Source organism: Pituophis catenifer, unplaced genomic scaffold (assembly GCF_029215685.1).
Source record: "Pituophis catenifer annectens isolate HBS135680 unplaced genomic scaffold, rPitCat1.0.hap2 SCAF_6, whole genome shotgun sequence".
Taxonomy (NCBI): Eukaryota; Metazoa; Chordata; class Lepidosauria; order Squamata; family Colubridae; genus Pituophis; species Pituophis catenifer.
The window spans coordinates 67,051,704-67,123,792 of record NW_027256886.1 but is presented as its reverse complement, the minus strand read 5'-3'; the positions used below and the strand labels follow the sequence as shown (position 1 = coordinate 67,123,792).

At 38.0% G+C, this 72,089-nt stretch overlaps 1 protein-coding gene across 2 annotated transcripts; it reads left to right on the top strand.

The window, feature by feature from the left end:
• The first annotated feature begins 29,248 nt into the window (after positions 1-29,248).
• Positions 29,249-65,172, top strand: TNKS2 (tankyrase 2). 2 transcript variants are annotated; one of them, XM_070946481.1, is made up of 27 exons: positions 29,249-29,486; positions 31,584-31,808; positions 32,976-33,071; positions 33,587-33,623; positions 35,102-35,177; positions 37,130-37,224; positions 38,821-38,887; positions 41,589-41,775; positions 41,956-42,077; positions 43,054-43,145; positions 44,277-44,355; positions 44,921-45,092; positions 45,602-45,681; positions 47,305-47,450; positions 49,528-49,693; positions 49,910-50,129; positions 50,701-50,810; positions 53,612-53,800; positions 55,063-55,312; positions 56,026-56,108; positions 57,403-57,523; positions 57,692-57,789; positions 58,413-58,487; positions 59,884-59,989; positions 61,289-61,475; positions 62,272-62,428; positions 63,362-65,172. In XM_070946481.1, the coding sequence occupies exons 1-27, from the start codon at positions 29,249-29,251 to the stop codon at positions 63,422-63,424; spliced, it is 3,537 nt and encodes a 1,178-aa protein (XP_070802582.1). In that variant the 3' UTR covers positions 63,425-65,172. The 2 variants fall into 2 exon arrangements, with proteins under 2 accessions (XP_070802582.1, XP_070802584.1); XM_070946483.1 differs by lacking the exon at positions 53,612-53,800.
• Positions 65,173-72,089: the final 6,917 nt, after the last annotated feature.

Below are 72,089 nucleotides of genomic sequence, written 5' to 3'. Positions count from 1 at the left end.
TGTTAGAAAAACTATAAAGCAGCTGCCTTCTTATTTGTGAGGGTGTGATTTCTTGAATGCAGTCCTTCATCATTCACAAGTACAATGCATAGTAAAATGGGAAGGAAATTTAAGACTGCCTAATATTAAAGGGGAAAAAAGAAAAGAACTTTTGATGAGAAATTGTAGATGGAACAATAATAGTTAAATCCCAAGGAGGTAAAGAAGCTAACTTTTCCTAGGGTCTGTGGGTTCATATGCCAACAAGAAACTCGTGGAAGTGGAACAATACAAAATTATGTTCCTCCCATTCATTCTAATGAAAGTTATAAATAAATATTGTTGGGGGGAAAGAGCTTTGCAATTTGTGGGTCCATTTTTCTGGCACTCCCATAGAATGCTTCTTCTTTATCTTCTTCACTGTTGGAATTTCAACATTGGAGAGGCATTATTGTGGAGTTTTTTGAAGTTTCATGAAGCATGCTTAGAAGATTGGATTTTCTCCAGGGAATGGACAAAGCAACCATTTTTAGATGCCAAAATTATTTGGTTGAATTTGCTGGAGATGTATTGTATTCCTTTTTATCTTCTCACGATAATTCCCATTAGTCGAATTAAAAGCACTTAGGGAAAATTACTTTCAAGTCATCACTGAGGAAGAGGATTGGTATACAATTTGGATTTCCAAGTTTATATTCTCATCCTTTCTCTAAATTCTCATCTTCTGTCCAAAATAATTTATAAGTTATACATGGGTCTAGTGGAACTGGAATAACTCAGTAAAAATAAATATATGTTGGAATAACTGCAAAGAGAAAGGCACATATTTCCATTTACAGTGGATATAAAAATAGGTAAAAATAGGTAATTAGGAAATCATAATCAGATTTTTTTCCTGTAATGTTTGCTGGAAGATAAAATAAAATCTGAGGGACTGGTGATTTACATGTTGATAACAAAAATAAGCATACCAAAAAGCTGGAAACATACTCTGAAAGTAAGACCCTGTCTTATATTTTTTTGAACCCTGAAATAAGCATTTGGCCTTATTTTTCGGGTAGGTCTTATTATTTTGGGGCACATGGAGCAAGATGGAGCTTCTCTTGCCATCTTGCCTGATTTCCAGTTCTGTGTTTAAATATTTTTGGGGAGGGCTTATTTTTGGGGAAACAGGGTAATTATTTTCTTCAGATATAGTGCTTAAATGAGCTTAGTATAATATAGCAATGGTAGAAAAGTTAACACATTTGTTACATGTTTGAACAGGACAATTCAAACCATATTCCTTTTGAGTTATGGCAACATTTAATACTTTTCATCAGTCAAAACACTTCAAAAAAGTGCTGCCTTTTAGTTATATTCAGATGTTGAAAGATCTGTGCTATTTATAAAATGTTCTAAAGTTGGTAGGTAATGGCTTAAATTAGAGATATTTACAACCAAGACAGTAAAATTGATGAAGTTCTTTTGTAGGAATGCTTTTATATGCAGTTAAACCATTTTATATTACCTAACTTTTAGGATTTTTTAATTTGTTTTTAAATACCCTTCCTCACTGAAGATGAATCTTTCTCATCTTTGTAAGAAAAGATCTGACTACTGACCAGTCAACATTCGTCCTGGGTGGCATCCTGTAGAATCAGATGGAACAGATTGACATAAATCAGAACCAACAGCTTGATATGACAAACTGACCCTTAAAAATGTACTCCAGAGTCAAATCTGCAGATGATGATATCACGCTTTTAGCTAAATACATTTTGAATCTGGTTTTTTATGTTCTATCTTTTTTGATGAGCAGAAAGTACAGGCAGCAGCACTAAAAAAGGAGCTGAGATTTGAACACTGGATATGGAATATCAGGCATAGTAACTGTTAATAAATTCTGGAAAGAGACAGATTCTGAATTTGCTTCTCTTTGGTATGTCCTTTAATTCTGAAATCTGAGCAGCCCCAAAGCATGAATCTCCTTGCTTCAATCAAGCTTCTTCCAATATTAATTTGTCTAATGCACAAAGTTAAGCTGATATCTAAAATGAAGGGCAGGATTCCTGATGGAACTATCTTTATTCTTGAGTATATTTATGGTTGTCCTACAAATATTAACCACCATTTTTCTTTCCAAGGGCTGCCTTTTTTTCCTTTTTTTTTAGGGCCTCTTCCTGTGAACTATGTCAATGGTAGAAACCCTGGAGCAACTGATAGGTATGGAGCAGAGGTGGTATTCAGCAGGTTCTGACCAGTTCTGGACAACCAGTAGTGGAAATTTTGAGTAGTTCGGAGAACCGGTAGTAAAAATTCTGACTGGCCCCGCCCCCATCTATTCTCTGCCTCCCAAGTCCCAGCTGATCGGGAGTAAATGGGGATTTTGCAGTAACCTTCCCCTGGAGTGGGGTGGGAATGGAGATTTTACAGTATCCTTCCCCTGCCACACCCACCAAGCCACGCCACGCCCACAGAACCGGTAGTAAAAAAATTTGAATCCCACCACTGGTATGGAGCCAGAACTATAACTCCTCAAAAAAGAGTCCCCTCCTCTTTTTTGACTCCTCTTTTCCCATCTTTCTTTGCTTTTCCTAATTATTTCTTCCCGTTTTGTCTCTTAGTGTAGGCTGCCTGGGAAATGATAGGTACAGTAGCTTTTATCAGGCCTAAATTAATCAAGGCTTCTGAAATTAAGTCAAGGGCCTTCAGCTACTCATTCTGCTGTAAGAGACACTGACTAAGAAAAGAGAGTGAACAATTAATATCTAGATTAAAGTATTACCGTGTCTTTGGGGTAGGGTATATGGCAGCCCATGAGGAGAAAGATTTGGGGCCCTGACTGTGTTATATCACTTTTTTAGTATGCTTTTTAAACAACAGATACACCAAGCTTCTTATATGCAGGGGAAAAGGGGTCTCTCACAAAGTCGCCCTTGTTTCGGTATCACAGAGAAGAAGTCTTTGCTCCTATATTAGCAGAGCTAGAATTCTTTTTCCAAGTTTTTCTTGGACTCCTTCGACAAGGAAGGTCTTCTATAAAATAGACTCAAGATGAATGAAAGCTTTCTCCTCTGGATTCAGTCTGGATTTTTCACTTGCAGGAACCTTAAAATAGGGATTTATTAGGGGCCTGATCTATTTACTTCAGCTTAGTTCCGTATGTTTTCTTTCTGGCTCTTCAATTTCTCCAGGGTCATGACTGGTGGAGCATATAACTTAGCTTTGAGTTTAGCTGAGATAAATGACGCTTCTCTTAAGCCTGCCGAGTGACAAAAAGGCCATTCTTGTTTGACAAGTTGACAAGGGTCTTGGAAGGTTGTATTGGCTTGCAAAGGAGCTATTACTCAGACACCATATTTTATACAACCCGTCTTCAGTGTTTCAACTTCTTGATTATTTTAGGTTATAGTTACCATCATTTTGAATGTCAGAATTTTCAGGGAACTGCTAAGGATAGTTTTTACTCCCTATTAAGCATTGCGTTTCCTTTTGTTTCCTTTTTGTTACCCAGATCCAACCTACTTCAGAACACTAGGTTTACGTGTTAAGTAACAGCTCAGATATTCTACTCAAGATTAAAATTTGCCTAGAGAATAGGTGGGTAGGATCTGGATAGCACTGAGGCTGAGATGCCGAAACCATAACTTTGGGTTATAACCAGTGGTGAAATGTAAAATTTGTTACTACCAGTTCTGTGGGCGTTGCTTGGTGGGGGGGTAATGTGACTGGCTGGGCATGGCCAACTTTTTTTTTTTAACTTTTAAAAGCATTTTTTCTACAACCTCTTCGGCTGAAGAGGTTGTTAAAAAATGCTTTTAAAAGCCTCTGACGATCCCAGCTGAGTTGCCTGATATTCAGAGGCTTTTAAAAGCATTTTTTTTCTGCAACCTCTTCGTCCGAAGAGGTTGTAGAAAAAAATGCTTTTAAAAGACTCTGACGATCCCAGCTGAGCCGCGTGATCATCAGAGGCTTTTTTTTTTTTTTTTTACTTTTAAAAGCATTTTTTGGGCCGAAGAGGTTGTAGAAAAAATGCTTTTAAAAGTAAAAAAAAAAAAGACCGGGCGATCCGGTCTGAACCAGGAGCATTTCACCCCTGGTTATAACCCCAAATGGGATCTACTTCTAAGTACACAAGTACAGAATTAGACTAAGAACACCCAGCTCTTAGTCATGATCATGGAAGTACAACGTATTGCTTTTACCCTTCTTTGAGTCTTCCTAACTATGACACAACATGCCCCAGTAACTATTTTAGCTATTCCGGTTTTAAAATAGGGCTTTCCCCTTTTTCCTCTACATCACTTCACATCACAGTTGCTGATCCAGTCAAAGTTGGGATCTGTCAAGTTCTTATTGGCTACTTCATGCTGTAGCGTGCACGCACACGCACACGCACACACACATTCTGGTTGCTGGGAAGTGCTCCTCTCCCAATGGCCAAATTAGCTTCCGCTATAGGAAATACCAGATATCTGGCCTTCATGGAATCATCTGTCACTTTTGACTGACACTTTGCATTGTACTTGTTAGGTCTTATCCAGCCTCTTCATAAATACAGGTAGTCCTTGAGTTATAACAGTTCGTTTAGTGACAGTCCAGAGTTACAACGGCCCTAAAAAAAAGTGACTTGTAATCATTTTTCACATTTATGACCATTGCAGCATCCCCATGGTCATGTGATTTACATTCGGATGCTTGTGACCTTCTGACAAGCAAAGTCAATGAGGAAGCCAGATTCACTTAATGACAATTAGAGTAATTTAACAACCACAGTGATTCACTTAACAACTGTGGTAAGAAAAGTTGTAAAATAGGGCAAACTCTCTGAACAAACATTTTACTTAGCAACAGAAATTTTGGGCTCTACTGTGGTTCAGGACTACCTGTATACCAGAGTTGCTTTTTAAATCTAGATTGAGTCCTGTGCTATATAGAAGGCGAATTTAAACTGGGAATAATACCTAACCTCTGCCAGTTATTTATTGCTAGTTCGAGTCTCACCGGCTCAAGGTTGACTCCTTCCGAGGTGGGTAAAATGAGGACCTAGATTGTTGGAGGCAATACACTGACTCTGTAAACCGCTTAGAGAGGGCTATAAAAGCACTGTGAACCAGTATTGTTCTGCCCCAGCTACAGACCCCAAAGAACGCAGCACCCACAAAGTCCGTTCAAACCTTAGTTTACTAAATAAACCAGTCTTTTACAACAACGGCTGTTAATTAACTGCATTAACAGCCGCCAAGAATTCGAAGAATAACAACTTACTGTTATAATAAGAAATAAGAAAGTTTACTGTGGTTGGCAGAATGCCCAGAAGCAATTTGCAGGAAGCTGATAAGATAAGCAAGACAAGACACGAAGGTATGTGAACGAAGTTGTTCCCTGCAAATTGCTTCAGTCAGAGTTCCTCCTTAAATAGGCTAAGGGAGTGGCCAATTAGCCCCAAACCTTACTCTCGAGGAGACCTCCTCCTGAGGAGCCACTCCTGCCTTTTGGCAGCTCTGCATGCCCGTGCATCGAGAAGAGGCTCCTCCTCTTCGTCCTCTTCACTTAAGGGAGCTTCTAGAGGTTCTGAAGGCCCTGGCTGAATCCCCGCCTCTGGCACCACATCTTCTCCAGCCTCCTCATTATCTGACTCGAGTGCCAGCTGCACAGGCTGCTGGCACAGCACCACACCAGCCTCCTCACTGTCGGAATCAGCTACTAGCTGCACAGGCCGCTGACGGGCCACAACAGGTATATAAGTCTAAGTGCTATTGCTATTACAGGTTTCCTCCTGCAACTGCCAACAAGGGTTTTTCATAGAGCCATATATTTTTTTCTGTTCATTACTGTGAGAGGACAGGCTGCCTACAAAATGGCCAGCACCTGTGTTGCTCTTGTCTGTCCCTTTAAGATCTCTCCCTAGCCAGCACAGCATCTATTGGCTATGAAACCTGAGCAGAGAGGCAGCTGGAGGTAGTGGTGTGTGGAAGAGAAGAAAGGAGGTGTTTGTGTTTGTGGAAATCAACTAGCCTGAAGCAGACTAAAGCAGATAGAAAAAGATACTGTTCTTCAGCAGTAGGACTTACAAGGTGTAGTATAGATCAGGAGTCTCCAACCTTGGCAACTTTAAGACTTGTGGACTTCAACTCCCAGAATCCCTCAGCCAGCAAACCAAAGCTGGCTGAGGGATTCTGGGAGTTGAAGTTCACAAGTCTTAAAGTTGCCAAGGTTGGAGACCCCTGATATAGATAGTCCTCAACTTCAATAGTTCATTTAGTGGCATTTTGAAGTTATAATGGCACTGAAAAAAGTGACTTATGACCGTTTTTCACACTTATGACCGTTGCAGCATCCCTAAGGTCACGCGATCAAAATTCAGGCACTTGGCAACTGGCTCATATTTATGACAGTTGCAGTTTCCTTGAGGTACGTGATCCCCTTTTGTGACCTTCTGACAAGCAAAGTCAATGGAGAAGCCAGATTCACTTAACAATCGGGTTACTAACAATTTCAGTGTTTGACTTAACTGTGTCAAGAAAGGTTGTGAACTGGGGCAAAACTCAGTTAATAAACGTCTCTCTTAGCAACAGAAATGTTGGGCTCAATTGTGGTCGTAAGTCGAGTACTACCCGTAAGTTAGAGGAGCAGTAGAAGGATGTGTAGTAGAAGTGGGAAAGAGTGGAGTAGTGAGCAATAAGTACTAGAATAGAATAGAATAGAATAGAATAGAATAGAATAGAATAGAATACAATACAATACAATACAATACAATACAATACAATACAATACAATACAATACAATACAATACAATACAATACAATACAATACAATACAATACAATACTTATTTGTCATATTTCTATGCCGCCCACTCTCCGAGGACTCTGGGCGGCTTACACCAAAGACAGTATATTAAATAGCATATTGCCCCCAACAATCTGGGTCCTCATTTTACCCACCTCGGAAGGATGGAAGGCTGAGTCAACCTTGAGCTGGTGAGATTTGATCCGCTGATCTGCTGAACTAGCAGTCACTGAAGTAGCTGCAGTACTGCACCCTAACCACTGCGCCACCTTGGCTCGAATAGAATAGAATAGAAATAGAATAGAATAGAATAGAATAGAATAGAATAGAATAGAATAGAATAGAATAGAATAGAATAGAATAGAATAGCAGAGTTGGAAGGGACCTTGGAGGTCTTCTAGTCCAACCCCCTGCTTAGGCAGGAAACCCTGTACCACTTCAGGCAAACGGTTATCCAACATCTTCTTAAAAACTTCAAGTGTTGGACCATTCACAACTTCTGAAGGCAAGTTGTTCCACTGATTAATTATTCTAACTGGGTTTTTTTTTTTTTTGGTAGTGTAAAGTCAGCAGCATTCTCTAGCATCACCTTCAAATAGTCAAAGTTTCTTCCAAATAATCCTAAACTCTTCAAATTCACATTTATTTTGAATGGATTATTTCATTCACATAGCATGTGTGTCGTAACAAATTTACAGAATACTAAAATTAAAAGCAGGACTTAAGTTTGAGGCAATAAAATAACAGCAAGTGCAAAAAAAAAAAAAATACACGTACATTTTTATGGACCTAATTACAGGTTCCAGCACGGACAAATTTCTTTCGACATTTCCCACCAATCATGCAAAATTGTCTAAAGCCTGTATTTTTCCTTCAGTTAATGACAGCAGGAAAATGATTTTGTCATCAAGCTGACCCAGACTTGGTACAAAATGTCAAGACTGTGAAATCCACCTTCACAGTTGCAGCTGTCAACTTCTCTTTTTTAAAAAAACATATGTTCTGGTCATCCCTGATCAAGCCAGCAAGTTTTCTTCTGTAGGAGACGGAATAGGATTCATTTCTTTACATTTTCTTTTACAGCTTTAGGGGTAAGATAGGCAAGGCCCTTAACAGAGCACCTGCGCTTGTAATTGCTAATGGGAGGTTATGAGCCACGTATTAAATGATTGTTCTATGTACATATGTTCCCTGAAGCATTTTAAACTCTGCTAAAATTCTCTGCTTAATTCCAAAAATTAAACTGGTAATTAAAGATTGTTAAATGAGTTGCTGCTCTTACAAAAGATCACCTCCATTTCCACCCAAAGAAACAAAGATAAAGTATATATTGGCACGAATGGGAGAGCGTTTTGGATTTTATTCTTTGTGGAATTCATGTTTGTTTATCTTTGGAGCAGCTTGGGGGGACTCTGGAAACCATTGTACCACCTGCCATGTAAAAAGCAAAAAAAAAAAAAAAACCCACTTATTGAATGCAAACCATCCATCTTCTTTTCACTTTGAAGAAAACATTCTGGAGAACATGAAAGTTTGGTCTTAATTTTTTGACATTCGAGTTGACCAAAAAGGGAATTAAGATTTTTTAAAATGTTTTTTATTATATTTCAACAAAAGGTAAAATATAAAAATGCAAAAACAGAGCGGCTTTGGAAAAAAGCTGAACCGGGGTGCAAAAGGAAGAAAAAGGGGGGAAAGGGGGAGAAAAAGAATAATTTCCAACTTTCTTTGATACAGATATAAAATACATTAATCTTTTAATCTAAATCAGGGATGTCAAACTCAATTTCATTGAGGGCCGCATCAGAGTTGTGTTTGACCTTGGGGGGCTGGGGTGGGTGTGGCCAGGGTCGTCATGGCCAGCTTGACGTCAATCGTGTCGGGGGGGGCCCTGTAGCATCCCAAGCGATCTGCCAGTGAAAATGGGCCCCAAATCCATTTTTGGCTGCGACAGTCTACTGCAACCCTCTGCCAGTGAAAACAGAGCTCAGGACGGCCACGGGCGGTCCTCCCAAACTCCAGTTTTTCTGGCAGAGGCACCATGGGCTGGTCCTTCACTGTTTCCAGGGCAGCCCTGCAGGCCAGATCTAAGCACCCCATGGTCTGGATCTGGCCCGCGGGCCTTGAATTTGACACCCCTGATCTAAATCAACAATAATACGCAGTATTTCTATAAACATAAGCAACTCTAATTGTCAGTTTCCCCAAATTAAATGTTCATTTCTTTCAGCTTCCAATAATGATTTCCAAGGAGAAACAAAGTTTAGACAATCTTTTCTTTAATCAATGTAATCACTTTCACCATTTCAATCAAATCCATTAGCTTCACTATCCACTATTCCATTGTAAGAATTTGTAAGTCCTTCCATCAAACCTAGAAGGAAAACCTCTGATTTCACTTCATTCATTCATTCATTCATTCATTCATTCATTCATTCATTTATTTATTTATTTATTTATTTATTTATTTATTTATTTATTGGTTCGATTTATATGCCGCCCTTCTCCGGAGACTCAGGGCAGCTTACACGTTAAGCAATAGCCTTCATACTTTTGTATATACCTGCTTAATAGGGCTTTTGGCCCCCCCAAGTGGTGTTCTTTTTTATACAAAGTCAGTTTATTGCCCCCACAATCCGGGTCCTCATTTTACCTACCTCGGAAGGATGGAAGGCTGAGTCAACCTTGAGCCTGGTGAGATTTGAACTCGCAGTAATTGCAGGCAGCTGGCAGCTAAGTGCTACTTAACAGCACTTTAGTCTGATGCACCACCAAGGCTCACTTGTACTGTTTATTTTAAGAATTCTCTGGATTAAGATACATATCTGATCTCAAGAATCTGAACATTTTTTTCGTAAGAAATACAGTTCTTTTTGGCTTTTTGTGTTACTAAATTAACTTCTTCCCATCCTGCCCCTGGGAGACAGCTGTCTCTTCTACATTTATTAACTCTTCAATCATCACAGTGTGCTTGCATGAATAACATTCCCAAGAGGAGAAAAATATAAAGCTCAGTGGGGTCTAAGCAGAAAAAATGACTTAATAACATCCAGCTAAATGTCTTTCAGCAGTGTTATTCTATGAATGCATTCAGAACACACTCTGTTGGATAGTTTGAGCAATAATCTGTTACAGAGTTCAAGTTTTCAAGCACTAATGCTGAGTGTTATTATTCTAACTTTCTGAAAAAGAATATAATACGAAGCAAGCAGCATGGAGCATGTTAGAGTAACATTTTAGGCACGGCTCTATGGGATGAACTGTTATACACGTAGGCATGGGGTCGCTTTTGAGGTTCTTGCAGGTTTAAGCTATTGGTCGTTACACCATTGAGGACCAGTTGGATTTGTGAAACCTCCTCTTTAATTAGCATCCCTCCCACAGCCACCATTTGTGGGCACAAGGAACTGGCACAGATTGTTTTGTGAAAAATATACTGAGTTCCTGGCACTAAGAAATAAGGGAACAGTTTGCCAGGACGTATGAACCCCACTGTTCCTAGATTCTGAACAGAATGCTCTTCTCCCCCCACCCCACCCCAAATATAGATGTTGAATCATTATGAAAAGTCTGGTTGAATCTGAGAGAAATGACACTGCCCAAGTCTTTGTATTAGAATGTATTAAGGTCAACCAAATCAAGAAAGATGACTAAGAGTAGTTAAAATGATCCTTAGAACCAAGTCAAATTGGCCATTTTATATGAAATTATAGTGTTTGCTACACCCAGTAAAATGTATGAAATAGATGAGGGGTAGTAGAAATAAGTGATTAAACACAGTTTAACACTTAACACAATTCCAGCCAGTTTCACTTAGAATTAAATTCCTGGACCCACCTAATTTTGGAACTATAGTGCAAGTCCTGTTTTGAAGGAATTTGTTTGTTTATTTGTTTATTTATTTCTCAACTTTATTATTTTTAGAACTAACTCAAGGTAGCCAACACATCCAAATTTCCTTCTCCTATTTTCTCCACAACGACCCTGTGAGGTGAGTTGGGCTGAGAGAGAGAGGGACTGGCCCAAAGTCACCCAGCAACTTTCATGGCTAAGGTGGGACTAGAACTCCCGGTCTCCTGCTTTCTACCCTGGTGCCATTCTTTGGGGGGGGGGGAAGGACGACGATAGCCATTTCAGTTGATCAATTCCATTCCAGAAGTGAGGCCAGAAAAGTCACATGGAGAAGGGCTTTATGATTAGAAAAAGAAATTCAAAACTTCAGTTATCTCATATTTAACGCAAGATAAGAAATACAAAAATTTGCTTACTTCTAAAGCTTGTTTTGATTTCCATGAAGCATTTTTGCACGAATCCCGATATGGCACCAATGAAAAGACTATATTTACAACGCGGTTTTTCTACGTGCCAGAAGGAATTTTAAACTGAGGAGCTCATAATTATAGGGTTCTTTCCCTTCCCACTCTGGTTTACTAACTCAATAAGTACTAATCCATGGAGATAAAAACTAAGAGCCAAATCAGTATTTATGAGCCAGCCATAATCTGTTCTAATCATATACCCATGTAAGATGAAATAATAATAATTAGTACAGATTAGCAGTTGGAACTAGCTTATTTATCAAGAGGTTGATCCATGAGAAATATGTAGCATAATTCCCGAAAAGATAGTTACTTTGTACATGCCATAGGACACTATTCAAAGCTGCATAATTTCAAGGTCCAGTAACAATTTTTGGTTTGGTAAGTCTATAATTTATTATCATCAGCACTCTCTCCCTCCCATTGGCCTCAGAAACAGTTTTTTTAAAAAATCCTAACTGGGCTCTTAATAGAGGCTGCCCAGAGATTGGATTGGATGTGCAGCTTTGCATATGGTTCATGAGTTGGAGAGTTCGAAAGTTATAAGCATAGACTGGCTTTACAACTTATTATTCCTTCAAGTACGTTGTATATAATTTCCTGGTGGCCTACATCTAGCTATAATTCTCAGCTGTAGCAGTTCCATTTTGCCATGTAATTTGGGAGTCTGGGTAAGACCATTAGAAAAGGCAGAGGCAGCGCAAAAACAATAGTTCTGAGGTCTCAGGATTATCATAATTATTCTGACATCCCTGTAGGCCTTAAACCCAACTAATCAATCAATCAGAATAGAATAGAATAGAATAGAGCTGGAAGGGACCTTGAAGATCTTCTTGTTCACTCCTGCTGCTCAAGTAGCAGACTCTATACCCATGATGGCGAACATATGGCACACGTACCACCGAGCCATATCGGTGGGCATGTGAGTGTTGTCCTTGCTCATCTGGGCCCATTGGAAGTCAGGAAACAAGCTGTTTCCGGACTCCGAAGGGCCTCCGGGGCGTGGGGAAGGCCGTTTTCACCCTCCCCAGGCTCCTAGAAAGGCTCTGGAGCCTGGGGAGGGTGAAAAACGGGCCTGCCAGGCCCACCGTGCTATCGCGTGCCAAAAGTGGGGGGAGCGCACGGTTGCGCACGCATATGCGGGGGAGTGGGGTGGCGCATTGAATATGGGTGTGGGCACGCGTGCGCATGACCCCCCCCCCCCGCTCCCCCCACTTCTGGCACGCGACGGCAAAAAGGTTAGCCATCACTGCCCTATACCATTCCAGACAAATGGCTGTCCAATTTCTTCTTAAAAACCTCCAGTGATGGATCACCCACAACTTCTGAAGGCAAGCTGTTCCATTGTTTAATAATTCCTCTATAGAACAGTATCAGCAGATCCTTGGGCAATCTGAGCCTTATGAGTTGACAGGTTTAACAGATTAACAGATTTGGAAGAGACCTTGTAGGTCATCTAGTCCAACCCCCCCGACCAAACAGGAAACCCTACTACCATTTCTGACAAATGGCTGTCCAATTTCCTCTTAAAAACCTCCAGTGATGAAGCACCCACAATTTCTGAAGGCAAGCTGTTAATTGCCCTCACTGTTAGAACTGTCTAGGTTGCTTCTCTCCTTGATTTGTTTCCATCCATTGTTTCTTGTTCTGCCTTCTGGTGCTTTGGAAAATAATTGACGCCCTCCTCTTTGTGAGAACCTCTCAAATACCGGAATACTGCTATCATGTCCCCCCAGTCCTTCTTTTCTCTAGACTAGCCAACCCAAATCCTACAACCGCCTTTCATATGTTTTAGTCTCCAGGCCTGTAATAACCTTAGTTGCTCTTCTTTGCACTTTTCCCAAAGCCTCAACATTTTTTTTGTAATGTGGTGAGCAAAATTGGATGCAGTATTCCAGGTGTGGCCTTACTAAGGCATTATAAAGCGGTACTAATATTTCACGTAATTCTGTTTTTGTGCCTCTGTTTATAAAACCAAGGATTGTGTTAGCTTTTTTGGCTGCTGCTGTACACTGCTGACTCATATTCAAGTGATCATCCACTAGGACTCCAAGGTCCCTCTCACAATTACTGTTTTTGAGCCAGGTTTCACCTAATCTGTACTTGTACCATTGTTTTTTCCTGCCTAAGTATAAAACCTTGCTTTTCTCCACATTAAATTTCATTTTGTTGGATAGAGCCTATTGTTCAAGTCTGTCAAGTTCTTTTTGGGTTCCTGAGCTTGTCTTCCAGAGTAATCAATTCCAAATGAACCCAGATAAGGTGACTGGTCAAATGTATTGATGCCATTGTAACTGCTACAATTGGCATGAACCACATTGATGAGATAAAAACATAATATCAACTTGAAAAGCTGAGTTGTCTTAGTTGTAGCTGATTGTTGTGGTCCACCAGCAGCCTGCGGAGCTAGCAGAGGAGTCGGACGGTGAGGAGGCTGGGGAGGACCATGGGCCAGTCCTGGAGTCTGGGGAAGACCCGGATGAGGGCTCTGTGTTGGAGGCAGAGATGGGCCAGGGCCATCTGGGAGTGATGCGTGGACTCTGGAGCCTCCAGAGTCGGACAGCAGAGAGGCAGAGGAACAGGAGGAGCCTGTTCCTAGTGCATGCATGCACAGAGCTGAGCAAGAGCAGCTAAAGCAAAAGGGACGACTTGGGAGTAAGGCCAGGAGATGATTGGCCCCTCCCATAAGGCTTAAAAGAGCAGCAAAGACTCTCGGGCTCTTCGTAGGAAAGCAACGTTGCCAAATCAGTTTCCAATCGGTGTCTCTTGTTTCTGAACTTCATGGGGCTTTGCCAAGAAAGGCCTTTGGCAGGGTGCCAAAGAAGATAAAGGTTTGCGATAAGCCTGAAGGAATTAATTTGTTTTGGAATTAATTTGGACTAAGCTGGGAATGAAGTAATTCTCAGCTGTTATAATAAAATAGGTTTGTTTGGAACTAATTCTGTCTTGTAATGACTCAGTGAGCCTAGGTCACAACACTGATATATGTAAAGGAAACGAAGCCCCCCCCCCTTACAAACTCCCCTTATTAACCCCCCCTCCCATTTGGAAAACGATGCTACAGTCAAACATATCCAGCGATGGCCAGCAGAAAATTCTGTTTCCTTGTGGAGTAATTTATTCTACAGCTTTTAATACTAACTTTTAATAATTTAAAACTGAAGTCAGCTTTTCAAAAATCATTCCAAGCCTTATCTTTTTTTTTGCTTAGGTTTTGTGAATTCAAAAAAAGAAAGAAACCCCACAATTCCACAATATATCTTTAAAGTGCATTACCTGCAATGACTTCTTTGAAGTTGACATTTTAGTGGGCAGAGAGTGCCATGTCGGATAAATATATCTTGAAGTGGGAGGGGTATGTGTTACTGGGGCCATTATTATGGGGGGAAATATAGAAATTGAAGTACTGTTACATGAAAAGCATGATTCTGATTTTTTTAGAGCAATATTTCAAGTCAAGATGTATAGATTGAAAATTACATTGTTTAAAAACAAAATCAAATTTCTTGTCTTTTAAATAAGTAGAGCCCTTCAGACACCATATATTTCCTGACATAGAGATGGAGATAACTGGCAGTTTTCATTGCAGTATTTTAAAATTGCATCAAAAAAAAAAAAATAAAGTTGCGGCTTCTGCCAGTATTTATGAACTGATCGTACAGGTTGAAAATTAAAAGACAGATGGATAGAATAGGCTTCAAATGGGAAAAATGATGGCAAGAAAAGGGTTAAGCAGACCCTTCCCTGATATTTTCATGTACCAGCCTGCCCCATTCCTTTAAAAAATCCTGTTAAGAAATAAAAGTAATGGTGATAGTGGTGGGGGTGATTATGATGATGATGTATTATGGTTACAGGAATTGGGTTGCCATGATAGCAATGTTCCAGTATTTGAGCGGCTTCTACAAAAACGAGGAGATCAAACTATTTTCCAAAACACCAAAAGGCAAGACAAGAAACAATGGATGGAAACTAGCCAAGGAGAGAAGCAACCTAGAACTAAGGAGAAATTTCCTAACGGTGAGAGCAATCAATCAATGGAATAGCTTGCCCTTCAGAAGTTGTGAGTGCTCCATCATTGGAGGCTTTCAAAAAGAGAGTGGACAACCATTCGTCTGAAATGATATATAGGGTCTCCTGCTCGAACAGGTTATTGGACTAGAAGACCTCCAAGGTCCCTTCCAACTCTATTGTTCTGTGTTCTATTACCTACTTTGTCCACAAACAATGAATAGTTGCTTATATTGCTTTCTATCTCTACCTCAGCCCTAAGAGAAAACTAAATGTCTCAATCCCAAACTTTCCACCAAATGTATTCTCTTATCAAATTTTATTATATTTCATGATTAGACTTTATTGTTTTCTCTAGATCATTATATATCTCCTCAACCTGACCCCATCCATATATAATGGGGAAACCATACCATACCATCTTCCTGGCCAGCATGAGAATTGTTTAAGTTGACGTTTGAACTCAGGAAGTTCACCAGATTGGACAAGTGATCTAGTTATCCTTTGATTTCAGAATATCTAAAGCTGGACAAGCACTTCATGGAGTGGCTGCCAGATTTTTGCAGTGTCCCTTCTTTTCTCATACATATATTGAGTAGGTAGTAGGTTTAGTAGGTACTATTTTACTTACTGATTGGAGTTTAATTCTGAAGCCAAGATTGAAAGTCAACAACCTCTTATTTTCTCTGAAAATAAACTGCCTAATGTCAGTGGGTCATCATTTCTGTTATTTCAGATGCACAGCGATGATCAAAACACACGATTTCCCATTTAAGGTTGTTATTTGTAGAAATCTATAAGCAAGACATATGAAACAGCAGAAGCTTCTATATTCAATGCTTGTCTTTTAAAAATACTCTCATATCGTCTGTGACGTAGGGATATCTGTTATGTAATGCCTATAATTAAAACTGAGGTTTGGAGTGTTGTTAATCCAAATGTCACAAGTGACAGTATTTTACAATCAATGAATCATGACTGATACCTTGCAGAATATGGAAGCTGAATATTCTTTTTAATTGAACAAAGATGATTACCTGTGGTTCTCAAGCTATTTATTGATTTATTCCATTTATATAGCTATCCATCTCGTGTTACACAATTCCAGGCAGCTTACAATAAAAATAAAAGCAAAAACACAAGATGCATAATATAAATCCAAAATAAAAAATGCAGCAGCCATGACAATCCAAGCTATCCATACAACCAGAAGATGGATTCTAATCAATATCTAGAGCCCCAATAGAGTTCAAGCCAATCTAATCTCAGAGGGAATGATATTCCAAAGGAGTAGGGTGCCATGCTAGAAAAAGGTCTCCTTCTGGACCCCACCAGTCAACACTCTGTAGCTGACTGTAGCCCTTCCTGGCCAGATCAGATAGGGTAGGTTAAAACAATGCTAAGAATACCTTCCAAGGTTCCCTGATCATCCACCACTGTTTATAATGGCCGAACTGTCAACAACCATATTTCAACAGCATCTACAAGACAATAGATTTAGAATGACATTGTAAGTCATTGCACATTCAACCTGTAGGGTGTCTTCTAGGCAATGCTCCAGCTTGATGCCACTTCTATATGTGATGGACTCACTTCTATAATAAGTAATGTCATTTTGACTGAACATTTTAGGAATTAAAACAAAATACTTCTACCGTAGAGTGTGCTAGATTGTGGAACGCTGCCCTAGGATCACTCCATGATATGATCTTAAAAAAATAGCAAAGATTTGGGTCAAGAAGTGCCATATAGAAAAAGAAAAGGGTTAATCTGCTCAACATTCCAGATAGGAATTGTATTTTATTTTATAATTTATTGTATTTTGTTATATCTTTGATAAGGCAGAAATCTTGAAGAGAGAAAAGGTTCGGCACTGTTACATATTAAAACAAGCTCTATATTTCTAGAAGCCAAAGGAACAATTTAAATACACATTTATTCTAAATTGATATAGTTATGCAAAATTACCACAGAAGAAAAATATTATGTACATTTACATAATGAACTAATTAGTGATCATCTTAAACTGGTTCTCAAGAGTATTGGGGGGGGGGAAATACCCCAAATATCTGAATAGGCATGGATTAGGGGTTAAATGTGAACTTTGGGCTACAAACGGTAAATCAGGGATAAGAACACCGGTGTCAAACTCGCCGTGTAACATTGTCATCATGTGACATATTGCGACATTTTCCCTTTTGCGGAACTGGGGTAGGCGTGGGCTGCGCATGACGCATCCGGCCTGCGGGCCGCCAGTTTGACACACCTGGATTAGAAGGAGCAGTGGTATAGATGAGTGTACACAAAGCATACTAGAAAAAAGTCCCGTGTATATTAACGGCTTCCTGCATTGTCTCCTGTCCAATTAATTCACTGTTTTTATACTGCTTTCTGAAGGACCCTGTTGCTTCTTGGTAAGAAAATATTGGAAGCTGCCTTACCCATCTGCCCATTTTTTCCCTACATCTTTCAATTTTTCCAAGCAGGAACTTTGTCTGGAGATGTCAAGGAACTGAATCTTGGAATTTTATGCATGCAAAGCCATTGTTTTGTCACTTAACTCTAATCCTAGATACAATCAATAATAGAACCAATAATAGATTGTGCATCACAGCTGATCTCCATCCAGTGTACTATAGTGGGAGTCCTTTTAGATGTCTACAGTCTGTTCCAGAGGAATGCCCTACTGCAGACCAGATTTCTGTATAGATTCAACCATCACTATCTAGATCAGGGGTATCAAACTCAAGGCCCGCAGGCCGGATCCAGCCCATGGGATGCTTAAATCTGGCCCATCGGGCCATCCTGGAAACAGTGAAGGACCGGCTCGTAGTGCCTCTGACAGTGAAAATGGAGCTCAAGAGGACCATGGGCGGCCCTCCCAAGCTCTGTTTTCACTGGCAGAGGATTGCAGGAGGTTGTTGCAGCCGGAAACAGAGCTTGGGAGCCCATTTTTGCTGGCAGAATGCTCAGGCCTCCAAGGCGCCCCCGACCCAAGTGACATGGAGCTGGCTATGCCCACCCTGGCCATGCCCCCCCTCCCCAAGGTCAAACACAATCCTGATGTGGCCCTCAATGAAATCGAGTTTGACACCCCTGATCTATATGTTTTAAACTGTATCATCGCCAGGTAACTTTGCCCATTGGTTCCCTGCTTCCTCATCAGACAAGTCATTATGGAAAGAATTCTAAAAAATACAGTTTGAAAACTGAAAGGTTTATTTCAGTTCATTTATTTGGGAAGCCTGCCATCTTTTCTCCTTAAACTCTTATGGACTGGCAACCTTCATTCTTCATCTCAAAGCATTCCCAATTCCTTCTTTCTGTACCCAAAGCTAATCAATAACAGTGACTTTAAATCCTATTATATTAGGATTTGACTACATTGTATGTTTGCCAGTATTCATAATTAGATTGCCATATGATGCAAGCTAAATTAATTCCAGGGATGCGGTAAGGAACAGCTCGTTTTCTCTGTGCTTTAAAACTGTTCCCTATTGTTGATTAACTGCCCATCTCAGTTTTGACATGAATTGACACATAGACCTATTTTTAAATGGTCAGCTGCATTAAAAGTTTAGTTGTTTCCTTGCTCTCCTTCAAAAACCCTTCCTAGTTAGAAATCTGGATGATGAAAATGCCTCTGGTTTTATTATTAAATGCTCATATTCATATATCAAGTACAGATCATACCTCTTTTTCTGAAGCCAACTTGTAATCATTGTTAAACAAACCAGGTCAAGGACTATATCTATGTTCCTCACTTTGATTGAACAGCTTGAATCCATAACTACAGTAAGTGTTTTGAGGAGAGCTCTCCCGTCACCAGAAGACAGGAGGTTTATCTCATGGGAGGGAATATGCTTGATCAGTGCGGTATCATTCATTACATGAGCAGTGTTCAAATTGAGAATGGCAGTTAAGGTGCTGAGGGATCTGTGCTTTCTCTCTAGCACCTGTTCATCCCCCTGACAGAAAGAGCTATATTTGTTAACTCATAACTTGCTTTACATTTGTATTTACGTTTGTAAATATATATTTAACGTGGGTGTATTGGCATCCTTCTGGACCATCCATAACAGTTTGGAATTAATGCAGTTTTATGGTGTCTCTGCTCCTTCCTGAGCAGACCATTACAGTCCGTGTGTGTTTGGGAGAAGAGGTTGAACCTTATGTCGTTTCTGTCTGGTGCAATGCTGTTGCTGTTGTGACCCAGGCCCATGTTGTGGCTCCGTTGTCTGAGCCTGGGCTATCGACAGATGCAGACTCTGAGAGTGAGGGAGAGGAGTTGGCAAGGCATCCCTCTCCAGGACCCTCCTCTCTGGCAATGCCTCCGGAGGACACCGAAGGCCAAGAGATAGACCCAGAGTCAAGCATGTCCCCGCAGACACAGGTGGACAGCAACGAAGTAGATAAGTGCTGGCTGGACCCTTGGCAGAGGCGCAGGGAGAAGCGTGCGCAGCAGAGGGGAAGGCGTGCCAGAGATTAGCTGAGTCACTGGACCACATCCCACAGGGTATAAATGTGGGTGTGGTGGCCAGTTCAGTTTGTGACGAGCAAAAACTAGAAACAATCCATGATCTCTGCGTTACTGGACTTCTGCCTGCCTTGTCGGACTGCATTTGGACTAATCCTTGTATTGCGGAAACTTTGCCTGCTTTATTGGAATGCTTGCAGTCTAATCTTTGTTTTGTGTGAGTAAAGTCTGAATTGGCAGCTAGCCACTGGGTTGCTGCCAGCTTTATCTTCAAAGATTTTGTCGTGTGGCTTATTAACTCCGGGCCGTCTGTGGAGGTGCGTGTGTGGGACGGGGACAGAACAGCCCAAGTAGTTAGTATTAAATACAAACAGTTCGAAAACAAACAGACTTTAATAGAACAGCTGAGAATTAACTCGTTCTCAGCATAGTCCAAACTAAATTAAAGCAAATTCTTCAAAACACCATTCTGCAGTTTATCACCGACCTTGGGATAATTAGGCAAACTGCCAAAGGCTTTTCTTGGCATGCATACCAGCCTGCCACTCATGAGATGAACTGTACACCCGTGCCGGCCTGCCACTTGCACAGCTCGGTCCCCCTCTTCACTCCCAAGCTGCAAAGGTTGGGGACCACTGACTTATGAGTCTATTTACTCCGAACAGAATCTGCCTTTGCAAGGAATGCCTGAAGAAAGAGCTTGCAGAAAATCCAGAGTCCCCAATGAGATGCAGTGAGAGGGAACTCGGAGGTGGGCATTCATTGCAGAAGCCCCCACCAGATGCAAGATCACTAAATGAACTGTTGTAAGTCGAGGGCTACCTGTACTAACTTGCAGTGATTCACTTTACAACTGTGGCAAGAAAGGTCATGAAATGGGGCCGCAAAGCTCACCTAGCAACCATGTTACTTAGCAACAGAAATTTTGGATTCAATTGTGTTCTAAATCGAAGACTTACCTGTATTATGACTATATGGTGATACCGCTGTCAGCTGCTTAGAATCAAAATTGATTTTCACACCCAAACAGCATGGGAAGAAAACAAGCCAACATGCTTTATTGCCTTAGGCAAAGCAACAAATGAAATCACACCCCTCTAAGTCACAGTAATACCGAAGGCTGATTAAGTCTGCATCTGAGGCACAAGATTCCACAAGCGCTCATTAGTCTTTCACGCTGCCGAAGGGTAAGACCTAATTCAATAAATGTATGGGTAAAAAGAGATGGTATAAATTGTCACAAAGCCTCAGCAGAAAGAATGTTTCACTGCCTGCCCTTCCCTTTCTGCATCACAAACAAAAGTGCATGCAATTATGCCTTTCAGTGCTTCATTCTCTGAAGAATTATGGGCTGGGTAGCCATGGAGTCTGCTTGTATCATAGTAGAGTCACCTGGGAAGGCAGCCTTCAGGCCAAGGCATTCAAATCTGGTGGATCTTCTGAGATAGATAGATAGATAGATAGATAGATAGATAGATAGATAGATAGATAGATAGATAGATAGATAGATAGATAGATAAATAGATAGATAGATAGATAGATAGATATCCTGTTTCCCTGAAAATAAGACATCCCCTGATAGTAAGCATAATTGGGCCTTTGAGCGCATGCGCTAAAATAAGCCTCCCCAAAAATATTTAAACGCATGCACAACCGGTCCCCGCCATTCCTCTGGTTAGGGTTAGGAAGACAGAGCTGGAAATCAGGTATGATGGCAAGAGGAAGCCCGTCTTGCTCCACGCACCCCAACATAATAAGACCTTCCCGAAAATAAGGCCAAGCGCTTATTTCGGGGTTCAAAAAATATAAAACAGGGTCTTATTTTTGGGGAAACACAATAGATGATAGATGATAGATAGATAGATAGATAGATAGATAGATAGATAGATAGATAGATAGATAGATAGGGTAGGCAGGTAGGTACGGTAGGCAGGCAGGCAGGCAGGCAGGCAGGCAGGTAGGTTAGGTAGGTAGGTAGGTAGGTAGGTAGGTAGGTAGGTAGGTAGGTTAGTTATTGGCCATCATTTTACCATGGAATAGCTCTGGGTGGCTTACAATATTAAAAAGATAAAAATATACAAATAAAATACTACTAAAGTACAATACACAACTCTAGCCAAAAGATGGGAGAGGGAGGGGGGATATGCTATTAGTCTATCAACCACCCCCAATGTGGAGCCCCCTTCCCTTTGGAGCCCTAAGCCAAATGGCGGAGCCAGGTCTTTTAAGCTATTTAAGAGCCATGGTGGCAGTGTGGTTCGAATACAGTACTGAGGCTACTTCTGCTGACTACTGATTGCAGTTTGGCAGTTCGAGTCCCACCAGGCTCAAGGTTGACTCAGCCTTCCATCTTCCTGAGGTCAATAAAACGAGGACCTAGATTGACTCTGCAAACCGCTTAGAGAGGGCTGTAAAGCACTGTGAAGCGATATATAAGTCTAAGTGCTGCTGCTATTGCGGAAGGTCAGGAAGGTTGGAGCCAACCTCACTCTAGGGGGCAAGATGTTCCAAAGAGCAGGGGCAATATTATGCGGCACTTGCCATAGTAAGCCACTGCACCCAGTTGGCAGGTGCTAATATTCCTGTGTGGTTTGTATGCAATATATGATCAGAAAAGCCATGACGGCAGCCATAAAGGTACAATGAAAGCTCCATCCAAATTCCATAGGTGGAATATTTATAAAAACAGGCGAAGTTGCAGGAGCAGTTTTTGTGGTCCAGTTTTGATTACTCTGACGGTATTCTGTGAACACCTCTATCCCTGTGAAGCCTGAGTGTCTTATCCATTACTTATGGCAACAGATTAGGTTCAGTATAGCTGACATATGGAATGCAGATTAGTTAATATTGGCTATGATGGCCATGTGGAACCTTCAGATATTAGTAGGACTATGCCACTAAATGCCATGAGGGATAGAAAACATGTTTCCTTCATGCCCCAGTCGTGGGCTTCCTGGAAGCATCTGCCAGGAAACAAAAGGTTAAACAAGATGGTGACCAAAACTTAAAGGTTTTTTTTTTTAAAAAAAGTAGGAAGTATTTAAAAAAACCCTATGAAATAAAATTCAATTGCCTTGGATTAAAATTGTGAAACCAAATAAGTCTCATTCCGCGTTTGGATATGAATTGCTAGCACCTCACTTAAAATATAGTGGAGACAGTTTTGCATATCCCCCGTTAATCATGCTTCAAAGTTTCACTTGCTAGTTTGTTCTTGAAATATACTGAAATTCAGGTAAATGGCAATGGCCTAATCTTTGTAATGATTACTAGCTAAATATGTTTTTACCTTGTGTTTTTCTGCCCTCTTGTGGCAAAGAATATTTTTAAAACTTTAAATTTTAAAGGAATGATTATGAAATATTCAATATTAGCTAGCATAGAGTAGTTACATAGAAGGATAAAGGATAAATTTATCTTATAAATAATTATTTCTGATTAATATTATTACTTTGAGCATTAATGTTATAGCCTAATAAATACTCATTGAACAGATACATATTTATTACAATTTGCTTCACTTGTAAATATGCTGCATAGAACAGCATGTTACATGTGTTATGTAAAGGAAAATGCAGTCCTGATACAGGTAGTCCTTGATTTACAACCGTTCATTTCATGACCATTCGAAGTTACAAGGGAACTGAAAAAAGTGACTTACTGTCGTTTTTCACACTTACGACTGCTGCCATGGTCATATGATCAAAATTCGGATGCTTGGCAAGTGGTTCATATTTATGACGGTTGCAGTGTGGCAGGGTCGTACGATCACCTTTTGTAACGTTCTGACAAGCAAAATCAATTGGAAAATTAGATTCATTTAACAGTCTTGTTGTTATTATTTTAATAACTACAGTGATTCCATTAATAACTATGGCAAGAAAGTTTGTAAAATAGGGCAAAAGTCACTTAACAATAGAAATTTTTTTGCTCAATTGTCGTTTAAGTGTCATTTTTTTTTTTGTCATTTTATTTGATTTATATACCGCCCTACTCCCGAAGGACTCAGGGCGGTGAACAGCCACAAGATAAAACACCTAAATACAAAATTTAAAAGCAAAGTAAAACTGAATTAAACAATTTGGCCCAAGACAGATTTAAAACACCCCAATAATTTAAAACAGATTAAAATTTACATTTTCAAAAGGGAAAAAAGGGAAAAGATTAGCGGAGGATGACCTGTAATTATTTATTTCTAAACTGCCCAGGTAATGAAAAATATGGAAAATTGATTAAATAAGTGTTCTTATTGCATTCAGAATAAGACTACTATATAAATGTAAAACTAGTAAGATGTAAACATAAAGAGTTGCAGTTTGAAAAACCATTTGAGCATTTGGATTTACCTGCTTAGTGCAGAAAGTCAATTTATCTATTTATTCCATATTAATGGTATCAACGGAGAGATAGGCAAAAATGTCAAGATGTGATTGAACTCCCACTCTTTACATGCTTTAACATGCATTGCACATCTAAAAAACTTTGGGGCTTAGACCAGCAAGATTTGGTGTTTACTCTTGGTAACTCCTTATTTTCAGATGTACACAGTTTGACCTGTTTATGGTTTCCTTTAGAATCTTTTGGGGTTTGTTTTTTTTACCTGGTATTAGCACTTTGGTATCCTCACTGAACAGCTAATAATGCTTGTCTGGTTGGTTTGTTATGGTACTCATAACACAATTCCAAAGGACCCTAAGCAACATATGATAACATGAGCAACAAAATCAAAACAAAAAGAATAAATAAACAATTTAAGATTTCTTTCTTTTTTAAACTTACAGGTATTACCTGCCAATTCCAGTGGACTCTGGGCAGCATATAATTACAGAAAGCCAAGATAACAAGACTATATTCATAGTCAGTTTGGACCCAACATGCATTGAAATGGCAGTTTTAACCACAATTGCAGCAAGTTGTGTATACTTATGGGAGGGGAATATTTTATATGATGGAGGCTATTACAAATACTTTTCTTTTTTTCTTTATTTTGAATATACCTAACATATCTAGACCTTTTTGTTGTTCTAACAGAAGAGAATATATGCAGTTCAGGATTGAATTATGGCGTCCTTAATGCCCTCTTGAGTTTAGTTGTTTGCTTTCAGACGTTTCGTTAGCAGGCTAGGTAATATCATCAGTACTGGAGTGTGGAGTTTGTTCCCTGTATATATATATAAGTACCAGGAATGTAATGGTCCCGGTTCGGACCGGATCACCCGATCCAGTAGCGATGGCAGCAGGTGGTTCGGAGAACCAGTAGCAAAAATCTCTGCCCCCTCCCATGCCCAGCTGAGCCGTGCAATCATCAGAGGCTTTTTTTTTTAATTTTTAAAAGCATTTTTTTCTACAACCTCTTCGGCTGAAAAAATGCTTTTAAAAGTAAAAAAAAAAAAAGCCTCTGACGATCGCGTGGCTCAGCTGGGATCGTCAGAGGCTTTTAAAAGCATTTTTTCTACAACCTCTTCGGCCAAAGAGGTTGTAAAAAAAATGATTTTAAAAGTAGAAAAAAAAAAGTTGGCCACGCCCACCCAGTCACATTACACCCCCCCACCAAGCCATGCCCACAGAACCAGTAGTAACAAATTTTACATTTCACCACTGTATAGTACCTTGCCCTTCCAGTGTTAGTGGGTTGTGAATGTCTCTCTGAAAGTTTCTTTATTAGGATCTGCTAGTCTTCCGTAGGGCAAACAAGATTTGCTAGTCTTCTACAGGACAGAAAGGCAGAAGATAGCAGAGCACATCCATGAACAATATAATGAAAACTTTTAATCTCACAACACACGGATACACTCAACCATAATTTTAACTGGAAAACTGAGTATCTTAGACTGAGCTAAATAAAACATTAGGGAATTCCTGGAAGTCGGCATTCAGACAAATCAACCACCAATACACACATACAGTATAGTCCATATTTACGCACTATTCAAAAGAGACAATTAAAAAGCTAAGAAAGAAACAAAAAGGAAACATCCTCTCCAGCAGTAATATCCAAATAACCAGGGATTACACCACACAATCTAGCAAAAAACAATACCCTAATCAAGAACTATCAAGGAGAAAAGTACACAGACACCCTTGACCTGCCAACACTGGCAGGGCAAGCTACGGTATATTAAAAACAGAGGAAACCCCACGCTTACTAGCACAGAGGATGTTAAATAATCAAGCTCAGAAAACACCAAGGACCCCCATATTTTCTGTTATTCTTAGCCTACTTCACTAACCTTGATCCATTCACATCTCTTTCCTGACACCACCCCTATAGAGCTGAACTGTCTACAGTATTTGCAGTCTGCTTATCTTTCCATATCCTAAATTATTTTTAAAAGCAATATACAAAAAGTTTTCCAGACTAGCAGATTCCAAGGTGAGTTGGACTACAATTCCTTGCATTCCTCAACTTATAGTATATTTTGCTGTACACATAGTCCTTGACATAGGACTACTGTACAAATGTACAGTTATTCATAGCTTATGTGACATCATGGGATAATTCTCATTCTGTATTCATGTTATTTGCAAAATAATTAAACATTAACTTATTTACAATTCATATTAGGGCACTACCTTGATTAGGCAAATTTTAGGTCTTAAACAACAAACAATCTTTCAACATATCCATAACGTCTAATCAGTGAAGATGATTTTTAAAAAGATGACAGGATATGTAGAGTGTGCTATTCAAATAACAGAGCTTGCATAAATACGTAATAATTGTGGGTTTTGAAAGTTATTACTATTATTGTGGCTTTCCTCCTACCAAACAACCTGATTAATTCATGTAAAGATTTAGATGAATTCCAGGTAGCTGCTGGACTTTTTTATTTTCAACAGTGATGGATGAACCATTTTTTGTTTATTCCTCTTGGAATCATCTTCATTTTGGTTTTTTCAACCTAGGAAGGATTTCAGGTGCAACTGGTACTATTCTACCATCAGACAGAGTCCAATTTAAATGTTTGGGGTTCTCCTGTCCCAAATTTCTCCCTTGATGCCACTGCCGCAACCACCTAGCTGTGATCAGTAGATTACTCTCTAGATGTATGCCTCTCATTGTGACATTTATTCTGCCAATGAATATAACATGAGCTATGTTCCTGGAGCCAACATTGCATGATTTATGCAAAAGAGAAAAGAAACAGTAAACTCAGGGCTGAAAAACATGGGGGAATTCCCCACTCCCCAAAGCAAAATAGTTTCCCAATATTCTACTTGAAAGAAATCACTTTCAGTCCCTTCCTCCTTCTCTCCAGATAGCCCAACTGTGTTTAGGATTCTAAACTTACTTGAGTGAACAGAATAAACAGATGAACAAAATGCTGACCAAGAGGGGAAAAATAAATATTTGGACTGGATAAATTAAATGAAGCAGAACAAACACCTGCACAGAGAAACAGAGAGCACCACATTAAAACTGGATTTTGGAGCAGAGATCTCACCTGGAATCAGTAAAGTGTCCAAATGCAAGCAGACTGGCTTAGTTAAATGAAATAATATTCATTACCATCTGTAAACCACGAAAGAGGGTTTTATTTTAAAAAAGGCAACCAGACTGATTTTTTTTTTTTGAGGAAGAAGACATTTCACTTCCTACCCTGGAAGCTTCATCCGTTGCATTGGATGCTTGGAAAATGGAAGGTCAGTTATTGACAGTTGAGATTAGTTGGGGTGGGGTGAGAGGTTCTAACAGGATGGTGGGGGGGGGGAATGGAAATATTGTGTTTTGTATGCAGTCAACTGGTCTTAACACTGAGAGCCATTGTGGTTACTTGGGGTTTTGTCTGTGACCTCAGGGTCACCTGAATCAGTAGTGTGGAATCTTCTTGGAACAGCCAAAAGGGCTGAATTGTAAATTGGGGATACAGTAGGTGACATCTTATCACTCCTCCTCTGTTGAGAGAGGGCTGCTCAATGTTAACATAAATGACCTCTATTATCCCTCTTTCAAACCTCTGCTTTCATCCATGCTGATGCTGCCAATAAACCATAATGCCTTTAATCAGGCTGCCCCCAAAGGTATCCTTGCTGCACCAGAGTCCAAGGTATGTAATTGCTAGTGGATTCTGCATAAAGCCATTATTTGTAGTCAAGGAAACAAGATTTTGAATATAGCTAATGCTTATTCTCTGTAATCATTTGCCAGTTTTGAGGAGACACCCACAGTATCCGATTGTTTCATCAGGGTGAGAGAACACACATGGGTTCCGTACATGGGTGTTGCAAGGAAAGTTCTGCTAGCTTGCATGTTGCATCACATGTACAAAAGGGGTGGAACTTCCAAGGTGAAGCTGCAGATTAGTCATTTGGTCCCTTTGCAGATGCTCATATATTCAACCAACTCTGCCTTAAGACAACCAAGGACTATGTACTTCATGTGCATAGCTGAGCATGTCTTAACCACAGATATGTAATTAGCAAAGGCACAGATGTGTTAATCTGTGACAGTGATGTTGGAAGAAATATCCTTCTGGGTTAGCTCCAAGTGGGGAAAAAGACACTGGAAACATGGAGACTGTTTGGAAAGATGGTTTAATGGTGGACAGGATCACATGGCTTGAGTTCCTGAACAGAAAAAGGGCGAGATACAGCAAATCCCCGGGTTTTATGCTCTCTCTGGCTTTGAACTTCCTGGAGCCCCGAAAGAGTATCCTGATTGGTTGTCAGACTTCCAGGGAGTGGGGGTCTTAGCTAGCCTTGCTGGCTGATGTAATCTTCCCAGGTGCCATGTAGTGAGTTTCTGTCCTAGATGGGTCCCATTGTCTTGCAGATGAGGTCCATTGACAAAGATTGAGTTTCTGCCTCTGGCCCATTAACACAGGGGGGAGGCAGGAAGGTGGGAGTTGCTTTGTCTTTAAAACATGTTTCTCCATTTCTCAACCAGGGAAACATAATATTCTTTTTAATATTTCCTAAAATATTTCATTCTTCTAGGATTTGAAAGGGGTGGGTGCTAACTTCCTACAGTGGAAACAATATACTATTGCCATATCCTCAAGACTAACATTTTATTATTTAAAAGTCATGTTGAGACAATAGCTGAGTATTAAGTTGATGGAAGATTTGCATTATCAACTCTCAGCATGAATTTGAGTTAGGTCAAGGAAAGTTTTACGTGTTCTACACGTTTCCAACTGGCCTCCCAAGTTTTCCCAAAATGAGCCTGGTTGTTTTTCTCTCTGACACCCACAATTATACGATAATTATGATTTATGATTTTCTTTGCTGCAACTTTGTTCATCTCAGTGATGCCTTAATTTCCGTTGAGTGGAAACCTGGGCTAGACCAACTTACCACTGCAACCTTAAACTACAATTGTATCTTCTTATAGTTTCGTAAGAAGAAAGAACCCAATGTTGGGTTCACCCCACTCCTCCCCTCCCTTGTCCCTTTTTGCTGATAATTCAGTACAGGCTGCATCAACCCATGTAGGCGGGCCCTTCCTCCTTCCCGTATCTCACTGCGCAGGCGTCCCGCTCAAGCAACACTCCGGCTCTCGGGATGCGTGCGCACCTGAGCTGTTCCGCCTCCCTGCCTGTTGCTGGTTTGGCCGCCGCTGACGTAGCGCCTTCCTTTCTCTTTCCCCACCCCCGCCGCCGCTTCGGCGCTCCCTGCCGCCTCACCGGGAAGACTCCGCCACCGGCCAATGGCGGCCGCTCGGCTGTGAGCACGGAGGGCGTTAGGCATGGCCGGGCGGCGGGGCGCGGGGGGCGGCGGGGCGTTGGCGGTGGGTCCCTTGGGGGAAATGCTGCAGCAGTCGCCTTCGTGCTGCGTTGGGGGAGCCGCGTCGGAGCCCGCCCGCGAGCTCTTCGAGGCTTGCCGGAATGGCGACGTGGAGCGCGTGAAGCGGCTCGTGAGGCCCGAGAACGTCAACGGCAGAGACACGGCCGGCAGGAAGTCCAGCCCCCTCCATTTCGCCGCAGGTAACCAGCCTTGGCGCTCGCGCACCTTCCCCCCCCCCCCCCCCCACCAACCGCCTCGGGCTCCTTCCCCTTCGAGGGCGCCTGGTTGACAATGTGGCAACCTCTCTCTTCATCTGCCCCCCTCCCTTACCTTTCCTTGCAAAAGCAGGTGTGGTGGTTGTACGTCTCTGGCTCTGGGCTGATATTGGGCAGATACTCCCTCCTCGACCGAGGTGGAGAAGAGCCACTTGGGGGACAGCGGCCCTCTGGACGTTTTTATTTATTTATTTGGCGTATGGCATGGCTGGGCGTATCGTTAATAAAAAAAAGGGGGGGGGGGAGAGCCAAGGGACATAATGGGAGCGGAAACTGGCCATTGAGGTGATTAATCTTCATTGAAATGAATGCTGAACTGGAGTGGAGGCTCAGAATGGATTTGGGAAGGGAAGGACTAAAATTAAAAATAAATAAATAAAGGGTTTCTCTTGGTAATAGGGGGCTAGAATTAAAAAGGTTATTAAAAGGTTTTTCTGAATATAGGTAGTCCTCGTGTTACAGCCGTTCATGTAGTGACCGTTCAAAGTTAACGGCACTGAAAAACGTAACTTAATGGCTGTGGTTTTTTTGCATTTACAAACCTTTGCGACATCCTGGTGGTCACGTGATTAAAATTCAGGCGCTTGGCAATCGTCTCATACTTATGACGGTTGCGACCTTTTGACAAGCAAAGTCAATGGGAAAGCCAGATTTAACAACCTTAACAACCGGGTTACTAATGTAACAACTGCAGTGATTCACTTAACAATTCTGGCAAGAGTGGTCGTAAAATGAGGCAAAATTCACGCAACTGTCTCGCTTAGCAACAGAAATTTGGGGCTCAATTGTGGCCTTAAATCGAGGACTACCTGTATCTTGAAAAATAAAATGGTGCTAGAAGGAGTAAAGAGAATGAAACAAAAGGGCAGTCAGGAAAGTGGAATGGGTACTATCACACCTTCCATATCTATCTCTTATCCCCTCCTTGCCATTCACCTGGAGTGGAAAGGTGGTTTGAGGACTGCAGTTATGAGGCTTCTTTCTCCTATCAGAAGGGAGAAGGATGCGTGTAGATAAATAATGATGCGCACGCACATACATAGCCTAAGATTTTTCTGGACTGAGTGGCCAAAGCGCACATGCGCCCGAACTTCCAAAATGCAATGTGTGCGCGGCCCTGGCATGTGCCCTGCCCCCCCCCCCGCATGCCCCCCATGCATGTGCGGCAGAGACCTGAAGACCAGCTGGCTGGTGGGAGGCGCGCGCATGCGTGAACTGGGGCAACAGTTTGCGTGCCATCAGGGCACTGCGTGCTACCTCTGGCATGGGGGCTATAGACTCGCCATCACGGGCCTAAGATAAGGATGGGCCTGTTTTGACTTCCTGGCATGTCTATACCATCTCCAAATACCTGTTTGAATTTCACAGTCAGTGGAAAATTAAGGCAGACATGCAGGTCATCTGGTTGACATCGCAGATCAACCCTCAAAAAAATGTCCCACGATTGTTTCAAACAGATATTAAAAGCAAAGGAGAAAAAGATAGGATTAGAAGGTTTCTGTGGAAACTAAATATTCTTACTATTAATTCAGCTATCTAGCAAAACCTGAAACTATTGAAATATTGTGACACACTACCGTGTTTCCCTGAAAATAAGACCCTGTCTTATGTTTTTTTGAACCCTGGAATAAGCGCTTGGCCTTATTGCCATGCGCTCAAAAGCCCGATTGGGCTTATTATTAGGGGATGTCTTATTTTTGGGGAACAGGATAGCAACCCCAAAGGGTACCATGATTTGTGGTATGGCACCAAAAGCTGTATGTATATTTAGAAGGACTAATAAGTCAATATTAAGGGGTATCCAAGAGCTATTTCCCCTTCTAAAAATGTAAGGGACAATTGCTTATGGCTGATAATTATCCTTGATTTTTCCAATTTGTTCATTTCTAAAGGTAAATATGGTTTTTTCTCTTCATAATTCCACAATTTTGTTAGAAATGTTTCTTATTTGAAGAATGTACTTTTTGGCCTTTATTTTGTTTAATGATTCCATACTAGGTCAAAGACTTCTTTTTATTTCAGGTTTTGGTCGGAGAGATGTAGTAGAATACTTGCTTCAGAGTGGTTCTAATGTACATGCACGAGATGATGGAGGACTCATTCCACTTCATAATGCTTGCTCATTTGGTCATGCTGAAGTTGTCAATCTTCTCCTGCGCCATGGTGCAGATCCTAATGCAAGAGATAATTGGAATTATACTCCTCTTCATGAAGCTGCCATCAAAGGCAAAATTGATGTCTGCATAGGTAACACTTTGATATTCTTTTTCCAGTGATTTCTACATAAAAAATTCAAGAATCTTTCTTAGCATAAACCAGACCTCCAAACTATCCAAGTCAAATTGACATTCTTGATTTAAAGTACTTTTAAATATCATCAGATATTTTTGAAAGTCTTTGTTTGTTAAATATGTTGAATTTTGTGGGTGTTGCAAAAGAATCCTATTATTTTGCTTATGTTTGTGGGAAGTTGGCTGAGGAATTAGTAATATGATCAGCATTAAGAATGGTTTAGGAGTTTATCCTTTAGTGTGTGCCTGGAAATATAATTAATAGCCCAACATAACATTATTCCTTGATCCATAAATATTTTGGACCAAACTACTATAATAATTCGAATTTGTCCTGATATGATTTTGTAGTCCTAGGCTCAGAGTTGCAGTTTCCATAATTTTTTTGCCAGAGGGAAAAGACAGAAAGATGCAAGATAAACATTTTCTGTTCCAGCTGGGGGAGGGGGGGGAGAGAGAGAGTACATGAGTAACTGCACTTAAATTAGTCACAGGAAATAAATTAATATCCAGTTCTATGTATTTCCTTGAAAATTTGTATGTCCATTTCCTTGAAAATTTAGCAGAGTAGGATCCGAATTGGTCAGCTGTTTTTTAAAACAACATGTAACAGCTATCTGGAATCTGAAGATCAGGAACTTGAATATTCAAGGGAATTTTACTAATGTGGCTTCTGAATTTCATCATCCTTTTTGTAAACAAAGTTAAGTAAAGACAGTTGTTCAACTTGGCCAAACAAATGTACATGCAGATGATTTGAATATTTGAGGAGGAGCTGTTTAGCATAAAGATGAATTAAAGAAGTGCCTTGGGATATTAATGTAGCCTGGCTGTATTTAATATGTTTGTGTTCAGATATATCCAATTAGATAAATTAATCACAATAAGCTATTGATTGCATAGGAGCTGGCATGGTCCTCCAGGGAACATTGTAGGTGAAGGTAAATGTGAATCTGAGTATCCCTGTTCCTAGTCTTACCTTAGCTACTGAACTGCACTAGCTCTGATAGATACATCTCAAAAAGTATGAGGAAAAGTCATCATTGATTTTGAGATATTGCATGCCTGCTAGAAGGCTAAGCAGTCCACCATAGGATTTTAAATATATTCCTGCTCCTTTTAGTATTGTTGCAGCATGGTGCTGATCCGAGTATCCGTAATACTGATGGAAGAACAGCACTTGACTTAGCAGATCCATCAGCAAAAGCAGTGCTTACAGGTGGGTGGAATCTTCCATAGTCCATTTCTTCTGGTAATTATCTTTTTTCTTAGCTTGATGGAATTTGAGGATGGTATATATAGTTATTAATATTATTTATTAAATTTATTTATTAAAGAATCATGCTTCCATCATGATTCTGAAAAAATACCAGTATCCACTTCAAAATAAAACAGTACATATATCACATATCTGGAAAAGTAATATAGAATTTTCACAAAATAGTCTTTCTCCAAAACGATCTGTCACCCATACTAGTCTGCAGCCTGAGGAAAGAGCTCTTTGCCTGCTGTTTTATTAGCTGTGCACAGTCTGAGTCTCCATCGCAGGAGGTTTTAAAAAATAACAAATCTACTTGCAGTATGTTAAACCATTCTAACATCCATGGAATAAAGCATCCCTCTGGTACTATTTTGAAGTTGGAATATTGGGCTCATTCCTATTAGAAAGGAAAATAATTCTAAAAAATATGTACATGAATTAGAAAATCCTAAGATTGCTATGTTAATTTTCAGGTGAATACAAGAAAGATGAACTATTGGAAAGTGCCAGGTAGGTGATGTTAAGAAAATAAGAAATATTTTTTAGTTTTGCTGGAAAAATAACATTACATCCAACTGTTGCAGTGTTCCTATGTGATCACCATTTGGGCACTTCATATTTATCTTCCAACAAACATTTTTTTAAAAAGTAACAATAAAATTCTTTGCTGGTAATATCTTCCTTAATGACCACAGGGAATTCACTTAATGATTATAGTAGAAATGATGTTATAAGTCTCTAGCAATCATAAATTTTTTATTTTGTGATGAGTTACCCGTCCCATTTGTGGTCATTAGGCAAGGACTACCTGTATGCAGATATTTGTCCCATTATTTTGGTGGGTGGGGAGATGGAGTTGCAGATTAAGGGTATCACATCAAGGCAGGGTTAGCAGCACAATTCCTCTTCCTTTTCCAACAACAAAACAATTGAGTAGATCTTTAGTTCCTTTAGGAGTATTTCTTAAATTTTAATTTGTTTCAAATGTAATGGTCTCTTGTAATTAAATCTGACCTGAAAACGTTAGCTTGAGTAAGACTTGAAGATTTTTTTCTTTGGTCCAATTTTATTGTTGTACAAGTCTTGCATTATAACTGTAGTCTAAAAATACTTTAGGTTTATACTTTCTAATTGTTTAATATAAGGAAAAATAATAAAAGGTATGTAATAAAAATGGCATGAAAGAAGGTGCTTGAAAATATTATACATTTATAATACAATTATCTTTGCCATGTAAGAGAATGAATGAGAGAGCCTAGAGGCAGAATGAAAAGAGGGATCAGCCTAGAATCTCTGTGTAGCTACAAGCAAACTATATCTCAACACCCCTTGAGTCCCACTGACCCTTATCTAACTCATCAGGTGCTGAGTTAATTGAGAAGATTTCCTGTGCATAGGCTATTAGCAATAAATCAGCTTAATTGAACCTTCATATGTGGACTTGATCTTTTACCCTTACAGTCCATTTGGAAGCAATACCAATTCAGCTACATTTGTGTGCAGGTTAATATGTATACTTCACAATACTTTTTCGTCTGTGCCTTTGAGTCAGTATTGACTCCAGGCAACTGCCTAGACAAGTCTCTGGTATTCATGGCAAGGTTTTTCAGAAATAGTTTGCAATTACCTTTTTCCTAGGTCAGAGAGAGAATGACTGGCTCATGGTTTTATGCCCAAGGCAGGACTCGAACTCAATCTCCCGGTTTCTAGCCTGATGATTTAAGCACTATACCATGTGTTATTTAAAATAAATCATTAAATCTTGGCAAATGGAGTTTAAGCATAATGAGCATACAAAGCATAATAGGTAGAAAGCTAATTACACTTGTAAAATCAAGTCTAAAGATATATATTTAATAATTAGACTTAATATAGTAATCGTTTGCCTTGCAGAGATGAGTAAAATAAATAAATTATTACTAATCAAATTGAGGAAAATGAAAGTTTGCAGTTTGCAAAATGTTCATGAATATTAATTTTCTTTTTAGGAGTGGAAATGAAGAAAAATTAATGGCTCTTCTAACACCATTAAATGTCAATTGCCATGCAAGCGATGGCAGAAAGGTATTTTTAAACACATTCATTTTTTTTGAATTAGCAAAATAAGAAAATGACATTAAAGTTATTTGATAATATTTCACGTGATGTAATCTTTAGCTTTGGGTTGTTTTACTTATATTTTTACTTTATAAGTGTTTATAAGAAATAAAAGTTTAATAGAACTTTTCAAAACTCAGGTAGCAATATCACTAAGAAAACTGAGTTTGTTCAAGTACTGTAATTACCATATCATAAAATACTACCAAGCTAAGCAATAATTATATTTGTGCTTGCAGGAAGAATAAATGTAAATTGGTTGTCTTCTATATTCATATTGGTAGTATCTTTGAGAGCTGAAGGATTTCCTTAAATTCAGTTTCTTTTTACATTCATCCTGAACCACTTCTTTAAATCCATTTCACAGTTCCTCTGGTCCTCTTAACAATGAGATTCAAGGCTTCTTGGTGTTTTCCTTGAAAAGGGTGGCTACATTCTGAAAATCATTGTGGATAATCGGTTGTCTTATTTAGCTTAAATTGGAACTTGCTCAAGAGGAGTTCATATTCTGTTCAGTAGTTAGCACCTGGTCATATTTTTGATGTTATCACCAAGCTTTTACAAAAATAGTCAGTTATTTTTATATACTCCAACTGGTGATGTCTATATACAACCATTACTTTGGTTGTTTGAAGACAGTGTTAGCTATGAAGGAATAATTGGGTCGCAGAAATCGATTTCTCTTTCATTTTGATTTCCTGAGTCAGAGTTCCCCAACCTTTCTGGCTCTGCGGATTGGCAGAAGTGGGAGAGGTGATGGTTCTGCGTGAGTGTCTGGAAAGTGCATGTGCACAGCTCAATTTGCATGAATGGTGTGTGCACACACACCTGCCGCTCACCCAAATGGAGCGCAAGTGCACATGCTTGCCTGCTGCTCCTGCAAGTGGGGGATGCGCACATGCGTGCACCCACTGTTTCCACAACCCAGTTGCAAACACCTCACAGCCTACTAGTGGGCCACAGCCCAGAGGTAACTCAGCTACATTATCCTATTTAATATTTCCAACTTTACATTCTAGTAGTAGTAAATCTTGTTTGTATACTTCGTTGATTTCAAATCTACATCAGTAGTAGCATAAATTTGGATGATGATCATATTAAAAGATCCACAAAATCTATTTACATTGTAGCCAAGTACTATTCTTGCTCTACCCTTCCTAACCATGCAGTTCCTTCTATGTTTTTCATGTCCTGGACAGTATGATCCTTTGAATGAAAGTATCCAATCCCAGTCCACTTCATTGATACCTAAGATATCAATTTGCAGTTTTTACATTTTTTCATTGTATTGCTCATGTTCATACTTCTTACATTCCATGTTCCCACTATAATTCTGTCTTTGCAGCTTTAGATTTTCTTTTCCTGTATGGCAACATCAATAGCTAGATATCCTGAGACTAGATAGCCTAGCCACATTATAAACACCATTAGTTCTCTGAAAGATCCTGGACTCCTTCTCAGTGGCACATTGAGTGCCATTCAACTGGGGGCCCATCTTTCAACACAGTATCATCAACCGTTTGATACTTTTCTGTGCATGTGGTTTTCTGGTAAAAAAAAAAAAAGGGTAGTTACCATTGTCTTCTGCCAATATGAATTAATGCCTTTGCTATAGTCCATAAAATGAACATCTGCCTTCAGATGCTTATCATTGTTGGCTGTTTGCTTTAGCTAGCAACTAGGATGACTTTCATACCTTGGGTGATCCTGCTGGGGATATATAGTATTGAGAACACTCCAGGTGTTGTTTGCTCATCCCTCCCAGGAACTCCCCTTCACCCACCAAGATGAGCCAGAAGACCAGGACTTGAGGAAAGGAGAGGAACGTTTAACAGATTATTTTTTTAAAAAAATTAAAAGCTGTTTTCTATATTTGTTTTTTAGATCTAAGTTTATTATATTCAATCTTTTCTTTCTAGTCAACTCCATTACACTTAGCTGCTGGCTATAACCGTGTTAAAATAGTGCAGCTATTATTACAACATGGAGCAGATGTTCATGCAAAGGATAAAGGGTGAGTGTCTAAGAAGCTGATGCTTTAAGAGATTTTTATTAATTTTCCCATGTATTGCCTGAAAAGAAAATAGTTCCACATTTCAGACAGAAGACAAAAAAGGTTGCACTATCCATTCCCCTTCGTTTATCAACTGCTTTATCAAATATGTCAACTATATACACTATGGTAGTTTTCCTACCTAATCAACAATGATTACCAATTCCTTCTAAAATCAATTCTATTGGAGCTTATTTTCTCCAAGAAATAGGTATTTGTGATAAGTGTTTGTGTGCACTTCTATATATGGATATGCAATGGCCAGAGGCTGCATTCCAACTAATGTTAATAGGATTAATAACTCTTTAAAATTAATGTATATAAACCAGTACAATTGACACTATACCTAGAGAAAGAATTCACAGATTTCTCTGCTAGAGATGGATTTGATTTGCCCATTTGTAGGAGGGGCAGTGGTTAGAATGCAATATTTGAGGCTAACTCATTGCTCACTACCAGGAGTTCTATTCTGACTGGTTCAAGGTTGACTCAGCCTTCCATCCTTCTGAGATCAGTAAAATGAGGACCCAGATTTTGGGGGGCAATATGCAGACTCTGTAAACTGCTTAGAGAGGGCTGTAAAGCACTATGAAGCGGTATATAAGTGCTATTTCTATTGTTTTTTGTAGCATCTGGATAATCTTGGAGAGCAACCCTATGTACAGTGCATTACCATTCAACTATTAGATGACTAGCATATAAGTGACTTAACTGAAGGGTCTCCCATTCTAGGAACATCTGCAAATTCACATATTGGATGGATACATACAAAGATCCTGCAGACTATTAACATCAAATAGCTATTGGCAATTATAGTAAGAGTGGAGAAATGACATAATTTCCCCAGCCTTATCGCCAACACTTAACTTATGTTTGGCCAAACTTGCTCTTTATCTTCCTTCATTAAAATTCGGGGGGGGGGGGGTGTCTTCTGCCACTTCATTTCCTGGAGCTCCTTTGTAAAGGTGCGTGCTGAGATTAGCACACAAGTAGGCCATAAAGTCAATGTGGCCATGGTCTCCATTTTCTACCTATTTTATAATTAACATCTTGGCTGAACTATCCATCAGATCCTCAGGAAAAAAACCTCAAGTTTTATCTGGAACCCGATAAGGTCTTTAAGTCTTTGGAGACAGGATGATGAACTTGTAGGCCCTATGTCCCTGTGAGGCAAGGTGACATAACTGAACTTGGAGGCAATCGGCATGATTTGTCCACAACAATAGATTGATGGTAACGTCCTCTAAAACTAGATCGCATCGCAACTGCCCCAAGCTAATAACCAGATCCAAAGTGCAACCACTATTGTATTTATGGGGCATTTCCTATTTATTGTCTTTGATTCAATAGCAACTTCCTCAATTATTCCTCCAATTAAAAACTATGTTAATAGTTTTTTTATACTAAATATATATTAATGTCACTACGTGCCATTTAACATTTCATAAAAGTCTTCTAAATTTTATCTGGTTTTCTACTTTGTCAGATAGGCATTTGGATTTTCTCATTACTATAATGATAAATGATTTTTAACAATTGTTTGTCTACACTTTTCAGAGATCTGGTGCCTCTTCACAATGCCTGTTCTTATGGGCACTATGAAGTAACAGAACTTCTAGTAAAGGTTAGTACATAATAATGTGCAACTTGTATAGACAGATTTCCTTACGTTTTACACCTATGCAAATAATTTGATAAATGGAGAAGTGCTGTTAGCTTTTGTTCATTAGATTGATATCCTGTCTTTTGTTCAAGAGGTCAAACCAACATACCTAGCCTTATCTCCACCCATTAGTCCCACAATAATAACCCTGTTAGGTAGTTTGATTTGAGATTGGTTGGCCCAAAGTTACCCTGTAAACTTCCATGTGCAAGACTAGACTTGCTGGTGTCATGCAGTGTTTTATCACTGCACCACGTTGGAATCTAACAACAAGGTGCTTATTGAAGGCACAAAACAAATGCTCAGACTCAGCATGTAAGTTTCAGGGGCTTCATAGAAGAAGCATCCAACATGATAGCTACTAGAAAACTCTGTTTTTTCACTTCATCAGCTTTCCAGGGGAATAGGTTTCTCGGCATATCTATAAAATAGAAAAACAATTATGTTGTGTCTTCAAGAATATCTAATAGAGTTCTTTGCTTGTCCAATGATCTTCACAAGCCTATTTTACTTAGTCTGTCAAAAAAATAAATAAAAATATCCAAGTCAGCTAAAATTTGTCCTCCAAAACAAATCACTACATACATTTATTGAGAAGAATGTTGAACTTGAGCTGGTAAAACGGGTTTTTGTAAAAATTCATTTGAAATGTGTACATTTCTTGTTTATTGATTTTTGCCTTAGAACAATTAATCTTTCTTTGCTTTTTATAAAAACGGCTTATAAAACTTGTTTATAAAAACAATCTTCAAGTATTTTATGTAAAAAAAATGTTTTCTGATAGTCATAGTTGGGGCAGGGAGCTAAGAAAGATGTCAATTGGCATACTGCCCTTCGGGGTAATCCATTCAGGCTTAAAGGCTGAAGATTCTCTTTCAAAACCACACACACACATACAGAGGTTAGATTGGATCTCTATCTCCCTCCCTCCCTGTTTTAGGCAGGCTTAGAAAGTCTGCCAGGCCCGGCATACTGCAGACACCCCTTTGCCTGGCTTCCCTCCTCTGTGGTCTCCTCAGTGCTCACCCACATTCTCCCGCCCCAGTCTAGCTTGTCATAGGTGGCAACACAACTCACATTGCCCTTTGCAAGCCCGCTGTCAGTGAAGCTGGGTGTCAGTGAGGGCTGGCTTTTTGCCTAGCTTTGTCTGGATGTCGGGAAAACGGACGGGGACCTGGGGAGGAAGCCTGTATCAAGCTAGACTGCGAAAGCTGGCTGCGAGAGGAAGAGAAGCCGAGTGAGCTGGACCCAGACGTTTCCCGAGTCCCAGAAGCAGCAACTTCGCACTCTTCCCTTCTTCACACGAGATCATCCAGCAGCGGGAACGGAGAGGGAAAAGGGGGCTAGCATTGTGGGGAGAGTGCCACACAGAAACATCAGCATGCAGAAGCGCCGCCCCCTCCTCCCTCTCCATTCCCATTGCTGGGTGATCCCGTCGAAGAAGGGGGCTAGCAGAGAGGGGAAAGTGCGAGGTTGCTGCTTCTGGGACTCGGGAAGTGTGTGGGTCAGGCTCGCCTGGCTTCTCTTCCTCTCAGCTTTCCCAGTCTAGCTTCCTCTCCAGGCCCCTGTCCGTTTCCCCCCCAACAGCTGGACAAAACAAAAAGCCAGCCCTCACCAGTGTCCAGCTTCACCGACAGTGGGCTTGCAAAGGGCAATGTGAGCTGCATTGCCACCTGTGTCAAACTAGACTGGGGATGGAGAAAGCATGAGCGAGCCAATGGTGCTTTCTTTCAGCCTTCGCCCAAAGCCCCGCACCACACCAGGAGGCTGAAGTTGGAATTTCTGCCCCCCACTGACCCGCGCATACCTTGGCAATGGGACTGTTTCTCTCCGTCTCCTTTTCCTGTTTTGTCTGCTGGATCGGCGCGGGGGGGGGGGGGGGCAACCTAGTTTTGCTACCCCTTGCAGCTAGGAATCTCAAAGCCGAGAATGAACGTTTGTCTTGTAGCCAGTAGCCCGGGTGCTAGATCGGCCCCCTGCAAACTCCGTCTCTTGGAGAGCCCGGATGAACTTTTGCACACCACTCGCTGAGGCTGAAGGTGGGGTGGAGCTAATAGGTGGCCTGAAGAAGCCCAGCTGGCTGGCAGGGCATCCTAACACCAACAGCTCTGCAGGAAAAGAAACTGCTTTTTTTTGCCGAGCCGACACAGGGTTGCATTGTGGCTCTCGTATTAGGTTTCAGGAGGAGGATGGGATCCCGTCTCCCCCCATTGTGAAGCGCGCGAGTGAAAAAATTCAATCAATCCCAACTTTGCAAGAACTTTTTCTTCCACAAGAAGTTGGAATTGATTGAGTGAAATGCGACGGAGAAACGTGATTGGGGCTGGGCAGGGGCAACTGCGCGCGTGCCCACAGAAAGGGCTCTGCATGCCATATCTGGCATGTGTGACATAGGTTCACTATCATGGAACTAGATTGCAGTTAATTGAATTCCAGGTAAAAATTCTTAAGTCTGTGATCTTAAGTGAATGTCTCACATGTAAACTATTCTGCCATTTTGAACTTCACTAAAAGGACAAAATATTAATGCAAAGTATGATTTTTACCCCTACCTCGTTAAGCATGGACAATTGTTAGATAGAACATCCTTCCATGTACATTAGAGCTCTACTTTAACATTTTTCCAGGAGAAAATGATATATGATTCTCTTTCCTCTCCTAGCATGGAGCCTGTGTAAATGCAATGGATTTATGGCAGTTCACTCCTCTTCACGAAGCAGCTTCCAAGAACAGAGTAGAGGTGTGCTCCCTCTTGCTGAGCTACGGTGCTGACCCTACACTGTTAAACTGCCATAATAAAAGTACAATTGATTTGGCCCCTACACCTCAGTTAAAAGAACGATTGGCATGTGAGTACAGAGAAAATAAGCTGAACAGAGATGATTACTTTTTTTCAGTTTTCTAGATGGATCCATTCAATGGCTGATCTTGATAATCATCCACTGTTTGTAATTGATTCCTATTTCTATAATTCTGAAAGTCTGTGATATTTGAGGCTTAAATGCCATAAAACTTTCTTTTTCTCGTAGATGAATTCAAAGGCCATTCGTTACTACAGGCTGCAAGGGAATCAGATGTGAATCGTGTAAAAAAGCATCTCTCTCTTGAAATTATTAATTTCAAACATCCTCAGACTCACGAAACTCCTTTGGTAATTCTGTTGATCATACCTTTTCAATGAAAGTTGTCTGTTACCGGTAGTCCTTCATTTATGACCATTCATTTAACAATGGTTCAAAGTTACGATGGCACTGAAAAACATGACTTAGGACTTGACTTCAAAGTTACAACTTTACACCACCCCCTAAGGCCACGTCATTGCAGTTTGAGTGCTTTGCAATTGACTCACATTTACAACTAGTTGCAGTGTCTTGTGGTCACATAATCATGATTTGTGACCTTTGCAGCCTGCAAAGTCAACAGGGGAAGCCAGAATCGCTTAATAACCACATGATTTGCTTAATGATGTCATGGTGATTTGTTTAATGACTGGTAAAAATGGTCATAATATCAGATCTGGTCATGTGATGATTCATTTAATAACTGCATCTCTTAAGTCCAAATTGTGGTCATAAGTCAAGGACTACCTTTCTGGCCAAATTGAGCAGATGAAGAATCAAAACATGATTTCTTTCTCTACTGGAAAGAATTAAGATAATTTATAATCTCAGCATAGTGCATTGGTTGTACATACTTTTGTCTAATTAGATGCTTTTCTAATTTCTGCTTTATATATATTATTTTCATGTACCTTTTATTGTCACCAGTTTTCAGCACTATAATTATGTAGAGTAATTACCATTTTAAAATGTTTTGGAAGTAAGGCTTTGGAGCACAGTGTTCTTCCTTAAAAGAAGCTTGTAGTTTTTCAAGCTTTCACACCAATTTTTTTTAAAAAAGATGCAGCTTCCTAAATGAGTTGATTCAGTAAACTTGTATATGTCTTGAAGCAGGTGCAGCTTTTTTTTCAGGCTCACTTGAATGTTGAAAAAAGAGGATCTGCTTTTGATTAGGAAAGAGGTCCTGTGCTCACCTACCTCTGAATAATGTTAAAAATATGCTCAGCCCTCATTTCACTGGTGTTAATATTGGCTAGCAAATAATATCATAATCTCATCCTTTAATAGCATTGTGCTGCTGCATCTCTATATCCTAAGCGAAAGCAAGTCTGCGAGTTACTTCTAAGAAAAGGAGCCAACATCAACGAAAAGACAAAAGAGTGAGCTGGTTTCTATTTTCTATTCCTTTTATCTTATTCATCCATGGATATGGTAAAAAAAAAAAACATGCCACACAGGTTTTGTCCCTTTCATTTTATCCTCACAACTACCCTGTGAGATAAGATGTGAGAGTGAGTGACTTAATTCAAAGAAAATCAGTGACTTTGACATCAATTCTTCTGATATGGTTTTCTCTCTGGGCCCTTTCCAACTTTTTTTGGATTGTGGATGAATTTGAATTTTGGAAAATGTCACAACATGAGTGTTCTTGGGAAGTTGTAAAATACAGGTTATAGAATGCAGGCCACCACTAAATTTCTTACTGCAGTGAAATACTATTTCTCAAAAAGTGCTCTTCGAATTCACAATTTACTACGCTATATGGATGCTTATTTCACAGAAAAGCAAATACATTTATCTTTATTGCGTGTAAATTACTTTAGAACTAATTTTAATTTTAAAATTTAGAATTATCCCCAATTACTTACCCTTATGCACATTTTACCTTTCTCTCAGATTAATGTCTGTGAATGTTCTTTTGCCTTTGGTATATACAGGCACATAGAGAGATGGTTTCATTGATTGTTATAGTTATATGCTGCCTTTTCTCTAGGAATTAGAGGCAGTTTATGTGGGATCTATATTTTATTCTCACAGCTTGGATTGAGAGTGAGTGATTGTTTTAAAATAATCCAATGAGCTTCTGTGATCAACATCTTAATTACTGAACCTTGTTACTCCTCACTTCCTCTTACCTTTTCTGCTAACCCTTAGATCTTATTTGCAACCCAGGCTTACATTACAGCATCTTTTACTTCCTTTCAAACCATTCCTTCCAGTGGGAGAGGAGGGGAGCTATCTAAAATGGATAGCTTCCCACTGTCTAATCCTTTTCTTTCAAAGAAAGGTCTGGGCCTATACTATATGAACTCAGTTTGCTATTGAGTTGCCAAAAATATTTGAGATGTGCAAGGACGTATTGGCTGCCAAAGGAGTGTCAAAGAATGCCAACAGGCATTGTGTTGTTTACTTTAACTCCCATCACATCTGTACTAATTTTCAGCATTCTGAAAACTCATTCAGCAAGAATGAAATGGAGATCAATTATGACTTATTTTGTTTTTATAAAGCTTCCTGACACCTCTTCATGTGGCATCAGAAAAAGCTCATAATGATGTTGTTGAAGTAGTTGTGAAGCATGAAGCAAAGGTATGAATCATTTTTAGCATAAATCAATCATATTTTTGGGCAGAATAAAAAAATAACATGTACATTTATAAATGTTTATAATTAAACTTTGAGAAGAGCATCATTTATGATTTTTGTTCTCTTCCAATTGTATAGAGGCCAAAAGAAAGGTGGTGCTTAACAGTATTTAAATGATATTTTGGGGATTTGATAGCCTGTCATTCCTGAGGAAATCGGCAGATGATGGTAGGAACAGCAATTCTGGATATTAATATAGTCAGTAGAGATGTGCAAAACATTTCATTGAATATCCTCAGAATGTCTGTTCCAGACTTTGAGACAGAAGTTGTAATAAACTATTTCAAGGTTGTACTACTTGCAGTACATGTGGAATGTACTGTTTTGAGGTCAGAGAAGATACTATGACTTTGGAAAGGCTGTTCAGCCTTAAAATATTTGCTGCCTTTTAGTACTCTTGTTTTCTCAAAGTAGACAGTTCTCTATTGTTCCATTATGAACTTCTCTAAAGAACCATATACCATACTCTGTACTTCCTGCATTGTTAAGATTCTCTGATAATTTTTAGGTCAATGCTTTGGATAATCTTGGCCAGACATCTTTGCATAGAGCAGCGCACTGTGGCCACTTACAGACATGCCGGTTGTTGTTGAGTTTTGGCTGTGATCCCTCCATTATATCACTACAGGGTTTCACAGCCTCTCAGATGGGAAATGAAAGCATTCAGCAGTTGCTACAAGGTAATAATGTATAGTTTTTGTTTGTGTTAAGTTTTTTGCATTTTAACAAAGGCCAATTAGGAATCCTTGCTAAATTCCCTTGAACTAGTAGTTCCCTGAAAAATGATCTGAAGAGGCTTTAGAGAAATGAACAAACAAAAAGTTAATTCATGATGGCCTCACAGTTAACTAACAGAATGACCATGCCTGGTTTTTGTACACAGTTAATGCATGGATAAAAGTTGATCATGTTCCTGTTCTATATGTGAAGGAAGACCGAAATGCCCATTCAGTCTTTTCAATTGTTCCAGTTGGTCATTTTATAGCTAATTTGGACTGATAAATGTGAATCTGTCTGACTTTGGCATTTATGATTACTAACTGTAATCTTTTTGAAAACAGAGCCACTTGCCTCAGATTGCATTTAAATTGGCATTTCTCTATACTAAATGATAATATTAATGGCCCCTTTTTGATTTTGTACTTTGATATATGTAATACTTGATAAGTATTAAGTTCTTCTTCTACAGAAGGTGTTCCTTTGGGCAATTCAGAAGCTGATCGACAGTTATTGGAAGCAGCAAAGGCAGGAGATGTAGACACAGTAAAGGTAAGACAATTTGATGGTTGCAGAAAAAAGTTAACATCTAACAAGAAAAGCAAATCAGTTTGGGTTGTCCTTAAATCTTTGGAGATAGAAAAATTGAAAATCAAATTTCACTGCACTTTAACTGGTTTGAAAAATCTCAGATTTAAAACAACTAAATTATAGGCAAACTGCAGACTTCTGTCTTCATTGCGCCCTCAGTAATTGGCCAATTCAGCTGCTTTGGAAAGATGCATTTTTTTTTAAAAGGACACAAAATGACCTGAGAAGTCATATTTGCATTATTAGGACAATTTTAATTTTCCATTTAGGGCTTTCCTTATTCAAATATGGACTTGGATATCACCAAGACTTCACTGCATCATCTTAGAAATATGTGTAACCATGCTAATGAAAATAGTATGATAAAGATATATGATAAACCTTACACATGATGATAATAACAATAGACCCCAATAGGTATTTGAAATACTGGTTTTTTTTAGCAACTCTTTAAAAAATTGTATGCTTCATGACCTTCATAAGAATCATTTTTGTCATTTTCATTCTCCTATTGGTTAAGGTTTAATGTGGATGTGTACTCAAAATTTGAAACAGTTTTTAGACCCCCAAGTGTTTTTTTTATCATTTTGAAAGTGTTTCATTATGAAATGTTTTGAACTTGAAATGCCCCCAGAATGATTGAATATCCAGTTTCAGTCTCAAAAAGGGCACTTCCTGTTCAGAGCAGTTCATATTCAAAGAGTATGCATACCACTTTCTGGTGCACTTGAGGTTCCAGTTTACAATGTATAATGAATCACTAAATACCTAAGCTAACTGAACAATTCTTTCCCAGTATATTCTCACAATAAAAGATTGAACTGAGAGGCTGCTTCCCATTTACTTTCTCTACTCTATATAGTCCCTTCATGCTCTCTGAAAATATGTTCAGGAGAGTTGGGAGATTTTCTTGAGTAGTAAGGAAGGGAACCTTTGGAACTGGGAAGAAGGTAAATAACCAAAATAAGCTCCATCAATTATTTAGTGGGACCCCAGGATTTTACCTAGCTTTTTAGTTTCTGTCTAGTGTTCCAGAATAGCTTTTGAGCTTGTCTGTGTTCTTGGAATGTGATATCAATAACATTGGGAACAGAGGGATTTCTTTTTAAAGTATAAGAATTTAAATCATCCAATGTTCCAGATTGAACTTTTAAGATAGTATTGATGGTATCAGAAATATAAAGCAGGAGGGTTGAAGACTTGGTGCTGTAATTTTTATGCTGCTTCAATCTAAGCAATTCCGTGTGAATAAAAAAAATTCAATACAAACAAAAGAATCAACAATTTACTTTTTAAACAAGGAATACATGATTAGTAGAATATATCTACAGTGTTTACATCTTGCTCGAACATTGTACATCTCATTCATTCCCTCAGTCCTCAGAGGATTATGGAAGGAGCCAATCCTGCCTCTGAGGGCCGGTTATTCCACAAGAAGGGAGCTCCCACATGGTCACCTATGTCCAAGTCTTCTGCTGCTGGATTTTCTGACAGGAGGAAATTTTCAGTATGTCCTTCCTGCTTGTGCATATCGGGTAGGGAGATTCTGCCATTAATGTTCGCCTCAATTTTTGCATTCCACAGAAGTTATGCACAACGCAGAGTGTGAATTGCCGGGATATTGAAGGGCGCCAGTCCACACCGCTTCACTTTGCAGCAGGATACAATAGAGTGTCTGTAGTTGAATATCTTTTGCAGCATGGGGCTGATGTCCACGCAAAAGACAAAGGGTAAAAATCCACTCCATATTTGGTTTGCAAATGCTCACATTTCTTCTGTTTGTTCATTTGTTTTCAGGGATGGCAAGCCTTGAAGGTCTATATTCCTACTTGTATTACAAATCTTATGCATAAAGTTTTGTGCAATTAAGGCTTCATCTCTCTGCATATAACTTTTTTGTCTGTATATGACAAAAATGTTATGAGGAAGTTAATCAATTATTTATTTATTTGCTGCCCATCTCATATCCAACGACTGAGTGGTTCCTTGTGACGCATATTGTGGATGGAAAATTTATAAAGTGACACAAATCCATTGTAATGCAGGTGTTGGGTATTGGCACAAAGAGGAATGGAGAATTCCCTTTCTTACTTCATTTATTTGGGTTCTGTCATGATACATGGTATCATTGGTGGGTTGCTACCAGTTCTCCCCAGTTCGTCGGTAGTGGAGATGGTGAGGTGAGAGCAAACCGGTTTTCTCTGACGGTTAGCTTGGCCCTCTGCCTGCCACTGCATTATACATATCTTATATTCGGTCATTTTTAGCCCAGCTGAAAGGTGCGGCAGAGTGGATTGCTGCGTCTCAGCTGTTCCTTAATACACACAGCGCGTGCATGAAGCAAACAGGTGGTAACACCGGTTGAAACCCACCACTGCATGGTATCTATTATATTGCCTTTTTATCATAATACTCTTTAATGCCCACTTCACTGATTATATAAAATACGTTATGATAACTACTTGATCAATTGACATGTATGCTGTATTTGTAATGTGACTACAGTCATTGTAATAAGTAATTTCTGAATTATTAAAGCACTTAGTCCAGGGGTGTCAAACACAAAGCCCGTGGGCCGGATCCAGCCCACGGGGCCATCCTGGAAAATGTAAGGGGCCAGCCCACGTCGCTTCGGCCCAGTCTACCTAATGCGAAGAGGCAACATCAGGCCAGTGTAGCTTCGGCCCGATTTACCCGATGCAAAGAGGAAACATGCCAGCAGTTTGGGGAGTGGCGTCAAGCTGGCCATGCCCACCCAGTTACCACCACCCCCAGGGTTAACCACAGTCCTGATGCAGCCCTCAATGAAATTGAGTTTGACACACCTGACTTAGTCCATCAGTATACTATTATTTAAAACTTCAGATTAATAATTTTTCCTGAAGGTTACTATGCTATCTTTAAAAAAAAAAAAGAAGATTTTATTAAACAAAATTAAAACTTTTTTTTTACAATTTTCTTCTTTACAACATTTCCATATCAGTATTCATCTCATATATATCCATTCCCCCCCCCTTACTTCAATTTACCTTTATCTATACATATGGTTCTAATATTTATTTATACATATTGGTATATCAATGTACTACATTACAATCATATATTATGTGTCATTTCCATTTCTACAAGTTTGTTATTACATTCTAACTCCTGTATCTTCCTCGTTTAATCTGTCTTACCCTTTGCACCTCTCCTCTAGCCATTCATACCATTTATTCCATACCATATAGCACTCTGTTTCTCCCTTATCTTGTATTTCTTTTGTGAGTCTATCCATCTCTGCACACTCTAAAACTTTCCTTATCATGTTTTCCTCTTGATGGTATATTGTTTTGTGCATATATTATTCTCGCTGCTGTTGTGATATGGATAATTAAATATTGTATTTTTTGTCATAATTCCCTGAAAGTATTCCTAACAAAAATAATTCTGGTTTCATATCTATTTGCTGTTTGGTTATCTCTTCTAAATATATTCTTATTTTATTCCAATATTGTTTTGCTTTGGGGCACTTCCACCACATGTGGTAATATGTTCTCTGATTTTGTTTACATTTCCAACAGGTTGATGAAGTATTTGGGAACATTTTAGCCAGTCTCGCTGGTGGGAGATGCCACCTATAAAACATTTTATACATGTTTTCTTTATGAGCTACTGACATCGTCAATTTATAGTTTTTGTTCCAAAGTTTCTCCCATTTCTCCAATTCAATATTATAGCCGAAGTTTTTGGCCTACTATGCTATCTTTTTAGAGTATTGAAATATTAGTTTAAACTGAAATTTCTGTTTTCCTTCAAAAATTTCAGTGGCCTGGTTCCTTTGCACAATGCTTGTTCTTATGGACACTATGAAGTGGCAGAACTTCTTGTTAAACATGGTGCAGTTGTGAATGTGGCTGATTTATGGAAATTCACTCCTTTGCATGAAGCTGCAGCAAAAGGAAAATATGAAATTTGTAAACTACTGTTACAGGTAAATAGCTTGAAATGCATGCCTTATGAAAGGTTTATCCCATGACATCTAGATGATGTGTGTGTAAAATTCAATTTTATTCATAATGTTTCACATGAATAGAGGAAATTATCTAAATTGTGCAGGTTGTGACACAAATGCTAGAAGGAATATGGTGGATTGTTGTACATTATAGTGGAATTAATATGTATTTTTTTCAATTTGTTACCGAATTAGCATGGTGCTGACCCTACAAAGAAAAACAGAGATGGAAATACCCCATTAGACCTTGTTAAAGATGGTGATACAGATATTCAAGATCTCCTTAGAGGAGATGCAGCTTTGCTTGATGCTGCAAAGAAGGGCTGTTTGGCTAGGGTGAAAAAATTGTGTTCCCCTGATAATGTCAACTGTCGTGATACACAAGGCCGGCATTCTACTCCACTCCATTTAGCAGGTGAGTTCTCTTAAAAAATATAATGATGTTGCTGTATCACAATCCTCATATGGAAAAGCTCTTGAGTAGGATTCTGGAGTAGAACATCACGTATATTAAGTCATCATAAAGGGCTGAGCAAAATAAGTGTGTTAATAGCAGTAATTGTTGTTAATGATTGTCAAAGCCCTACTTCAGACATATTTTGATTTTAATTTTGAAAATTGCCCCTAGAGATATATGAAACTTACCTTAAGAGTCAGATGTTTGGATAATATAGTGTATTCCAGCATCTGTCTATTCTGAAAAGCTGCAGGTTTCGAGGGTCTTAGATCTTGGTTTTTCCTAGCTGTCTTTACTGGTGAGGTAAAGGGTTGAACCTGGAATTTTTAATGCAGAAAAACATGTATCCTGCCATTGTGCTTTGCCCCATATGATTGCTGCTTGTATATGGCTGCCTGTGTTGAAAAAAAAAGTACCTGTGGTTTAATGTTCAGAAAATAGGAAAAGAAGTGGGTGATGCTTTTTATTGTACTTGTTTAGTTAGATACAGAATAATTTATTAAAACTATTTTTTCTTACTGCCTCCTAGCTGGTTACAACAATCTGGAAGTTGCTGAATACTTATTACAGCACGGCGCTGATGTAAATGCACAGGACAAAGGAGGTTTAATTCCTTTACATAACGCAGCATCCTATGGGGTAAGTAGGTTGATCTTTCATTGTAAACATTTTAAAATTACACATCAGCTTTAAAGGAGCCAGTGTGGGTCTCTTAAACCTTTCTGGCACTGCAGCTTCAAGGCTTTTTCCTGAATTTTTGCATTCGCATATATGGATTGAAATCTCTTCCATCGTGATTGCAACAAAAACAAAGCAATATAACTATGTGTCCCATCAGTAAATTTCTGAAAGATTCCAAAAATCCCTTCACATTTTTATTATCACTATTCTTTTCCTCCTTCAGTTTAGAATAGTTTATACTATGGGAGGTCTCTATTTAAACGAATGATTTAGCGTGAAAATATAGAGTAACTGTTTTGTTTCCATTTTGTGACTCTGGGAATCAAACTATGAGTTTGCTAATAGGATGAAGAAAATACACCAGTGAAAGCTCATCTATGAGCATACATTTTGTTTGGTTTGTTTTCACTGGGATGATCCCTAGTCAAAATTGCAGCAATTCAGTTCTTTTTGCATAGTATTATTTCACTGATACATTGAAGTTTTATGTGCAATGAAATCTATGGTTATTTCAATATAAAGAGCAGAACATATTTATGGATATTACTACTGCAATGTTGTGGTTAACTAGGACTGACAAAACAAGTACAAGGACCCATTCAGAGATAACCATCATCTCTGTTGGTCACTGGTTGACCTTAGGCAAGTCAGTATTTGTAAGCTTCATCTCCTTATAGAATTATAATGAATGTAAAAATGAGCAAAATAATCACATCCATAGCCTTGGTCTCTTTAAAGAAATAGCAGAATTTGGCTTTTCTACTTGAAGGAATGTTATATGTCCCAGTGTATTCATATTCAGTCATTTCCATAGTAATATGGAATTAATAATAAATTGGTGGAACAATAAATAGACAAAGTAATAGAAAAGGAAGATACTAAAGTGGTCTAGGACTTTAGAATTCAAATAGACAGTCACTTGCCGCAAATCACTCCAGACTTAACAATTGTTGATAAGAAAGAGAAAAAAATCTGGATAGTGGACGTGGTAATACCTGGAGACAGCAGAATAAAGAGAAAAAGACCTGCAAATAGATGTAGAACAACTGGTAAAAGAATGCAAAGATACTACCAATGGTTACAAGTATACTTGGGTGCAACCCCAAAACATCTGGAACAGTACTTGAACACCATCAGCATTGACAAAATCACCATCAGTCAATTCCAAAAGGCAGCTTTATTTAGAACAGCTTACTTCCTTTCATGATACTTCTAACAGGCTAGAACACAGGTGTCAAATTCACCATGTCACATGACATATCACGACGGTTTTCCCTTTGTGGAGCTGACGGTGTGGCCTGTGTGTGACGCATCCAGCCCATGGGCCGCCAGTTTGACACCCTGGGCTAGAAAGTAGGAAACTCTTTGAGTTCAACAGCTGGGTGATTTTGGACCAGTTACTCTCTTTCAGCCTAGTCCACCTTACAAGGTTGTTGTGGAGAAAATAGGAAAGTGTGTTAGATGTATTTGCCACCTTGAGTTATTTGTAAAAAATAATAAAGGCGGGATGCAAATAAATAAAAACTATCAAAGAGCATATATTTTAGAACCTTGGGATGGACTAAATAGGCGGATAAAAATGCCAAATCCAGTATAAACATCTGGCTGACTGTGACCAATAATAATATGGAATGTTCCTCATAGTAATATGAAACAAACATTGTGTTAACTGTGGTGTGTATTAAACTTTCTGATATACCTATAGGCAAAAATATTACAGATGAAAGTCTAAAAAAATGATATCTGAGGTTTGCTGTCTCAGTTCTCTTCTACTCCCATCCCTGACATTCTGAGATTAAAGTGACCAGACTGTAGAGGACCTGATGATAACCAGTTGAAAAAGAAAAGCGTTGCTAGCAGTATGTTACACATAGGCTCTTCATGATTATGTGTTTAGATGTAGTCACATTTTAAAGATGTGAAAGATTTTTTTCAGGATTGTAAGCCTCATGCAGTAAGACATTGGAAATTTTGATGTAGTTAGGTCATCTAGAACTATCCTCAGTTAATGAACGTTGGTCGCAGTAGACTGCGGAAAGATAAGTTGTGCACTTTGCTATAATCCATCAGATCTAAATTTGTAATTACTAATTTGTTTTTTTTCAATTTCAAAGTAATTTGAAAGGAAGGTCTAAAGCATAATAGACTTAAGTCTACAATTCAGTTTTTCTTCACCTCTTCTTAGAATACTGCAAGGCTCTGCTAGTGGCAAGGATTTTGTGTTTGCTTCAGTACTGCTTTCCTCTGTCAGGTTTTTTTTTTTAACCAAAAGTTCTTGGCCAGATTGATTTTCTTTATATATTCAAATGTTGGGATTATGACTTCAGCAGTCTGACAAGACATACACATTATGTGTTGTATGTTTAAAAGGTTCATTTGCAACTAATGTTGCCTTAGAAAATGTAAGGTGGCCTAAACTTATCTTTAAGGACAACTCTTTCACCAAGAGCTCGCTTTTTCTACTTGTGGGGAGGATGACAACAAAAACACCATAACATTTTTTAAAATGTCCATGAGATCTAGCAAAATAATTCTAATAAGAAGTGGAGTGTGTAAGAATATCTTGAGGGGCTACAGTTTAATTTGACGATCTGAAACTTCACCTTCTCAAAGATCCACGTTCCAGCCAAGGTCATTTGTGGTGAAAAGCAGCATTAATTGAAGATTTGTATATTGCACTTAATATCCTGAACCAAATTATAGGGGAAAAAGTTTTTTTTCCTGAAGATTGCACTATATAAATGTATTTTATTTTCCAGCATGTAGATGTAGCAGCTTTGCTTATAAAGTATAATGCGTGTGTAAATGCTACAGACAAATGGGCTTTCACACCTTTGCATGAAGCAGCCCAGAAAGGAAGGACACAGCTTTGTGCCTTATTATTGGCCCATGGAGCTGATCCTACTCTGAAAAACCAGGAAGGACAAACGCCATTAGACCTAGTCACCGTAAGTGATGGGAATTTTTTGAGAAGTTTGTATTAAGCTTCCGTTGCTGGCTGCTGACCAGGGCATCAGATTTGAGGGTTTTAAAACACATAGTTACCGTTGTGGACTACAAGCTCAAGCAAGGACAGCAACTCCACAAATCTCATTGAAGATGGGCATAAGGAATGTAAGTGTAGCTTTTGTAAGTACAGCGAGGGATTACAGAAGCAGTTATGTGTTTTCAACATTTAAAACCAATTTGTGACCACATTTAAAATACCAGCCATGCTTGGTTTGTTGGAATTGGAGCAGCCTATATGTGCTCTTTGTCCAAGATTCATGTTTCCTGGGCTATATATGACTTGGGAATCATTAAAGATGGATGCGCAAAATCCATTGATCCATGAACTGTATTTTCAAGAGAACTTCAGAATATTCAGTCCCCTTTGGACCATGCTGCTCCTGGGGATTTCAGCAGTTTCCAGAAGTAAATCCAATAAAACCAGAAGCAATTTGAAGTATTCCAGCCATGGTGTTCTAGTTTGAAACACCATTCTTGGATTAACATAACCATATGTATGAATAATGTGGTTTTATATTTTAAATTGTTTTTGCATTAAGTTTTAGGAATTAAATATCTTAAGGCCCATAAATATAAGTATAACGTAATTTTTTAGGAAGTATTTTAACCACGTGAAACAATTTTTTGTTTCAAGATGTAATATGTCTTATATCTGTAAATTGTATATGCCATGAATATACCATGAATACTGTAAATATATTTAGTTAAGTCCAAAATCGCCCATTCATTGTTATGCTTAAATTGGCATTCTTGTGCATTTAGCTGTATCCCATAAGCATTTAGTGGTTTTAAATTGCTATCCTACAACTGGGTACTCAGAAATATGTTTCTCTGAATTCAGCAGGGCACTCACCCAGGTAAGTGAGTATAGGATTGTAAGTTACAAGTGCAGCATTTTAATCTTTAAGCCTGTGAGAGGTAGGTTAGAAAGCAAGAGAGTGATGTTCAGATTTGTAGTAGGAAATAGATTTTAATCAGACCCTTAAACAAGTAGAACTAAAATTTAAGTATGTCTCAGTCTTGGCATCAGAGTTACCATACTCAAAGGAACCGCTGGGCAGAGTATCTGAAATTACATTGTAAGTAACAAAAAGAAAATTAGAGTAATTCAACTAAAGCACTGTTTACCTAATCTTGCAAGTGACTTGCACGTAAGTGTGACTATTTTAACAAAATGTTGATTTTTTTTTTTAATTTCCAGGCAGATGATGTTAGTTCACTCTTAGCAGCTGCCATGCCACTTTCTGCCTTGCCATCTTGTTATAAGCCTCAGGTTATAAATGTGTCTCAGAATACAGGAACGTCAGCTGATTCACTTTCTTCCATTCCATCCAGTCCATCTAATTTGTCAGCTGCCAGTAGTCTGGACAGCTTGTCTGGTAGCTTTTCTGAACTCTCAGTTGTTAATACAAATGGTGCTGAAGGAGCCTCTAGTTTGGAAAAGAAAGAAGGTGAGCCTGGCATTTTCTACTGGGTCAGCTTTAAGTTGCTAAACAAAAGGCAGTATAGTTATGGATTAAGACTAACATCTAATGATGATCTGACTAAAGCTAGGTTTCTCCATCACAGATTTATATTTGGTATAATTTTAATGCAGAATCATAAAATTGGAAGGTACTGTTAATCCAACCGCTTGCTCTATGCAAGAATCTAAATTAAAGTTTATTTAAGTGATCACTTTAATAATCATCTGTGGGTTAAATGTATCTAAGTTTGACTTGAAGCTTGACTTGAAGTGGGCAACAATAAAACTGATCTATTCAATTTCTAATATCTTAAGATTTGGGGAGTTTTGTGTATCTTTTTCCTGGAAAAAATTAGCATCATGAAAGTAATTAATTGTGGGCTTAGACATGTTATGTTTATGTAGGATTTCCCATGGAATCCTACATTCTACCAAAAATGTTTTTTAATGTGTACACTATACACGATGTATAGTGAAGATAAGATTTAAGAAGATACTAAAATTGTTTAATTTGGCTAAATAGAATTTTAAATGGAATATAAGGTCAATTTGGACTTTAAAAGTGTATTTCAATATGGTAGTTTTATGAAAATATTGCATTGGATATTCTTGTAGAGAATGATGTGAACATATTCCTGTAGTCTGATAGAATGATTTCAGTTCAATTTATATGTAGCTAATAATTACTTTCATATTTAGTTCTCAGTGTAGATTTTAGCATCAATCAATTTGTGAGAAATCTTGGACTTGAACATTTGATTGACATACTTGAAAGAGAGCAGGTAAGTAACCATCTTGGTTTGGAAACCAGGGAAACAATTGCAAAATCGTTGATTTAAATTTTAGCTTGGGAGAATGTTCATAACCAGGATTTGTGAAGATTGATTATATCTTGAGTTTCAAGCAGCTAAGTTAAAATACATGAACACATAACAGCTTTCCCTCTTTCATTTCCTATAGTTCTCTAAAATATGTCTTAAACTAATACAACATGTTAGAGAATTGATTTTGTCTGCAAATTATTTTTGCTAACTTCAGGAAATATAATGATATGAACACTGATTTACCTATATTAGTAATTACACCAATAATTCAGCGTTCCAGTTGTGCTAAACATGAAAGATTTTTAACAGTATGTTATTTTTATTTTGATTACACCAGTGTTTTACTAATGAAGTTAATTTGTTGATTGAAATAAAAAGGATTATGCAAGAAGCTTCCACATATTCAGCATCTAAGGCACGGGTGTCAAACTCGATCGTGTCATGTGACATTTTGTGACGTATCGCTGCTTTTTTCCCTTTGTGGAGCCAGGATAGGCATGGCCCGCCCATGACGCATCCGGCCTGCGGGCTGCCAGTTTGACACCCCCCTGTTCTAAGGCATCGTTTTTGCCTCAATTCATTACTCATTTATCTTGGAAGTATAAACTGGTATAATTCTCTCCCTCTTTTTTTCTAATATGGCAAATCAGAGTTCACAATTTACAACAAAATACATTGATACTGTCCCTCACATTATATGGTTAGTTTGGGTATAGCTGTTTTACAGATGAAGAAGTAGCATACATATCTGAGTTTCGGTTGTATAGCTACAAACCTTGTATGGCTTGTTGCATCTTAACAAAACCTTTGTGTGAAAGATTTGAAATGTGTAATAACGCTTCATTTCCTAGCATCTCGAACTATTTGATTTAAATTAAATTTTAAACAAGTATTAAAAAATTAGTGATAACAATAGTAAAACAATAAGAGAAGTAAGTATCTCTTATTCAAGCAATGGGCTGTCACATATTTTCTTAAATGTATTTTAAAGAAAAAAGTGTTAAGATTTATTTTCAAATGCAGAATATATTTCAATGGTTAAGAAAAACTTTAACAAATTGTGATTTTTGTTATTAGCATGGCAAAACTATTTCACTCTTTTTTCAAAGCATTAAATAACAATATGGCTTTTATAAAAACATTATCACTTTATCAGTTAAAATGCAAAAATCTGACCACACCTTTTTGGCAATCTATTGAATTGTTATGAAAATTAATAATTTTAATATTGAATAATTCCTTTTCTTTGCAGATAACATTGGATGTACTTGTTGAAATGGGGCACAGAGAATTAAAGGAAATTGGAATTAATGCTTATGGTCATAGACACAAAATAATAAAAGGAGTTGAGAGGCTGATCTCTGGACAGCAAGGTATGTTATAATAAGTAAAATATTTAAGCTACATTTTATGCATTTCTGTAGTTCAAAATTGTAATGTTGCAGTTTTCATTTATTTTAGTCACCAAAAAAAATGAATGAATCAGACAGTAGGTCTAAAATATACTCAAGATGCAATGCTAATGTTTTCATTTCTCTTAGGTCTTAATCAATATCTAACATTGAATACTTCGGGTAGTGGAACAATCCTTATAGATCTCTCTCCGGATGATAAAGAATTTCAGTCGGTGGAGGATGAGGTATATTATTGATGTATATCCTTAAATACTTAAACATTATGTCTAGCATTAGTTAAATCTATTGCTATGAAATACAACAAATGTAACTGTAATTTTCCTGGCATGACTGATTCAGCAATTAACACTGACTACTTTGGGAACAATTAGTCCTAATTTCATATTGTTGTTTTCCACTCTTCAAACCCAAGGGCAGTTTACAATGTATTATAATCATAATTATGGCAATAGTAAATTATCTTTTGAGAGAGCAAGTTTGGTGGTGTGGCTAAGGTATCCAGCTAGAAACTGGAAGACTCTAAGAATAAAACATTGAATAGAAGAAGAAAAAACCTTTTAAAATGGATTATAGTAAGCAGTACTTGTGACTTTCCAAAGAATTACTTGAAATGAAGACTAATGTAAATTTCATCCACCAACTACCTGCTTCAAATGAGATTATATGAATCTGCATTTGAGAGTCTACAAAATAAGCCAATACCAATTTACATAACTCCGATAGAGAACTCTGATCAATTATGAGGAAATTATTTCCAGACAAGAACGTTTTATTCAGCTGACTTAAATTCAGGTGTTTTGATTTAGATTTTATTTATATATTTATCTGTGTACATTTTAATATTAAGATGCAAAGCACTGTACGGGAACACAGAGATGGTGGCCATGCTGGTGGAATTTTCAACAGATACAACATCTTAAAGGTAATGTGTAGGTAACTCTGGTACCCTTCTCTCAAATGAGTAATTTTAAAAGCTAAAAGGGGTTAGTAGTAGCTTCTAAATAATGCATTATTTTTAAAGAAATTTGGGATTTGAAGTCTTCAGCTAATCGATAACAGTGATTGACATTCTAGTTGAAGCAGGTGGATGTCAGCGTTTCAGTGCTGACATAGAAAGAGAGATAAGCCCTGGACTTTTGCCTGCTAAATCCCTTTGAAATTCGGTCTCCGTGGAAATGAAGAGGGGGGGGAAACATTCCTGTGAAATGACGAGACAAGAAGTCAGGAGAGTGACTTAGAAGATAGCCAATGAGAAGCAGAGAATTGGGGATCAGAAAGGGAGGGATGGGGGGGAAAAGGTCAGTCTTGTCCGCACGAGTCATGATCCGGTTGCTGTGCTCAAATAAAGAGAAGATTTCCTTAAAGATTGGCAGTTTGGAAATTCATTTATTTTGAGATAGCATCGAAGTCTGACAGTGGATTTGATTTAAATCAAGTCGATTTAAATCATAGTTTCAATCATGATTTAAATCACTAGTAAAAAGACTTGATTTAAATCAACTCGATTTAAATAATAATTTTTAAAGAGCAACTGTCATCTCTGTCCTGTAGCAGCTCCTCCTCTGACCCGCTATTGACTCACCGACAGTCCCAATATTGTAGAATATACAGCCTCATGCTTCATAACTAAGCTCCATTTCATGCTGAAATACTAAAGTGTCAATGTATCTTAAATAGAAAATTATCTTTAGATAGATTTTTACTCCAAAAGCATTTTATTAAAATAAATTTGATAAAAATCAAAAATTCTGATTTAAATTTTTAAAAATTTGATTTTTTTTATTTTTTTCTTAACATTATTTATTATTTACTTATTATAAATAAGTATATAATTTCATTTGAATTTGTGGTTTTAACTTTATGTATGTCCTCATTCTGTCACTATTATTTCTGAAAAATGTAAACATAATCAGTTCAAATGCAAATAATAGGTACTTCAAAATAGGTAGTTCTCAATTTAGGACCAATCACTTAGTGTCCCTTTTACATTATGACCGACTGCCCAAAAGCCACTATACGTACAGCTTTGTTCTGAAATTACAACATGCCCCCAAGGTCACAAGACTGCAGTTTGGGCGCCCAATCATAAGTTGAGGACTATCTATAGTTAACTGTCAGTAAAACAGTAAAACTGTTTTTACTTTTAAATAACGTTTTAGATTATCAAAAATTCTATTAAAAAAAACTTTATCTTACCAGTGTGGATTTATTTTAGGAAGAATGATTATCTGTTTATTCCATGTTAATTGTATAATGCAATTGATATCAGAAAGTATGAAAGAACATTGACTGAAATTTTGGATTTTTTTCCCCTCTAGATACAAAAAGTATGTAACAAAAAGCTTTGGGAAAGATACACTCACAGGAGGAAAGAGGTTTCTGAAGAGAATCATAATCATGCTAATGAAAGGATGTTGTTTCATGGTATTTCATTTTGTCTAAAAGTTATATTGCATTTCTTCACATGATTTCAGTATATTGTTCATCGTTAGAAATTCTGATCACTGTATATACAAGATTTTTATTGACTTTTAACTAATAATTGATTAATTGGCGTGTGCAAGTCAATCAAAATCCTATTAGTGAATTTCCAGAGTATGTAATCTATAAATATATACCATATATACATTGATTCAAAATAACCAGACTGTAATGATATCTGTCAGGCACAATCGGATTCACACCTGTAGAGTTCAAACTAGCTATTCTGTTCCCTACCTATAATACAAGAATCTTCCTAAACTGGCAGCTTTCTCCTGGGAAAGGCCAGATAAGGCCCAAAGGCATTGGGGAGGGGGGAGTTGTTAGACCTTCGACAAGCTCTCTAACTTGTCATCATCGGGCCCCTACTTTCAGTTTAGAAGCTGTGGGTATGCTGCGAAATCGGAGTTGTCGCTTTTCTATGTTTGCTGCTGCTGACGTATGCAGAGCCTGCAGCTCTGTGTCCTGATTGGAGGGCAGCAGTTTTTTCTCCCGCTTCATTATCCTAGCTGCAGCCTGACTGCATGTTAAAGGCCCAGCTTTCTCTGGTTCCCTATTACTAACTGTCAACTGCAAAGAAGGAAGGATTCTGGTAGACATCACAACACCGCTGATTGCTTGTTGAGATCTCAGCCTATCTTCAAATACTTGATAACCTGCACTGAGGGAAACTCGAGTTTTAACATCAGAGGATAGGCAGAGATCCCAACAGGCAACCAGTGGTGTTGTAATGCCTGCCAGAGTCCTTCCCTCTTTGCAGATGATAGCTAGCAGTAGGGAGAAAGAGAGAACCAAGCCAGAAGATAGGCTGCATATATATATATGCAGTTAGATCATGATGGGCATTTCCAGTGTCTGCAACTGCCCTACATAAAACTGAATGTTTAGTGATTGTGTATGCCTAATTTAGAGTCAGGTGTTGGTTCTGTAGTACAGTCATAGATTTACAGACCTCAAACCAGACTTTTCTCTGATGCACTAAATCAGTGCTGGTTAAGGAATATGTACATTAGGCTTCATGTCAGAATTAGTTGTAACCCAATTAGATGTCTTATTCCATGCCAGAATCCTTATCAGATTCCCCCCTCCCCCCCATCCCAATATTTAATCCAGTCACAATTCTTTTCAGGGCTAGATGTTCCAGTATGTTTTTCTGCATAAGTGGCAGAAACTGTATGTATAAATATGGGAAAAATACTTGTATTCGAAGAATATAAAAACCACTTTCTGTTTTATTTTCAGGCTCTCCTTTTGTGAATGCAATTATTCACAAAGGCTTTGATGAGAGGCATGCTTACATTGGAGGAATGTTTGGAGCAGGAATTTATTTTGCTGAAAATTCTTCCAAAAGCAACCAGTATGTCTATGGTATTGGTGGCGGCACAGGTTGCCCCATTCACAAAGACAGGTCTTGTTACATCTGCCATAGGTAAGTTATATTTATTTTTATGGTTATAAGCTCCTCTTCAGAGAATCTTATTTGGCACACAGATTTCAGTGGGTCTAAACAAATAAAATAACAGGAAAAACCAAACACACCGGTATAGAATACGTGGTGGCACCTGGCTCAACAGTAGTTACTATAAAAGGGATCTAGGTGTCCTAGTGAAGAACCACTTAATGAGCTAGCTATAGCAACGTGCCATGGCTGCCAAAAAAGCCAATGCAGTCCCAGGTTCCATCAACCTGGGATCAAGGATAGTATCAAGATCACATGAAATGATAGTACTACTTTATACGGCACTGGTATGACTATACTTAGAATACTGCATCCAGTTTTTATCGCCATGATACAGAAAAGATGCTGAGACTGTCTAGTCTAACAAAGAAAAGGACTGGGGTGACATAATAACAGTCTTCCAATATTTGAGGGTTGTCAGAAGAGTCAACTATTCTTCGAAGTACCTTGGGGCAAGAAAGAAGTAACAGATGGAAAATGAATAAAGAGAGACCCAACCTAGAATAAGCAGAAATTTCCTGACAGTCAGAACAATTAATGGGTGACAAACTTTTCCTCCAGAAGTTGTGTGTGCTCCTTCACTGGAGGTTTCCAAGAATGATGGGTTGAATGGATTAGAGAAAGGCATCATTTTAATTGATTAATATAATGTTTATATTGTACTCAGAGTCTTTACAACGTGATCCTGTACTCAAGGGTATTTTTTTCACTAGATTTGGTTTTTTTTACACATTTACTAATGAAATGCTTTTCTTGTTTAATATAGGCAGTTGCTTTTTTGCCGAGTAACTTTGGGTAAATCATTCCTACAGTTCAGTGCCATGAAAATGGCTCATTCTCCACCAGGACACCATTCAGTTACTGGACGACCTAGTGTGAATGGGCTAGCTTTAGCAGAATATGTCATCTATAGAGGAGAACAGGTAGTGTATTTAGGGTTTTATTTTGTAAATATTAGAATGTACAATATTCATTGATCTGGAAACTGAATATTATGAAGAAGCCTCCCTTTGAAATATGTCAAATATCTTTAGTCTGGATCCTGGATGTTGTATTCATTAGTCAACAAATTTTGCACATCTAATAAACACATGTTTTCCTTAAATGTATGAAGATCTATTCAAAACTCTTATTTTGCTTTGATCAGCAAGAAAAGGTATAGCATAATTTTTTTGGCCCCCAGGATACCTGTTAGCAGTAACATGCCTTTTAAAAAATGAAGTGAGAGTGTGTATATGTTACAAAACAAAGTACAGGTATTTTTAGAACTTCTCTAGCCATCATTTTTATTCTAGAAAATAAAAATGATGGCCAGTAGCTTATTTGAAAATGCTACCACAAAAAATAAGATGAGATTTTAATTCATTGCCTTTTATTATAAACCACTGAGAGCCTACCTAGAGTAGAATAGCAAAGAAATCATGGCAATAAATAAAATTAAACGGGGGGCAGTGGAAAGAATTTTGGGAATTACTTTAATTACTGCAGATATTCTCTATGGTGATCATTTTGACTATGGGCAACTCCCTTTCGTGGCAGCCTTTTGTGAATATATCATGTTGTCTTTCAAAACTGCAGATATCTCCATTGGACCAAAACTAATGGGGACTTTTGGCAATCTCTTACTTTCACTAGCGTTTAATAGTTCAATATTAAATCAGTTTAGTTACTTCAACAATTCTATTTCTTCATTCAAAACTCGTCTATTCTCTCTCTCTCTCTCTCTCTCTCTCTCTCTCTCTCTCTCTCTCTCTCTCTCTGTGTGTGTGTGTGTGTGTGTGTACATACACACACGCACACATATATTTGACTTCACTTTCTGTAAATATTTTGATCACCACTATTTTATCTTTCAGGCCTATCCAGAATATTTGATTACCTACCAGATTGTAAAGCCTGAAATTGTCACAGAAGCTTGAAGCTCCAGCTATTTTACAAAGGTCAAATTTAGCAGTAATCTTAATTGCTAATATATCTACACGTATATCCTTCCCTCTCCTCTTCCGCATCTTGGTGGTAGAAAATGTGAATAAAATCTAACATTTTTGACAGATGAAGCTTTAATAACTGTATAGTACGTTTTCTACAAGTTCAGAAACTTTTTCAGCACTTTAACAGATCTCATTCCAGGTGATGCTGTACTAAATTATAAAACAGATATTAACTTGAACTTTGTTTTCTATTTGCCGTTTCAGTGAAAACTAACAAACTGTTGCTATACAGGAACTCATTTTATTAAAACTCTGTTCTTTAAAACACTACATTTACACAGAGAATGATTGCATTTGTAAAACTGTAAATAAGATATTTTCTACTAGCCTGATATTTATTTGCATTGTATTTGTAAAATAAGTGTTTCAAAACTGCAGTACATGGAAAACCTATAAACTTCACATCCCCATCTGCATTTCATCACAAGCAGCTGTGAAAAGGACCACTTGAGAGTCTTGCATATTAAGCAGCAGCATTCATTTGGCTTTTCTTCAGTTTAGTTTAATGGAGGAAAATGTATTCCAGTAGATTGTTCCTAAATTGTGCATATTCCTGAGGAATCTAGTAAACATTCCACTTGTTCATCACATTGATCACTACTTAAAATATCTTTTGGATGGGGATAAGTTAGCTAATCATTTGTCTAACGTAGGGAAACTTTTGATTCACATTAAAACAGGGTATTTAAGAGAGTGAACAAGCATATGTTCCTGATTTCTGTTTAGATGTAATGGCGCTATAAAATCAAAAAGGATCTTTCGTAGGTGGGACAAAGGTGGAAAAGGGTACCCACGCCCTTCAAAACACTGAAAACGTTTTCACACACCCTCTTCCAAAATGTCGTTTCCTTATTCCTTTAGTTCAATCAAGATACTTTTCATCTTACAGGTTCATCTGTAATATATATCTGTATATATAATTCAATTTTTCCATTGATCCAATTTTAAATGAGCAATTAATTGCAGTTCTTCAACCTTTAAGACCATGTCCCATGATGTACTTTTAATTATACATCATTCTTACATTATGGTTTTTTTAAAAATTGCCAAGAGTGCTTAAATTGTCTGGTTCATACAGTATGGTATCTTAGATTTGAGTCTTAAATAATTGCTGTGCACGTGAAGTCAGTGCATGGATGGTTATAAAATCATGTGAAAAATATAGTAAACATCACTTTGTTGTGATCACTGCTGGTTAAAGACAGTTCAGTTGAATAAAAGAGGTCTTTGCACTGCATGTTCTCTATTCACTAGCTTAGCCAAATACCTGAACAAGTATTCATGAAAACTATGCTAACCATGATTTAAGCATTAAAAACCATTTTTTCATTATTGAAAATATTTCATTCTTTGTGAATGATTATTTAATGTGATGTAAATTATTGTGGTATTGGTAGCATTTTAAATGGTACCATAGGATTGGTTAGAATGTTTTTAATTTTGCATGGCATACCTATTTTTCAGAAGGCAGAATGTGTAATGATTTTGATTGTGTTGAGCTGAGTTGAATTTCCATCCTCCTGTGCAATTAGAGGTTTATTTCATCTTGAAAGTGTCTTACCTGTATTGTATCGCTTTCTTCACCATTCAATCTAAATAAACTTCATTCACAAGCTTTTTGGTAGCATGTATTATGATTGTAAGTTATTATTAAAATGAATACAACTGAAGTATTATTTAAATGTAGTTATTATATTTGTTTCCTATTATATGGGTGTTTTTGACTCTGGCCATATGTCTAAAATCACCCTGATTTTTGGAGCACTTACACAAGGTTCATTCAACTCCAATATCTATTTCTCTCATACAGCGCATAATGTACTCTGTGTCATGTCTTCATTATATTTTTCTTCCGTATTTGGGCATATTTTGGAGTAGTTATATATTGTAAATACTATGTAATTCAGTTAATAGCTAAAGATTAAAGATTAAAATAAATTGCCTATGAACACAAATCACTCTTACAGCTATATGTTCAGGATAGAAATGAGGTAAGCTTGACAGGAAAGAAAAGAAAAAGATTAGTGGGAAATTCAGATTTTACTGCTAATCTCAGCAAGCAAAATTTAACAGTTACTCTAAACCACGTTCCTCTAAATACTCAAGCTCTTGTTAGGATCTGTCCTGTCATTCATTATGAAATTCTGTAGCACTCCTGTTAAAGGGTGAATTAGTTGAAGGATGCTAACCTCAACTCCTGCCATTGTCTTTCCATGTATAGATGGTAAATGCTGCAAGGGAAAAGAATTAGATGTTTCTGTCACAATTTTTGTGGAATCAGTGAGCAAAGGAAGCTTCTCCTCTATAGATTTGCAGTTTTCTAATGTCACCATCAGACCCTAGTCCAATTTCAAATGTTTGCAGGGAAAAGTTCTGTTCTAAGAGAAACATTGCTTTGTGGTGGTGAGTGGGATGTATTTCAGAACAATTTTGAAGTATTCTTCAACACCCTTTTGTTTAATCTTGGAAGTGATGTATAGGAAGAAGTTTGCGACTTTTAAAAGTTTTTAATGATGTGTTGTATCTTGATTGACAATGGAATTGGTAGGAGGTTGATTTTCACTGTTCATGTGCATAACTGTTAATAATTGTAAAACATGTATTTAAAGCATTTTCTTGCACAGCTTTATGAGTAAAATGCTACTGGTAGCTCTTAAAACTTTTGATATGGTCCATGTGAACTTTAGTTTTTCCTGTCTTCAGCATGGCTATAGCATGGCTTTTCTCAGAATGAGTGCGTAGATAAGAGTTCAGGATTCTCAATTTCATTAAGTATAATGCATGGCATCTGATCACACTGCACATATCGTTGAATTAACTTTATAATTAGTGGGACCACAAAGCAAACCTTGTCATGATTTCATTTCAAAATGAAATAGGCTCAAATGAAGACTTCACACAGTGCCTGAGACTTCAAAATCATGAAGCCAGCACCACAGACTGAATCATTGGTGGGACCAAATAAAGTTTTGTTTTTTGTTTCTGAACAGTCAGGTTTTTTTTTCAAATAGAGGTCACTAGACAAAGCTTCAAAGAAATCTACATGAGTTGGTACGGGAATCTTATATTTTTCATATCTTCATTTTGGATATTGAACCAGATGTTGAAAATTCCAAAGAAAACATTAGGTTTTAGTTTGCTTGGAATGGAATGATTGCATTTTGTAATTATATGCACTTGAATTCTACTTGAAGGCCCTGATCTGCTTTCTAATGCTATTAAAAATGCAGTACCTAGTTAAGATGTGTTTGAGACGACATTTGATGCCTAAAATTATTGATGTAATTTTAGAGTTTTTTGTTGGCAGGTATTTGAAATGTGGCTTGAACAACTTAGCTAACATTCAAAGCAATAAAATAATTAAGATTTTGGAAAATTATACTTCATGAGAAAGTTGCTTTGTGTGCTGAAAGCTGTAATAATAAAGCAACTTGGGGGGAAAATAACTTGGTACAAAGCTTAAGAAATGTAGCACATCATCTGCACTAGGGGGCACCAAATGCCAAATCAATTGAATCAAAATGAATTTCTGAAGTTAAGCTTCATTTTGAAAAAGTGGAAATCACAAAACAGATTTGAGGTTTTTAGTGATAAGCTACAAACTGGTTTGTCGTTTTATTAAGTGCTGTTTTTCTGATATATTTTTTTCAAACCTTGTCTGAAAAGTGAAATATTTTTTTAGATTTTTCTGCAGGAAAAGCTGGAGAAAACACCTCATATTTGCTTTATTCTTTGAAGATTTACGATATATCAAAACAAGGCTAAAGTTTTGAATGTGAAAATTAATGTTACACCTTTTTATTCCTGATGCCAATAAAAAGCATTTTTCAAACTTGATCAGCAATTGCTAAAATTCTGTTACATTCTGTAAATGTTACTACTAAGTGAAAAAACAGATCAAGTTATGGTAGAAACTTTCCTTCAGTATAGATCAAAAGAAATATATGGGATTTTGCAAAGTTTTTGTGTATGTACCAATTTTTTTTTTTAAGTCACTTGATAAGGAAAGTGGTTAAATACATTTTTAAAAAAGATATTCTACTTAATAGCACAGTTTGTTTTGTTACTGGGAAGCCACAATTAAGGAGATGAAATATTAGGAAAGTATGGTAAGCTTGCAAAAGGATAGTGATGAATTGTGGACAAAAAAATTTGCATGCTGTTGAACAAATCTGTTCTAAAAATCATTTTGCTACTTTCCACAGAATGTACAAAGTCAATTTTGGGAATTGTTACATAGACCCCTTCAGAAATTATATGGGGAAGAGAAATGCATACTGTGTTTACTTGGGTTCTTATTCCATGTTCTAACTAATATAAATCTTCCATATGCATAAACTTTCTTGTCCTATTCCATGACCAGGGATTCATTTGTGTGGATCCTATTCACAGAACAGGACAGATCTTCTCGTGCAAAGACTGTCCTTGGTCATGTCAGCATTTACTGAATAGATGGAGCCATTTATTTTAAAAAATAAATCTTAAACTGTAGATATGGCCATTTATAACAAATGTTGGCTACTCTCAGGCTGAAGCATTTTCCTCCAGCTTTAGCATTTCCTTCCCACACACCTTGTTCAAGTACAGATTGCAACTTCTAATAGCAGTTTTTAAAAATTAGAAGGCAATGTTTAATGCATTTTTATGTTAATCGTGTGACCATTAATGTATGAACAATGGTGACTATCTTATTTTGAAATAATGTAAAACCGGATTAAACTGGCAACATATTTATATTTAAGATTTTTCCTGGTTACTAAGCAAGCTGTGTATGATATTTGTGGCAATTCACTCTCCTTCACTAATGTTTCAAATCCCTGTTGAAGTATACTTTGATTAAGCCAATTCAAGGTCACAATAGATTGCAAGCTTCCAAAGTCTAGTTTTGTTAATAAAAATTGTTTCTACTCACTTCTTTTTCTCATGTGTCATGTATCAAAGACCCTCCACATTCAATCAAAAGAATGAAAAACAGTTTCATGTTAAGAGCTGGACTTCATACTTTCAGAATGAAGAATCATTCATTGTTCACTTGCAACTTGAGCCCAATATGGATTTCTATGCAGTCACCTATTGCCATTTAAACCCTACTCAGTTACCCAACAGAACTTGTGAAGGCTTGAAGCACAGTACAGAATGAGAGTGAACACCTTATTTCCCTCTTCAGATGACCTGCCCATCCCAATCTTGGCTCATCTTGGCTTCATATTGAAACATTTTTCTTTTTTCTTATTTTTCTTATGCAATTTTCTTTGTTTTATATATAACATTTCCATATTCACAATAACAATGTATTGTCTGGGTACAATCTCTTAAATACATATAAATATTATACACACAATATAACTATTCTCAAAATTTATTCGCCATGTTCTTCGCTTATCCTTATTAAACATTTCTATTTAATTAAACGCTCTGTTCAGTTTTGTCTATAATCAATATCAAACATAAATATGTAAACATCACATAACCATTATCCTTCAAATCATAATGTTTGTTTATCCTAATTATTTAATATTCATTATTTAATTACAATTACTTCATATTTGTTTACACATCCTTAATTCTAAATTTCTAAGTTCTATTTTCTAACCATTAATAAAATAGTTCCCAAGTTTAAAAAGTAATATTTTCCCATTTCTAGTTTCTACCTCTACTAATTCTTAATAGAACAACTATATTAAACAGTATTCTACATCTATTCCTCATCTCTTGCCGTTTTCGTATCTCATCTCTTACTGACTTCTTGGCACATCTCCCATACTCCTCCCTTGGGATCTTATATCTTATATCATTCATGTTTAAGTATTTCATCTGTCTACCGCTTCTTCACTCTGTTGAGCCTTCAGTAGACCTTTTAATGATCCTTTCCTCACTTCAGGGGTGTCTTTCCATGTATTCTCTTCTGTTTTTTAATCTTTTAAAGTGTAATTTACCCTTTCTATTTCATCAGCTTTTACTATCTCTTCTTTTTTATCTTTTTGTATCATTTGTCATTTTTTTCCTCCCCTGTCCTTTCCTCTGTTCTTTCTATTTTCTCCTCTACTTCCTGGATTTCATATTCATTATTCAGCGTCTTTTGCTCATAATTTTCTAGTTTCACAACCACATCATGTATCAATTCCTTTATCTCCCTATGATTCCTTGTCATCATTTCCTGCGTACCTTGGAGCATCAATAATATTTCTTTTAATAATAGACTTATTTCCCCCGTTGTACCATTTTGCCTTATTTTAATGAATTAAATTACTCAGTAATCTATCAAGATCCTAATGTCCCAATTATTCATCATACCAAGAAAGCCAATATTAGAGCAGTTCACAAAATCACTCCATTAAATAGTCCATTAGCAACCTCTACTTAGTTTCAAAACAAATCCAAGCTGTTTCCCACTCTCACACTGTCCAACATATTTGTAATCCTCAAGGTTCTAAGAGATGAATGTTTTCACAGTCTGTCTCCAAACACCAAGTATAATCAATTTGCATGTGTTGTTAGTGTATTCCAGCTAATCTGTAGACTAAACAACTTTCACTCCTTTCACTTTTTTCAGCTCTATGATGTCACTGTTACTCTTTTTCTCCGCTTTTGCTGCGAATAAAATGTCTCCAAAAATATTTTCCAATAATTTTCCAAAGACCTTCAAATCAAGGTGACAAAGTATAATCCAATATTTTGAAATGATTTAAATTGCTAAAAACTAGCCAATCCAGTCTATCCTTTATCTTTAAGGTTACTTCTGTCTACAATTTCTTTTCTTTCTTTTCCAAATCTGACAGTAGCTCCAGGTCGTAGTTGCCGCTATTCACCTTAGTTGTGTCCCACTTTCCAAAGAGGATGTTTTTAGGGAAAATTCCACAGCAAAAGTTAGAAAATTCTTGCCCAGACCGAGCACACTGTTACAGATTATTTTCTTCTCTTCCATTTCAGCTGTCATGGCTTCAGTTCAGCCATAATAGCCGTCTTCTGCTGGTTAAAGGGGCTTTCTTCGGGTCAAACAAGGAGACTGTGCTCTCCTCGCAACTACTGAAGCATCCCCTCTATCTTCGTTACCCCTTATAGGGTGACTTTTGGCCCAGTAGAGCCTCTTAGCTAGAAGAATTTGGCGGGACTTCACAGAGTTACTGTTCGTCTGCACCGCTTCACCATGACATCGGCTGCCTTCTCCCAGCAAAGCATTTTTCATACAGTTTTAAATTTACTTAGATCATGCAGAAGAAATGTTACGGCTTCTCTTCAGACCTCTCACTAAATACACAAAAAATATTGGAAATGTAAAGTCCAAAGCAGGCAGAATGATGTAAATGAAATGGAAGAAATCATTAAACCTTGGCACTGTACTCCATAATTTCATTTACAAACACTCTCACACCAATTAAATGTAAGAACTAAGGGGTTTTTTTTTACAACCCTGTGATCCCTTGTATCAGATGAAGTCAGGGCGGCTGAATGGAGGTGAGCGTTTACTAGCCGGATGCCCTTCCTAACTCCTATGCAGAATTCGCAGCAGATATTTTCTCTTTGCGCTGTTTAGGATTGAACTCTCAACCTTCCGAATGGGAGGTGAGCGTCTTCACCTTCACCGCCACTCACATGTAGAGAACTAAGATACTGGGGGACAGCCAAATGCAAATCCACCATTCTTTCAACTTCTTATGTCACATATAGAGATGTCATGAACCTTGAGTTTTTGAAAGGTGGAATACAAATCTAGTGAAATAACACAATATGCATCATTCACTGGACATTTGTCTGATAAAAATACTTTAACATTGATTTGGATGTGCAACTTTTCCTTCTTCACAGTTAACATAGCTACTTCTTGTAAACTGGCTATATATTAAAAATGTACATGAAGTAGATTCCTGTTATCCTAGAAGCAAAGAGATGTTATACTTTAAAACCTCCTTAGTTTGAAAACAACATGCAGTGTCTGTTTGTTGTTGGAATCAAAGCAAAAGAATTGGACCCATGAGATTTTCAATAACCATGCTATACTCACAAGTAGTCATATATGTGTGACCCAATAGCCGAAGTAAACATATCTGGGCTTCACAGTTGACAAGACTAACAGCTTTTATGGCAAAGTTGAATGAGAAGCTCAGAGTGTCAAAGCTAGCCTAAGAGAGACCACCAGTTCTGACAATTAGTCATTCACATTTCCCACAGTTTTGTTGTTCTATTGATGCTGAATGTGAGAAGTTACTTTCCAGTTCTTTATGAGTCTTTACTCAGGCGTGATCCAGGCAGTTCTGCTGAAGTTGCTAGAATTTGGCAGTTTGGCTTTTGAGGGGTTTGAAAGATGGGCCAATTAACATCCTGGGCATTCTTGATAGGATTAGACTTTTTAGGGCAGGCAATTATTTGCATATAGCCTTGACTTACCACATTAGTATTGTTTCCTTAATTCATTTTAATTTGTTTCCCACCCTCATTCCCTGGCCTCCTCATTCACCCTCTCCCATCGACTTGTCTTAACAGCCTTTTGTTGTCTATCAAGGTAGTAAATAAATAGGGAGCCGTTTTATGAGTCCAGCCAGAAGGCATGTGAGGCCAATGCTCTCTAATGTTTTGAATTAAATGTACATCAAAT

What these genes read in the sequence shown, in the direction of transcription:
- TNKS2 (XM_070946481.1), top strand. Translation starts at nt 29,249, where the DNA reads ATGGCCGGGCGGCGGGGCGCGGGGGGCGGCGGGGCGTTGGCGGTGGGT. An exon ending in GTCCACGCAAAAGACAAAGG is followed by an intron (nt 47,451 to 49,527) that starts GTAAAAATCCAC and finishes CAAAAATTTCAG; the next exon opens with TGGCCTGGTTCCTTTGCACA. An exon ending in GCTGATCTCTGGACAGCAAG is followed by an intron (nt 57,524 to 57,691) that starts GTATGTTATAAT and finishes CATTTCTCTTAG; the next exon opens with GTCTTAATCAATATCTAACA.